Source organism: Phoca vitulina, unplaced genomic scaffold (assembly GCF_004348235.1).
Source record: "Phoca vitulina isolate PV1807 unplaced genomic scaffold, GSC_HSeal_1.0 scaffold11, whole genome shotgun sequence".
NCBI lineage: Eukaryota > Metazoa > Chordata > Mammalia > Carnivora > Phocidae > Phoca > Phoca vitulina.
In genome coordinates, this window is record NW_022589714.1 from 48,340,525 (window position 1) to 48,411,376 (window position 70,852).

Sequence of the window (70,852 nt, forward strand, 5' to 3'; positions counted from 1 at the left end):
ATTGCCTTGTTTCTTGGCATCCTACCCTTTCTAAATCGCCTCTCGCAGCTTCCATATTCCTCCTCTGCTCTCCATGCGGTAGGTGCTTCATCAGTGTTGGTGGAGAGAAGGGGAAAGGCAGGGAGAGGGGGTGGGAGGAATTACAGTTGTACGTATCAGGCTCAGGTTTGCCTGCCCGAAAATGATAGGGGACAAAGAGGACAGATGTTTCTCTCTCACCTTAACATGGGCAATCCAGGGCTGGTTCTTGGTGGTGCCACGTTTAACCGTCGGCTCTTTCATCCTCACGACGTGGCCCCCGTCTCGTGGTCGGAGATGGCAGCCATCACTTGTCTGCCTTGCACGCAGGGGCAGCAGGAAGGGCCGGGAAAAGGAACATGCTGGTCCCCTTGAGGTGCTTCCGGAAATCCACACATGGCCATTGTTGGCGTGTCCATTCACAGGGCCGCACCTGGATGCCAAGGAGGGCTGTGGGATTGAGCAACCGCTTCATTTCCCCTTCACAGCAGGGTTTTATCAGAAAGGCAGGGCTGGAGCTACAGGGACAAGAGCAGTCTGTCACACAGGGACTACGGCGCTGCCTGACGGGATGGTCGGGGTCGGTGAGGGGGGAAGGGTTCCTGATCCTGGACAGCCGCTACCAGCTGCCACGCCCCACAGTCCCTTTGGCGATGCTCAGAAGCAGGACAGACTGCAGGAGCCTGGAGAACCAGCACCGACTTTGGCCTCCTTCCTCAGCCATCGAGACACTCCCCGCTTCTAGGGCTGGGACTCGGCCTTCTCACCTGGTCCTCCGTGGAGCTGGAGAACTTGCTTCCACAGCACAGGTGTGCACAGCGGAGGCCCCAGGGCTGTCCCGACGGTGGGCAAGGAGGAGATCCTTCGATGGAGAAGAGGGGACTGGCAGGGCGACACAAAGCTAGGGCCAGGGCGGTTCAGATCCACAGAACTGAGACGAACACAAAGCAGAGGCCACAAAGCGGCAGGGCGCATTTGGAGAGAGGTTGGCAGTTTGGTGGGACTAGGAGCGTGGGCTGAGTGCGGAGCTGGGGTGGAGAGCACTTGCCGTGTGTCAGGCATCTTTCTTAGAATCAGAAATGCTTTATCACGTGTTTTTTCCTCCCAGAGATCCTATGAGACACATGCTGCCCCATTTTACAGGAGAGGTTGCTGAGGCTCGGAGAGGTTAAGTATTTGCTTGGGGCCCTGAGCTGCCAAGCATGGGGCTGCCATTCATTCATTGCTGAATCACCTGCTGGGATGCCCAGCTCAGGGGCTAAGCGACCTTGTCATGAAACCCAAGGGGGGAAGTGTCATGGAGGGCAACCCCAGAAGGTAGGGTAGCATACAGCCCTGCAGACCCTAGGGCTGTCTCCCCATGAGCTGTGTCGTATCTCCCCCTGCCCCACCCCCAAACATCAGGCTCAATCTCTCCTGTATTCCAGTGTAACTTTACCCAGGCTCCCTTGGGCTCCCGCTGATCTTTCCCCACCCCCACCTCCCTGGTAAATGAAACCTCCACCTTCTCCCACCACTCAGGGCTCAGAAGGCAGTCAGAAGGGGGAGGCAGTCCAAAAGGGGAGGCTGTCCGAAGGGGGAGGCTCCCAGGGCTGTGCCTCTGTTCCTGGGCCTCGCACAGACAGGATTTTTCTCGGGGCAAAGGGCATGTTCAGTGGCTGTCCCTTGAGCCCACCAAGCTGTCTTACTTGGGAGTGGCCGGGAAAGGGGCCGTTGCTGCCAACCAGTGAAGAGAAGGCATATAGTAGGCATTAAATAAATGCTAAGCATTTTTCTTGTCTTTGCCATCATAACACACAGGGCCTTAGGTGCAGGGGCTCTGCTGAGGCCTGTCATCTCTCCCAGCCTTCCAAGGACCCCACGGTGCCGAGGGACTGCTCCCCACACTGCTCCCAGTCCAGTCCGGCTTGCTTGTACCGCTCTTGGGTTCGCGTCCTGCCCCCCACCCACAGCCCTCAGACTTCCTTTGTTTGGCATTAGTTTTGTTCCCCCACCCTTCCGGCTGGAACATCAGCTCCAGAAAAGTGGGTGCTTGTCTGTCTTGTTCATAGATGTATTCCTGAGGCCTCGGCCACGTGGTTGTGGCCCGAAAATATTTGTTCAATGAATGAATGAGTGAATGAATGAGTGAGTGAATGACTATTCTCATCCTGATTCTACTTAAAACAGCCCCTCCCCTCCTGGGGCCCCTCAAGTCTTCCAGCTTTGACCCAGCACCCTGTTTGCCATCCTGGGCTCCTTTCCTGTCTCTGTCTATGCCTGGCTCGCCTCGTCAAGCCCCCTCCTCTGGGGGGCCAGCTGGGGTTCTTCCTCCCCCCACTGCCATTCTTGTGCGGGGTTCTTCACCAAAGCCCCTTGGGTTGGTTCAAGACATAAGGGGATTTATGAAGGATGCCCCATAGCTCACATGCTCTCCGGACAGGCCACCAGGCGCTGCTGAGCCAGAAGCAGCATTCAGCTACCCCTTGGGTCCGGGCTGGCTGACCACACCCTTCTCCCCACTTGGCATCTGGGACACTGAGGCTGGATGCCAGAAACCCTACTCTGCCCCGAAAAGCTCGAAGACTCATTTTCTGGAAGATGGAACTTCCCAGGCAGCCTCACAGCAGCACATCTGCTGACGGAAGCCCCGATCACTGCCTCCAGATGAGAATTCTCTGGATTCCCCTGAACTCCTAACAGGGGAACTGATCCCACTCCCACCCCAAAGGGGAAGGCGTCTGTGACAGGTCCCTGCATGGGAGGGTGTGGTCTGCGCCAAAGCCCATTCTGATGGAGGCAGGGTTGCTCCCCTTCTGCATCCCTTGGGAACAATCCGAGAAGCCCAAAGGTCCTGCCCCCATGCTACCCTCGGAATCTTGTAATCTGAGTCTCTCTAAAGGGGACCCGGGCCCCTGGGGGGTGCCGGGAGCCAGGAGGGAGGCTGGGGTCAAGAGGATGGGATGGAATGGGTGGGAGCGGGGGAGGGAGATCCCTGGGAACTCTCCTAGGTGCCCATCCAAGGCCGGCTGCCTGCACTGGACAGTGGCCCAAAGGAAAGCAAAGACCCACTTGTACATCCCTTGTCCTTTACTTGTCTCCCTGGTGGCCAGTGGCAGGAAGGTTTCGTCCCGGGTGCTGGCCTCGTCCCGGGTGCTGGCCTCGGCCAGGGGGCAGAAGTGGGTCCCGCAAGCCAGAACTCGGAGGAGCTCCTAGACCAGATACCCACACCTTCCATCTCTTCCCCCATGTGCTTGAAGCGGCCTCTCCAGCCGGATGCGGCCTCTTCTGCCTACAGTCGCTCCTCCCTTGCGTCCCCTCCCTCACTGAAGGCCACCACCACACACCTGGCCTCCCAAGGCCAGGAGTCACTCTCTCCAGACTGCGTCTACCCCTTTGTGGGTCTTTAAGCCTTGTATGGTCTCTGCAGTCTCTCTCCATCTCTGTCACTCGGGGAGCATTGGCCCCTGTCATCCCTGCTTGCTTAAGTGCCATTGTCTCCTAACTGGCGCTGATCCCCCAGCCTGGCCTGTGCCACTGGTGGGCCAAGACCTCTCTCCAGCCCGCCCGGGGTCCCCTCTCTGCTCACTCCTCGTGGCGTGGCCCTGTGTGTCCTGGGCCTGCTGTTTCTCCAGCCCTGGTTCTTCCCCGACCCTCCGGCTAAATTCCTCCCTGTTCCTTAGCTGTGGCATTTTGCCCCCCTCGCTTGCTCCTTTCCGTCCTTTAGGCTTCAGCCAGGACAGCGCCACCTCCTGGAAGCTCTCCTGCCCGTTGCCTTGTCTAGACTGGGAGTCACGCCTCTTCTATGTGTTTTCCAACCTGCCGCACTGTCCCCAACCTACACCCATTGCACCCCCGCCCACTTGGTGGTGGCAAAGGCCATATCCATCTGTTTTCTGCCGAATTGCCATAAAATCCTAATCCACTCTTCAGGGCCCAGCAGGAAGGCCGGGGAAGCCAGGACTCTGCCCTCAGCGTGAGGACCTTTGGCGGGATGGAGGAGGAGATAGGGAGGCAGCTATGCCAGGATGCAGTTCACTGGGGGGCTGGCCTGCACCCCAAGGCCCTTCTTCCTCCCTGGCCATCCTTAGTGACTGCATGTAGAGATGGCATGGGAGGTGGTTCTGGCTGATGAGACGTAAGCCAAGGGGATAGGCCCCAAATGGTCCAGTCTGCCTCATCAGGCCTTCTGTCCCTTTCCTCTGGGCCTGGTACCTGGAAGAACATTAGCATTTGGTGGGCATGAGGGTAGAGGGGACATGCTAAGGTTGGCAGAAAGATAGACAAGGTCCCAATGGCCTGGGCCCCCATCCCAGCTTGCCAACTTCCACGTTTCCTCTCCCAGTGGATGTGGGCACTATGCCTGGGCCACTGGCCAAGATCCTGGGGGAGACTCCTCCTGCCCTCCTCAGATGTCCTGGCTGCCCCCTGGGGACCTGAAGGTACCTCCTTTCCCTACCACCATGCCCTCAGCCCTAGTCAAAGAGACCCCGCTCCAGACACACTCTTGGCCCACGAGCCCGGTCAAGCCTTTCCCAGGCTTACAAGCTTTGATGATACTGTGTTTTAAGCCTCGGTCTGAGCTGAGGTCCCCTTAGTCCTCCTTGCCCCTGGAGGAAAGGTCACTATACACTATGTACTACATACGGCCTGATCTCAAACTCTGGTTTGTCTGGCTCCTCTATCTACCTTGGTTGTGGCTGCCAGAAACCCCGGCCCTGCAGGCCTGTCCCCTGTTCCTGGAGGGTGGACTAGGAGATCCCAAGGAGGCACTCCACTGACCCAGCCTCCAGGGATCATCCGGACCTCGAGGCTGGCAGTGTGGATAGGGGCGGCCAGGCCCACCTGTCTGGGATCCAAGCGCAGATGTGTGTGTTTGGCTCCTCTATCATAGACTTTGGGCCCAGAATGGTCTTGTAGGCACAGGATGCTCAGCCCAAGGCCACATGTGGGATTAGTCATTATCAGCACCTCGATCTCTGGCTCTCAACGCTAATGACCCAGTGAACACCTTGGAAAGGACCAGGGATGCTGGCAGCCAAGGAGCCCTCCTGACGGCAGAAGGGCCACCTCCCCTGACAACACGGTGGCTGATGGGGCAGGGCTGCAACATTTAACCAACATGACAGTTGGGCAGAGAAAATGACATTTCTTCATTTGGTCTATAGCTTAAAAAAAAAAACCTGCCCAAATGCTCAATCTGGTTCAAAGTTCAGTCCCATTCAATAATGGAGAATCTCTCCGAGGCCCCACATGGGGCCTGCTCCGGTCTTCAGGGTGGGGCTCTTTGCTCCACCAGGGGACAGGGACGTGGCACCTTCTGTGGCTCAAGCAGTGTTCCTGGCGGCACTCTGGGCCAGCTGCCGCCTCCACGTGGTCCAGCACAGTGTTGGCGCTGGAGTGACCCTGATGCCAGGCACCTCCAACAGAATAGCCAGCCACTTCCGGGTCTTTCCTAAAGCACATGGGAACCAGGACAGCTCAAGAAAACTCAGACTCAGTGACCCCTCAGTCTGCCGATGAAAGGTGTCCCATGAAAGTGTCTGTGGGACACTTGCCCTTTGTTTTGGCCGTACTCTGTTAGTAATGCTCTCCTCCAGATGCTCTGGGGCTGAACCCTGGGAGAGGGGTTTCTCTTTCTCGCTTCTCCTTCCCAGAATCCCCTGGGCAGGCAGGATCTGCTTTGCCCCCTCCTTTTCTACCTGGACCTCACTTAAGTAAAAATTCCATAGTCCAGTTCACTCAGCCTGGCCCTCAACATACTACTGAAGATGATTGGAGAGTTAAACACCCTTCTTTCAGAACTAAAACCTAGTTTGCTAGCTCCTGGGGTTGTAGCTCACTCACTACGATAGAACCAGACACCGGTGATTACTCCCACTGCCTCTTTTGTTCTTTCTAGAACCTATTGGAATGCTCCCGTATGCCAACTTCACCTGTGATGCGGGCCACTTCTCTGTCTGGGCTTTATTCCTGGGTTTGCTCCCTTGTTCCTGGATGGGGTTTTTTTTGGCATGGAAACTAGCCAGTCCACCACGGGAGTTGATGTCACTCTAGTCCATTAAGAGCCCAAAGCCCCATCCCATCCCCAAACCACCCCCATCCCTGTTCTTGCATATATTTTCTGCCTGAAAAGTTGAGGCTGGTAGAATGCAAGTGCCCTATAGACGAAGAGTCTTCTGCCATCCAGACCAAATTCAAGGCCAGGCCACTGTCCTGAGGGGCCTGGCCCCATGGACAGCCTCTGTACCTCCAAGCTCTTCAACCAGGGACAGTGCTTTAGGACTAAAGCACTTCATGGTTCTAACCCAGACTCTCGGAAGCAATTCTCCCACTCTCTCGGCTGCCCCTTCCTGCTAGTAAGGGCACCTCAAAGCTCCACCATCATTCCTGCATCTTCCCCACTGTCAGGATCCCAAATGCCACACACACAGGTTTCTGCTTTCGTGGCTATTTGGGGCTAACCCTTAGCCCTCCATCTGCTTAACTTTATTTACTCTAACCTCCTAAGTTTATCTATCCCCCAGAAACCAGAATAGCAGTGAGGTCAAACCTCAGAAACCCTAATATCTGATCCTTACAAAAATGGCATTCCCAAAAACCTTTGCAGCTGGATATCCCAGCTTGGATTCCATTCCCTTCACTTATGAACCAGACTATTGGGCAGGATCAGTCACAAAGGGGACTGCTTCCTTTGAAGTCCTTTAGTTTCTAGGCAGGAACCCCCCCTCTTCCGGTACCAGTGTTACTTGGTCTTCTCTGACCGATGGGGGCCTGGGGGCTGCCAGGGAGGCCCAGCGACTGGTACATGGATCTGTCATGGCCCCCCATCAATCTCAGGCTGTCTCAGCTCCCATCATCTGGGGGTGGTGGCCCCACTTTCAATGGGGTCTTCCTGTGCTGCTTCAACGGGTTGATTCTGGCCCCCCATCATTCCCCCCTGACTTCCTACAGCCTGTGAATGCACATACAATACCCAGAACAAACTGGATCACAGCTGACCTCCAGGAGACTCAAGAAAATCCAAAGAGGTATGAAAGCGAAGTGGGGGCCACCAAGAACCAACCAGAGGATGAGGCCCTCCCAACCATTGACACTTCTGCTTGGTCAGGGACAAATGTTTCATGTCATTTCTGAGATTTCCTGAACATCTTTTAGGTGATCTGTTACCCCACTGTTCTTGGCAGAGAAGCATTTGAAACGGACAGGACTCCATGCCTGACCAGGAGGTGATTGGCCAGGGGGCAAGAGTGCCCCTCCGAGGCCGCTGCTGAAGGCAGGGATAAGAACCAACGAAGGTAGGACAGGTGGTTGCAGCTGTGAAGGAAAGAGGACGCTGAACCTGAGACCCTGAGGCTCAAGCAAGAGGGGGACCCACAGGGATGGACCCAAGCCCGGGAAGCAGGACAGGGCTTCTGTGGCAAGAGCCCTGCTACAAACACAGGGGACTGGGATAAGGAGGGGGACCTGAGTGGGCTAGGGAGTTGGGGGTGATATGGGGGAAGCAGATGTGGAAGACGGTGGGTCCCTGCAGAGGAAATGCCCAATGGGGCACTTTGCTCTGTGGGGATGGCAGCACAGGGAGGCTGCAGAGGCTCATCAGATTTGTGCCCGATGGGCAAGTGAGGAGAGTCCAAAGCCATGCCTCACTCTACAGCTCCTGGGCCCAGACACCAAGCCCTAGAGGTTCCCCCAAGGCTCAGCCTTGAATGCTCTTTGGGTATGCTCTAGGACACTTCCAGACCTTCCATGAGGGGGTGAGGGGCCTGGCCAAGGCCGGACAGGCCAAGAAGACATAGATGGGGTGAAGGGCAATCTGCCCCCTGATCCTTGCTCTTTGACTAGTTTTGACCAGCCCCAAATATCCCCAGCTCAGACTGGTATCAGTTTGGGGTTCCTCTTTCCAAACCCAGATATTTTCTCTCTTAAAAATAAGAGATTCAAACTCCCTCACAAGTATAAAAAGAGGGAAGGAGCCCCTTAGAAGAGAGAAAAAGGTATCATCAACCTATTCTAGAACCCACCTTCAGTGAAGTTCTTAAGTTCCTCTCTGAGCTTCCCTATCCCACTGTCTGATATTTCCTGAACTTTGAAGTGATGGGACCCTGTGGGCCAAGGTGAAATCTCAAGGTGCTTTCTATTCCTTCTCATTGCATTGGCCATGCTGGGGTCTTGGAGGCAGCAGCGGCGGTGCGGTTAGCTAGGAAGGAGAACAGGACTAGAACTGCCTATGTTAAAGTTGAAAAGAGGTCCAGGTTAGAGTCTCCGTCTAGAACTCCTGCATCTGGGTGGGGGGCGGGGGAGGTAGCCCCACCTGCTCGTGCACCTAGCTCAAGGCCCTCCTGCTGCCCCCCTATTGGACCGACTGCTGTCACCCAAGGGCTGTGACACCCCATAGGCTCTGTGTGCACAGCACCACACCTCCTACTCCATCAGACAATCTGAGGACCGTGCTTCTCCCTCTCTGACCCTCAGAGACCCCCTCTAGACTGTCTGGCCCTCAAGAGCAGGCCCCATGCCTAGGCAGGGGCAATAGAACTACGCATTTTTGGTCCTTCCTTTCCCTGCCTCCAGGGGTTCAGGCTCAAATGAAACTAGGCTTGTATCCCATTTCACAAATCTCTCAGCATGCCCTCTATCGGGGAGCAAACACTGACCAGCCCAGGCCCAGAATGCATGCTCTACCCCAGCCAGGAGCTCCCCCAAATGGGGTCCTGGGATGAGCATCAGGGAGGTTTGAAACGACTCCCACCCCAGAGACCTGGTGTTTGTCCATCTGTCGTCATCCACCCATTCATCCATTCAACAAATACTCATTGAGTGCCCATCTGTGGCAGGCCCCATTCTAGAAGCTGAAGGTACAGCTGCAGTCAAGAATGACCAGGACCCCGCATGCATGGAGCTTACCCTCGAGGGAGGAGAGAGAGAAAACCAATAAGGAAACAGAGATGGACAAGATCAATCCAGATAATGGCAAGAAAACAGGACCAGCAGGGTGGCAGGACACTCCTGGGAGTGGGGCTTTGGGGTGGGGGTGGGCACTGGAGCTGAGAGGCATCCGAGAAGGCTTTTCTGAGAGGACATTAGCTGAGTTGGAGGGAGGAGGATGAGCCAGCAATGCACAGAAGAATAGAAAGTGTTTCAGGAGAAGCCAGGAAGTTTCTATTCTGGAAACCAATCAGGGATCAGAGGAAGGCGAGATCTCTGCTCCCTAGGGAAAAGCCACTGGCCATCCAGGGCTCCCTGGAGGCCCCTCTGCCTAGTGTCTGTCGGGCTTGTCTCTGATGGGAACCCTGCTCCCAACACCCCACCAGGAGCCCCCCTTGCTACCCCACTTCTAGCTGGCTCTTACTGCAGAGGGAGGGCAAGCACAGCCCAGAGTAAAATCACATTGGAGTTCCTCTCCCCCACTCCCCACTCTGTCTGTCCTTCCCCCTAAGATGCAAGAACATCGGAAGGACGATTTATCACCTCCATTGTGCAGTTCAATTTGGCCTGTATTCATGGCCTACCTGGGCTGTGCCCTGCTTCCAGCCATCCCGGAGCCTGGCCATGGTCCCCAGCTCTGCCCTAGGAGGGACGTCCTTCCTTCCCCTCCCTGTGCCCCAAACCCTATCCACCCCCCTCCACAGCCCTCCCTCTGAGCTGCCCTGGCTGGGCTGGACGGATCATGGGGCCCTCGGGTCCCATATGCAAAGCAGTGGTTCCAAGGTGCAGCCTGCCCACTTGAGGTAATGGTCTGGCCCCTAAGTCTGTCCCTTCAGCCCAGTGTCCAAGTCCACACCCTTCCTGAGCAGGTCTTCCCTGCTTGGCCCCCTCACCTCACTACCTCACTCCTACCGCCCCCACCTAAGCCTTTCTTACATTTCCTTGCTCCCAAGAGCGTCCCAAGCACCAGGTTTAATTCCTTCATTGCCCTTGAACTCCTCTCTTCCATCCCCACAGAGATGTCATCAGTTGTTGGGGCCAATGCCATTGCTGTCTATGGCCTGTGCCCAGTACGCCGCACTCAATACCTTTTCATACTGGACCACCAGCCACCATTACCCAAGCAGCCTGGCTTCCCTGAAGCTCCTCGTTTATCCCCCGGGGGTGGAGGGGTGCTTTACGAAAATGCAGTTATCTTGCTAGATCTTGCTTTAGTTCTAGAGATTAAAACCAAGTTAAGCCATAAATGGAGTATCATAAAGCACTAAATAAAATATGGGATGCAGGCATTAAAATCTCTCCTTGTCAGAGGACTGGGGAGATGGTGGTGGGCTGGAGCGGAGGAGAAGGGCCCAGGCAGGCCTCGGAGAGCAGGTTGAGAGTGCTAGGAGAAGCGAGGAGGGGGGGCGGGGAAGTTGCAGGTATTTAGATACACCCCGCCCCCACCCCCAGAATGAATCCCGGGGCAGGAAGAAGGAGGAGCCCTTGAAGGCCTGTTTCCAGCTGCTTCCTTGTGTCGCTGAAGGCATTGGGGAGCCCAGCAGAAAGGCCTGGGCAGCCGACCTTCTCTTGTCTTTCCCAGGGGACACACTGGCTGAGGGCTGGCTGGTTCTGGAGAGTTTGCTGGGGTTGAGGAAGCAAGTGGGGAAAGGCCCTGGGGGTGGGGGTGGGGGAGTGGGGGGTTCAGTAATTTGGATGTGGGGGCATGCAGGAGAGTGAGACAGGCAGGGCATGGCCACCTCCATACTCAGGAAAGAGGCCCTTTCAGCCTGGCCGGAAGTGGGCTGACTGCAGGCTCTGTTGTTGGTGCAGGGGGAGGGTCCCGAGGGGAGGAGAGGGGAGGGGAGGGGAGGGGGGGCAGGCGCTGCAACGGGCCAGAGACCAGCTCTCCAAAGGAGGCTGAGGCAGCCTGCCAAGCAGCGCAAGTCTGGCTGCAGAAGAGAGGTTCCCATCGTACTGCTGATCATTTGCTTGGATGTGGTCCAAGAGAGTGGCCATTATTTCCCCTACTCCCTTCCCTGCTCCCAAGGCCCAGAATGCCTGTCCTCCCCACCACTCCATGTCAGACAGAGCATCCTGCCCCAGCATGACCCTTCACACCTCTCCCTTTCTCCTTATACGTTGGGTATCTTCTTCACCTGCCTCCCTCTGCCTCATCCTCTTCATCTCCCCAGCGCCCTCCTTAACTTGCCCTGGATTCTGGAACCTCCAATTTCCAGGTCGATCCACACATAGCAAGTGCTTGCTGCCACCCTCTTGGCCCAGCCTGTTCCAGGCTGGTTCACCATCTCGTGCTACCACTCCCACTCTGTTTGCTGGATTCATTTTCCTCTAATTCTCCAGTTCCTCGGAGGATTTCAGCTCCGATTGATGCAGGACACAAGACAGGTAGGGCCTCTGAGACCGAAAGCACGGGCTGGCCGGAGGGGCTCCAAATTGCTGGGAATGGGATTCAAATGGAATCAGGGTGGTTTTCCGACTAAAATAGGAGAAAACGACAATTGGTGTCACGCTGTACTGGGATTCTGGCTGGTACCTACCCCAGGGCCAGTCAGTAGTCACGAGGACATGCTCAGGGATCGGAAGAAAATGGTAAGGACATAAGAATCCGACCCCGGGCAGGCCCGGAAGTGGCAGAAAAGCAAAGACCAAACACGTAACTGTGTCCACACGCCTATCACAAGTGGAGAAATCGGATGGGGTGGTTGGTGCAGTTGCGACAGGAGTGAGTGAAAGAGAATTGGTGGAAGGCAGCTTGGACCGATGGCAGCGGCTCCGACGGACGAGAAATTCTACAGGAAGGAAGAAGCTAGCAGGGGCTGCACCCCAGGGGCGGCTCAAACGATTCTCCGATTCTCCTGTACGTGGAGAAACAAAGAATCGACACATAGTTATAAAGCGCTTGGTTTCAAGAACTAAATCTCATTTTACTAATTGCCCCGAGATGTCCCCAAAGGTTTCTAGAACTTTCATCTTTTCCAGTGGTACCACTTTTCTGCATTACGAGTTCCGTATGTTATTCCCATCAGTCTGTTGCCATTTCACACCTCAGAATGAAACTCCCCTCTCTGGGCTCCGGCTGCTGCCTGCCTCCTCAGGACAAGGCGCCGAGGTGAGGCTCTTGGTGAAGATAAATGGCTGCTTCCTGTGAAGATAAATAGCTGCTTCCTCAAATACAGAGTTTTCTCATCCATAAAGATAGGAAATAGGCTGGGTTCATTCTCCAAAGGGACCGACTGTGGAGTGGGAGGGGTCCTCAGGGCTGCGGCGAGGCTCTGGATGCCCACGTGATATTTCATGCTTGGTGGTAGAGGGCCGGCCCCAGCTATGCCCCCACAGGTACTCAATTTCCGGGAAAGGACCTAGGATGAAATGTGGCCATCAATAAGGGGGAAAAAATCAAAAGAAACTGAAGAGCAAAAACTCCACAGAAAGCCTTGGAGAATACTTGAAAACGAGAGAAGAAAAAAACCCAAGTGTCTTGCAGAACAAAAAGTCTCGGGCCATGACCAGATACCACGGAATGCCCACTGCAAAGCCGCTGTGAGCAGAAAGCCCGCTGGGAGAGGGGGGGATGCTGGGGGCCAGCAGCCCGGGACTCCTCACGTACCCCCCCTCCTCCCAAGGGGCCCCTCGCAGACATCAAAAGCGGGAACTAAAGGACCATTGGGGCCTTAGGAGGATTCCATCAGCGATAGAATGACAGCAGGACGCACAGAACCCCAGACACGTCTTACCAACTAGTGGCAGGCGTCCGCCCGGTCTGCCCGTGACACAAGAGGAAGAAGGACCGCTGTGTCCACTGGTCCCCCTAGCGCTCCCTCATGGCCACCCAGCGGGCTCCCCGGGAACCAGAGCAACTGTGGCCAGGAGAGATGCCTCGATCCTTCTTGCCAGGACTTGGGCAAAGCCCTGGCCACACATAATGTCCATTCAAGCGCCTTGAACAAGAGCAGCTTCTCTGCCCACCACTGTTGGTAGTGTAACACTCTGGTTAAGCCCTCACACTCTCTTCTTTCTGGCCCCAACGTCGTAAGACCTCCAGGCTGTTTGCCCAACAACTTCTAGCAGGGATGTTGAGGATCCCTTGGGCATGTTGGGACAAATTAGAAAAAGGCACCCCCCACCCTGGGATGGATCCAGGGCAACTGGACCCTGATGGGCCTGCTGAGGGCAGCTGGTACACACCAGCGGAGGGATAGCCCCCGAGACGGCCCTCCCAGGTCCTCAACTTCAGGCGAAGGAACTGTGCGGTCCCATAGTTGTAGGCCTTGCTGTGGGAGGCACTGGACACAAAGCCTGGAGCATTCCAGAGGGGAAATGGCCTGTAGTATTTATGATGTGGTTGGACATCGGGAAGGCCTTTCGCCATGACCGATGAGGGTAGGGGGGGAAGGCGGAGGTGGTTTGCCCCCTCCCCCAGAGCACTAAGTCAGGACGAGTCACGGCCACTGTGATAGCTCATGTGTCCCTCTGGCCAGGAGGAGGCCCACCTTCCGTGACAGGAGGCCATCTCAGAAGCGACCGCCCTTGCAGCCCAAGGCAATTGCTTCACCTTAGATAGTCTCTCTTTTAAACTTTTTATTGAAGTAGAATAAACACACAGAAAAATGCCCATGTCATAAATGTATAGGCAACGCATTTGACCGACCGGACGGGCCCGTGGAGCCGGCATCAGGATCAGCAGGTGGAACGGTTAACAGCCCCTGGAGAGCAGTTGGTACCCCTCTCTAGAGGCTTCTCTCCCCAAGAGTCGTCACTGTCTTGAAACCTAACACCACAGATTACTTTTGCCTGTTTGTTGAACTTCACAGAAAAGATTGTAAACAGCACCTAGTCTTTTATGTCTGACCTCTTTTGCTCAACAGGTATATGTTTTTGAGGTGTATCTATGCCATTGCATGGAATTGTAATGTATTCCCCTGTAGAAATATACCACAATGTATTTATCCATTGTACAGTTGATGGGCATTCAGGCAATTTGGCTTTTTTAATTGATCTCTTTTTTTGCTGATTACAAAGATAATCACATAGTCAAAGAGTCATTTTTATTTATTTATTTTTATTTATTTTTTCATCAAAGAGTCATTTTAAAACATGTCCCCATTTTTCAATCTCATGGAGAATTCCAGGCCCTGGGAGTCCCATTGGGGGTCTTGGCATCCAGGATTCACTTCCTTCCTTCACTGCTTAGACCCTGTCTCACCAAGATTCAGCCCTCTGGGCTCTTGCCCCTTTGTCTCAGCCTCGGTGGAGACCTCTAAATGGGGAACAGTCTCCCACTCAGGCTGTCAACTTCAAATGCTCAGGCCTCTGAGTACCTCAGGAAAGATGCCCTCCAGGATGATCTGTGCCCTCAGTACCTACCCCCCCCCCCCCCCCTTTCACTTGGCTGTGAAGTCTCCAGACTCCTTGCAACCACTAACCCAAACCTCTGAAAATGCCCTCACAGCAGCTGTCTCATGAGGACAGAAGGGCCCAGAGCCCGGTGGCCTTCACCTGCCTCCCATCCCTCCCATGTGCTCACCAACTGCCCCTGCCTCTCTCCCGAGGTCTCTCAGATCCCCCGACCAGGGCCTCGGGGCCCCTCCCCAGCCCCCCAGGACTTGGCCTTCAGTCTTCTCCCTCAATCCAGAAACCCTCAGCCCCTCTGGCTCTAGCAGCTCCCCCTCAAGCTGCTAACCGGGCAACCCCTTCCTTCCCTGCTGGGGCCACACAGCACCTGCCCCCCGCCACAGAAGCAGCCCCGGCCGGGCCCACTCCCAGCGGCGCTAAGTCCCCAGGATACGGCTGGCGCCTTCCAAATGTAATCTGACGCGGGTCACGGGCGTGCTCTCTCTGCTGAGACACTTCCCTGGATTTCTGGGGCAGCGATTTTTCCTAATCTCTCTCCCTTCACCCTTTCATCCCCACCCCGCCCTTCAGAGTCCTCTTTCCCTGGTTCTCTTCCTGGGCCTGCCCCTTCAGTGTCCACTTTACCCAGAGTTCTGGGTTCATCTCCATTTTCAGCCTCCTCCTCTCAGCAACACCAACTACGGGGACACCCCCCCACCTCTCTCCATCCCTGGTCCCACCTTTCCCCCCACCCCACCCCAGAGTTCAGGCTTCCTACCCAGCCATTCCATCTGAAGGTCCCAGAAGCCTCAGAAAGGTACCTTTCAAATAAAAGCACATTCAGACGAGAAAACAAACCGTGTTTTCACAACACAAACCCCACAATGTAAAGCCCAGCAAAACCTTGGCAGGTGGGTGGCAGAGCAAACAGTCTGTCCCTCCTGAGCATGCATGGTGCCTAATCATGCGGGGTGGGGGACCTCCCACTCTACCCAAGAGGTGCATCAGAATTCCCGGTGGAGGGCCAGATTTGTGTGCTCACTGACAGGAAACATGGATTTCAGAAGCCGAGAAACCTCCCTGGAGAGGAGGACTGTCTCAGCCAGGGAACCAGCAGGGACAAAGGGCCTGTCACCCCGGGTAGCTTGAGCAAAGCTCAGTGATCCAACTGTTTACAATGACAGGATTTAGAACATGCTTCAGTAGGACATAGAAGACCTTAGAGCCTGGGAAGTACACAGTTAGTGCGCCCAGGGAGAGCCGCTGTGTGCAGAGGGCAGCCGGCCCTGAGCTGGGCCTCCCCCCAAGGGACATAGCCTGTCCTCTGGCCGCTTCATTCTCCTCCCTGTGGATGAGGTCAGTGCCTTTCAGCCACCCTGGGAGACATCGCTGCAGTCCGTTTAGGTCAGCCTCCTGCCGCCCAGAGTAGGACAGAGAGGCCTCGGACGGGGTTGGAGCGTGGCTGTGGAGAAGAATGTCAGTGGGTGATGGGTCAGCTCCACTGGGACATAAAATGAAGACAGAGGACCGTCCCTGACACTGCGATAGAGACCAGGAAGTAAAACTGGGGGGACCCCCTGACATCACTACAGCCTTGTGCCTCCGCCTCCCCCACCCCCCCTCACCTTCTTGGTCCTCCTTTTGTATTGCCTGGAACAGTTACCAATCAAACCCGCCCTTCACTAGAGAGGATCTGTGTGCTCACATCCATGTGAGAAGAAAAGCGAAGAGCAAGGTGGAGGATGGTGGGATCCTGCCTCTAGGATTTTGTCTTTGGGAGGTGCCACCCAAGTTAGAAAGCTGGTCGAGGCAGCTGGTGAAAGATGAAATAGGCAGGTCCCTGGGACTGGATTTTAAGGAGGAAGAAATCTGAGACAGAAGATGCGTCATCAAACACTTGTAGAGAAGAGAAATGGATCACCAAAAGCAAACCTCAAAAGCAGAACTGAATGTGGATGTTTTGGGATGGAGAACGTTTAGGACAAGGGCAGTCTGAGGAGCCACACTGGGACCCGTCTTATTTCCTGGGGAAATGGGGCACACAAAAGAGAGTCCTGACGCCCAGCCACTGGGGAGGGCTGCAGAAGCCTCGGGGCAGGGGTGGCGGGGGGAGGGAGGAAATGGCAGACTTGAACTTCAGGGTAGACAGATGATAGTGCCCGTGGGGGAAGCATGGCTTCCAGTAGCGCCTCGCAGTGAGGAGGAGGATCTGGGCACCCCCAAGCAGGTGAAGCCAGTGAAGGGCTGAGACCACCAGCAGAAAGCATCTGACCCAGCTCATCTGACGCAGACACAGCAAGGAGCTTCCATACCTGACACCCACTTGAAGTTCTGTTCACTCTACCTCAAGCAAGACAATACAAGGCTTCTTCTAGTCCAGAGAAGGGAGCCAGGAAGTTCAAGCGGTTCTAGAAAGAAGAGGGCTGTCTACAAATCCTGATGTAGCGTCTGTGCATAAGGATTTGTTGGCAGAGATCATGAATCAGCTCAAGAGATCATGCCCTATCAGGACTAGAACACCCCTGGAGCTGTAGCAGCCTATTTAACGAAGCAGGTAGTTTCTCTCGGGAGAATTTGCTAAGTTGAAGATACATTTAAAGTAGGCCTTAGGCACATGGAGAGCACGAGGAAGCCCCATAAAAGTTATGGCGGGGGGAAGCTCTGGGAGCCCCGACTGCACACCCAGCCCCAGAGGGGCCATGTCCTGCCCCTTGCCACAAGTCAGCCTTCGGCGCCTCTGCCCTGGACAGAGGGCCCAGGTGTGGCCTCTCTTACACTCCCTGCCACCCTGGCGTGTGCACGCATTTGGCCCTGTCATCTGCAAGCGCTTCCTGTGTGTGGTGAAGGAAAGGCAGGTGTAGAGGTTTGGTCTGTAAGAACCAGAGTGGTTTCCAAGCAGCCATCAGCCAAACGGTCTCCGCAGAAAGCAGAGCTCAGTCGGGGCTGAACCCGAAGCTTGGGAGTGGGGGCGGGGTGGGGACAGTCGCCAAGAGCAGTGAGGGAGCCCCACTCCCTGAGGCCCAATCAGAACCCCGGGGCACTGGCTGGGAGGCCGTTCCGGGAAGTGCAAGGGCGAGGCGACCCCCCCACCCTTGTGCTCATGAGAGCCCGGTGCAGGAAGGAGGTCCTGGGAGGGAGGAAACCTGCTTTACACGCCCCCTCCCCCCCACCCCAAGGAACCCCACCAGGGTTTCACGGGTGGGTGGAGGGGAGCACGTGCTTGTGTCCCACACCATCAACCCCAGAAGGGGAACTGTTTCCAGCACTTTGCCACTCTCCTGCCTCAGGCCCTCTTCTAAGCAGTTTCAAGCTTTTTCGCCTCTCCCATTGTTCTCCCCTAGAATTATCTGCTGCTACTCACAGGTGCCCCTGGGGACTACGTGGGTAGAGTCTCCTCCCCACCCTTCTTTGGGGGGTGGGGGGCAACAGCATCCCTCCCCAGGGTGTTCCTGCTCCTCCCTTCCTGCCGTCCCTTCCCAAAACTGCTTTTGTTTTCTTTCTCCAGAAGCAGCAGTTGCTGAGATGAGAGCCAGGAGCAGGAAGAGAGAGACCTGACCACCAGCCGGTGGGGCTGATGGAGGCCCCAGGCCTTGCTGTCCTTCCAGAGACTTTGAAGGCAAAAGGAGGAAAAAGACCTCAGGAATTCAGCTCTCCTCCCTCCCTCCGGCTAATGGCCTCTGTCTCTAGCTCTTCCGGAAAGACCATTCCAGACTCAGAGCGGCCCTCCTCCTGGAGCAGAGCCTTCTTGGCCTTTAGGGGAAGCTGAAAGCCCTAGGTCATCCTGCCTCACAGCTTTATCTGGAATCTAAGAGAGAACAACTTGATTGTTCCAGCCATGCCAATGGGCAGGTCCCCATTTCCCAAGAGAGGGGGAATGAAGACCAGATGCTCAAGTCAAATGACAAGGTCAGTAGTGTAGGGAATGAGACAGAGTAAAAGCAGGCGACCCTAGAAAGCAGAGCTCAATCTGGAAGGTGGCATAATGGCTGAGAGCCAGGGTGCTCAAGTAGAAGGAAAGCATCCTCCCTGAGGATGGGAATGAACCCCGGTCTTTGGAGCATCACCATCCACCTCTCTCCAGGCCCTTTCTGCAACACTGGCCCCGACCACTGCCCCTGGACCTCTCCCTCTCTTGTGACTTCAAGGTGGCCTGAAAGACAGAGGACAGGAAAAAGCCATTGGAAGGAGGTTTGCTGGCTAACGGGAACCCCTAAGACATGGCAGAACCAGATGTGCCTGGTGGTTATCCCATAATACCCTCTCTTCCTTTTGGTCCCATTTGGCTCTGTGCTTGATTGCCTTCCTCCAATCCAGTCCTGCATCCTCTGTGTGCATCCACCCCCTTTTTCCTTGGGAATATCTTTTAGCTCCTCCTCCTTTTTCATCCTTGTCTCTCTCCCTCCTGGACTCTTCTCTCTCCTACCACTGTATCTGGTCTTGCCATTCCTCTCTGACCCTTCTTGTGCTTCTCCACCATTAACACAGCAGATGAGGGCCAGAATCCGGAGCTGAAGTCACAGAAAAGGGGGTCACAGTCCCTGGGTGGAGCCTCACGGTGTCTGAGGAAAGACTTGCCTCTCCCCTTCCACCAGCCCCATACCATCCTGAGAGACCTGAGGTGTGAGGCAGGCAGGGTGGGCTGCCAGGAGGAAGCTGCAAAACATGCTAGCTTCCCACCCACACCCCATCCAAAGCCTGCCTTTCCATGATGGTGCTCCTCTTCCAGCTCTTCTAAAGGTTAGAAGCTGCTCCTCTCCTATCCATCCCAGCCGGCAGCGCCCTCCTGACTTCCTGCCTCATCTTTCTGACCATTCTGGCCCCTTCCTTGGTGACACTTCCTCTTCTTCTTGGAGCCCCGCGGCCCCCTGCCAACATGAGCCTCTTCTTCCCATCTTCATCTATCAGCAACCCAGTGGAGTCCCAACATTCACCTCCCCGCCAGGGCGGGGAAGAGTGCCTGGCACATAGTAGGTGCTCAATAAATATTTGTTGAATGAATGAATTGAGAACTCTGGCCTCAGGCTCACGGGTTTTGCCTTTGCCCCAATCCTGCCGCCACCTAGACAATCTTAACAACTCCCAAGTGGAAACAACGTTGTCTACTTCTGCAACCCCTTCGTTGCCATAGCCAAGCCTTGAACCTGGACATCACCTACGAGGCTCCAGACTGGCTCTCTACCATCCCCTTCTCTCAAAATGCTTCCATGGCTGCTCATCCCGTCTCTAGTTCCGAATCCTGTTCCTCTACCTCATGTTGCTTCTTTACATCTCCCGTTATGCTGGGCTGGCGTTGCTGGCCTTGCCTGTCCCCAACCTTGGAACAATGTGACCTTTCTCTCTAGTCTTACACTTGAGCTCTGCTAAGAGAAAAATGCAGAACTGCCCGCCTGTTCTATTTCAAAGGTATGAAGACCAGTGCGGCTGGCCCTCCTCTGACGCCAGCCAGTGGCCAGTTTACTAACCCTTTCTCCCATTCCCCGAGTTTCCCACTGCCCTCAGATGTCCTTAAACTGTTTCCATCCCTAGCCCACTCCCTTCGGTGACATACCCACTCTCAGTTCAAGGTAAAAACCGGGTCATCGACTGGGAACTCCCTCCCTGGTCCTCGCACCCCCTGTTATCTGTCTATACCCTCCCCCAAACCTGTTCCCCACTCTTTTTTAGGATAATTCCTCCACTTGGGACTTGGGATCCCACAGACCGTTCTGCATATACCAGGCTGGCTCTCCAGCCAAGCATCCCTCTCCTTAGCATCCTGTGAAATTACTTCCACTCTTGCTTCCCTCCCCCCAGCCTACCAGTGTCAACAGCTCCCAATAGATATAAACCTTCCCTCCACCACGCCTCTTCCTTAAGCTAGCATCTTCTTCCAAAAATGCTGTTCACCAGAAAACTTCTGGAAAGGTCTTCGCAGTCTGTGGACAGCTTGCTCATCCCTCCTGTCCATTCCACCCAGTGCGATTGGCCCCTGCTCCCCGCAGTCTAATGAATCTGAGCTCCCAGAGGGCAGGAATCCGTCTTCATCGCCATCTCCTACAATCTTTTTCCTTTTTATCACAGAAGAAACACACGCTCGTTTGCACCATACCACAGGGAGAGTCAAATAGTGTGAGTCCCCCCAATACCCTACCCTGAATCCCATTCTCCAGAGGAAATGGTGTTAAAGGTAGAATATGTATGTATCCTTCCACATATTTTTCTGTGCACAAACATATATAAAGTTTTATGCACACAAACAGTTGTAAAAACTTAGATGGGATCGCAGGACACAGAGCAATCTGTTGTTTGCTTTATGTCATTTAATGCATCAACATGTTTCCATATCAGTGCCCACAATCCCCAATGCATTTTTGGTGAGGCTGCATCATATCCCATCACACGGGATATTTACGTGAATTTAGCCACTCCCCAGTTAACGACTGTTGGGTTTGTTTCCAAATTTGCTTAACATCGTAAGGCTACCGCAACTATCCTTGCATGCATAACCTCACAAAGATACTTGAGCATTTCTGTTGGAGAGACTGTCAAAAGTGAAACTGCTTTTTATGTTAAAAAAAAAAAATGGTCCTCCAAAGAGGCTGTCCCAGCTCCCCTGCCCACCCAGAGCACCAGAGGGTGATGCTTCGGTCTATGCCTGGGCAGGAGCCTGATAACCATTCCCTCAGGACATCCGTAGCATGGCCTCACCCCACACTTCTGTCCCTTGGATTTCTTCTGACCTTTTCTCAAGTCTTACCCCATCCCTCCACATTGGCCCGTCCTCCCCCCGCCGCCCCCCTGAATGCTGTCTCCTGAATTTCCTGTGTTTACTTTTTGAGCGGCCTCCTGTATCATCTTTATGCTAATGGGCCTCACATGGGTCTCTAACCAGCCCCTGCAGCCCCAGACCCCTTCTTTCCAAATGCCTCAAGGAGCTGGGAAGCCAAGCAATTCAAGTGAACTGCCCAATGAATGAGGGTTGCACAGGTGAGTGTGTGGAAAAGGAGAACTCATTTCGCACCTTTCATTCATGCATTCTACAAATATTTATTGAGAACCTATTAAGTGCCGAGGTATTGCAAGAGAAGCACAGCGGGGAGAGGGTGGAAATCGTGAGCCGAACCAGGCAAGGTCAGGCTTGGGGGGGAAAGAGATGTGAATCAAATAACCTGCACAAATAAATGTATGAGTTCAAACTGTGCTAAATGCCACAAGGGAGCGATTCGTGGGACAGCTGCCAGGTCCAAGGGGCCCAGGAAGGTGCTCCTCAGGGAATGACATTAGAATGGAGGTCTGAATGATGGGCAGGCTTTGAGCAGATGAAGCAGGTCGGGGAGGAGCTCTCAGCATTGGAACAGAAGGCCTGGCACATTCCAGGGACCTCAAGGCATGAGGACAGAGTTTGATACATGGCTGAGGGCTTGGGAAAGACTTGGGGCTGAGAGGTGGGCAGCAGGGTAAATAAGATGTGTGCTTTTTGAGATTCCTGCTCTTGACCTTGCCTGAATTTCTAGCCACAAGAAAGAACAGAAGAACACTTGTTCCCCCTGCTTTGCCCCTCCCAGGCCACGGGACCTGGGATTTAGGATGTACTGACTGGGGGGTGTGTGGGGGGGAGAGGGGAGAAGCAGAAAGCAGAGGCCTTCACCCTGCCTCTCATTAATTGTCTTTGTTCTATCCCTGTATTCTGCCTTTGCAGATATAACCCTTCCCCTTGGCTGGACAACTCAAAACTTCCTACGAGTCACTGGAGAGCACAAGTTAGCATCTGAGCCACAGCTAAGGGTGGGTGGTTGGGGGGTGGGGAGGTTGGCTTTTGACCAATGAGTCTACTCTTCTGTTCTGCCAAGCCCCCCTCTGGCTTCCAGAGGCATGCTTTTCTCAACTCTGGCGTTCTGTGCCAGGCAATGCTTTCTTATGATGGAGGAGGGTTCGATTTTTTCATTCACTGGCATTTTCTGCTCTTGCAATCTGGGCACCTCTCAATTAAGGCTAAGAAATGCTGATCCTTGTGGATAAAACAAAGTCACTTAACTCGGCCACTGGCCACTGGCCCCACCATCCATCTAACTTAAATCTCTCCGGATGGTGGTCTGACCACTGGCTGCTCTATCTGGCTACTCAAGCGGCTTCCACAGGCACCATCTTAAACGAAGGAAGAGGTGACAGAGTCTCTAGCCCCACCCTTCAGCCTATCAGCTAAGAACCACCCACTCTTTGCCCAGAGAGGCCCCACTGACCTCCAGCCAAAGGGACTCCCTTTTGTCTCCCTAGGAGGGAGGCCCTGCTTCCATCCCCCAGGAGATTTACCCTCCCCCGCCCCACCCTCCGCTGAAGTTTGAAATATGCTAGGTGGTGGTTCTTTTCACAACACCTGGCCAATCCTGTATTTGATGCCTCAAACCCCCTTGGGTAATGCAAGAAATGCCAAGGCCCAGCCTACTTCCCTGGCCACCCCAGCCTCTTGTCTGAAGCCTACTGCCCATGGTGTGAGGACTTAAAAGTCCTCCAAGAAATAGGCCAGCCAGCTGCCACCCCTTTTTCCCAGCAGCCCTACAAACTTGAGCAAGCCCCCTGTGACCTCATTTCAGTTTCACCCTCATGCCTATCCACACTGATTACCAACCACTAAGCCTGGTCTCAGGAGTCGCCACAGCACCGGCCCCGGGGCCAGGTCTCTGACTTTGAACTTGTAGCAAAGGAGGGGGTGGTTCTCCATAAGGTGAGACCGCCCCTTCTTTCTGGATTTTGGTTCTGAAAGTGTGGAATAAGAGCTCAACAGCTCTCTCCCTTCTCAACCTGAGGCACCTCCATAGAGTTGCATACCATTTCAAAGACCTCCTCCAAACAGAAGGAGAACGGCCATTTGTACTACCAGCACCGGGAGATTCCGGAACAAAGAACGAATGAAGCCAAACCCTTTAGGAGAACAAAGCTTTCAGGAATTAAACACTCAGTTCCTTCCTGGAGAAAAAGACATGTGGGTGGCTTCCGGACTCCTTCCACCTGGGCAGCCACATGGCTCCCACCAGAGCTCCCCCGCCTGCTGTTTGGGCCCTGAGCCAGGTGTTACGGCTTCCCAACCCAGGGTACGTGCTGGCTCAGGGTCCCAGTGGGCCACCGTGTCAGTGGAGACAGTACTCAGTGACCTCGGTTCTCCAACACAAACTGGGGAACCGTCTTCTGCACGAAGGAAGCCAACGGGCCCACAAGGGCAGCCCCTGCTGACGGGTGCAGGGCCCGGGCCACCTCCAGCAGCTTCTCAACTCCAGTCCTTAGACTCTTCCGGTACTTGATGGAGAGTAGACATCAGAGGGCATACGGCACTTCTCCCGTGCATTTTCTCAGTTCCCAGTTGGTCTCTGAGCTGCAAACTATTCACTCAGAGAAGATAGGATGAGGATGAACTTGCTTCTCCCTGACCCCTCCCCGGAGCTGGTAGAGGCAGCTCCCTTCCTGTTCCGTGGAAGCCACCTGGTTTGGCGTGCCTGAAGAAGTCAGCCCAGCCACCCACTCTGTCCAGGAGTGTAAATACGGGGCCCCTTGGTGGGCTCCCAGAAGCCCTGCTCCTTCCAAAGTTGAAAGCAATGATGATCTGCTAAAGAAGCCAAAACTCCCAAGGAAACTGCTGAGAAAATGAGGCAAGGAAGCAAGGGACTTGGAATGCACCCCAACCCCCCAACTAGAAAACCCAAGCGGGAGCTATGTCCTCTGGGATGGTCTAAGATCTTCCTATCGCTGGCCCCGAACTTCTGCTCCTTGTCAGAGGTGGGGGTCTCTGACAGCCCCGGGAAGGAGGCCTCACTCCGCAGAGCCTCCAGGCTGCCTTCAGGACACAATGCTCTTCCCAGTCCTCAGGGGATGTCTGAGCAACAGGTCCTCTGCCTGCTGCCCGGGGAGGGCAGGAGTGGCACGCTGGTTGGGGGTGGGGGGCTGCCTTCCACCGCTTGTAGCTTCTAGGAACCCAGGGACACCCCTCTCGTGGCTGTGGGCAGCGACCAGCTGTGCTTGAACAGCTGTCTCCTGGGGCATTGTGGTCCCCGGGGTGGGAGGGAGCTGTCATGCTGCCTGCCTGCTGGGGACGGGGCGGGGGGGGGGGGGGTGATGTGTGCAGACCAGAACTAAGGGACAGAAGAAAGGAGGCGGCCTTTCGCAGTGCTTTTTCCTCCACATCTGGGTGTGGGTATCAGCGCGCCTTTCTTGGCAAAGAGGCATCTCAGGGTCCTTTTTAAGCTGCCATCCCCTCCTCCCGTGCCTTCTAATTAATATCTACTATGTGACTTATTTATTGGGAACAGATGTTGGTGTTTAAAGAGTGTTGAGTGGAGATCCTTTGCTAATCAATTTATTTTAACAGGTTTACGTGTTTACTACAAACCAAGTTGGAGAGTTCCTGGCCACTGGAAGCCTGTGCTGCGACAAGCTTGTGTCATGAGTGTCTCTCGCTCGCCCCAAGCCTGCTGCTGCCTGCTCTGTTACTCCCCACCCCAATCCTGGCCAAGGTGTCTCCTCCTACTGGGAGTCTAATTTCATCTGGAGAAAGAGTGGTATCAGTCCTTCACTCTCCAACCAGAAAAGACAAGCCTTAGCCCCTTGTTTGGGACCGAATGGTAACTCAGTGAGATCTGGGCATGCCTCCCCAGGCCTCAAGCCAAAATTTCCCAGGTCGTGCCATTAAAGAAACATACCTGGGATGGTGAAGTCAGCCTGAAATTCTACATGAAAAAGGCTGCAGGACTAAATGACCCCATCTGTGCCTCTCCCCAGTGGCTCTTCTCACTGGGACAGTCAGAGAAGGCTAAGGCAGACTTGCCCCTCTGGTCCTAAAATCACAGCAAACTCCTTGGCAGGCCTGCTAAGCCTGGGGGCAACTTAAAACATTTGGGGTGGTGGGCCGGTAAACGCTCCCAACGGGCAAAGGCCCTGCTCCCTGAGAGAATTTGTAGTCTGGGAGGGGGCCAAGCCCGCACCTCCGTTTTTCTGCCCAATCAGGATGAAGCAAGAAAAGACAAGCTCTGCCCCGAGTAACCCTTCTTCCCTGCCCTCTGCCTGCCCCCGGCTCTGGGCCACTCTGGGTTCTGGAACTGCCCCCGGCGGGGAGAAACGGAGGTGTTTTGGAAGGTCGCAGCGATTCCCATGCCCACATAGCCCCATTTCGTCCTCCGGCAGCAGCTCTCTGGGGGCTCAGGGGGTCTGCCGCCGTAGAGAGATGATCTAAAGGGCAGACGCAGGGGCAAGGGCAGGCGAGTCATGGCCGGGGAACGGCCTCTGCCCCACTACTAATCTTCCCATGTCCCCAGCCCTGATCCCACCCAAAGCCATGGTCCAGACCTCTCTGATGGTTCTGTAGCCTAAGGTTCTATAGCCTCAGGGTGTGAGCATCTCCTCCTGCGAGTCCATCTTTACTTGGGAGGCCTGGGCGGAGGAGGCGCCCAAGAGAATGTTTGCGTTTGCTTCTGCCTGGATCCCCAGGGATGGCATCATGGTCCCAGGAGCACTTTTGGGGTGCATTCCTCACTGTCTTGTATTTGTGGCTGAAGTTCATCTGTGGGCCCCACTCTAATTATTAGAGACATGTATCCAGGGAAGGAGGGAAACTTTGCAATAACTGGAGATGTGGGTTGACTACCCCCAGGAGGGGCCAGCAAGGGCTCTGTGCAGGGACAGGTGTCCTGGGAGCAGAGGACATACAAGGACCACACAAACAGAGGAGTAAAACCATTTCAAGTAGCTGATGCCTATGTTCCATCTGACCCGAAGCACGGGTAAGGAGCCACCACGTGCTTTATTGTGCCTCCCAAAAGGGTAACTGGCGATCTCAGAGCAGAGGAGAGCAAACAAACTTCCCTGCTTCATTCTAGGCAAAGCTTTGGAGGGGCCCAGGCTGGGGCTGCGGGCGCTGCCTCTGGCTGAAGTCCAGAAGAAACCATGACTAGGACTTCAGTCATGATAGAGTCTCCCTTGGCCTTGTCCAATATTTGACAGTTGTCACTCGCCATTTGCAGAGGTCCCTGGGATATGAGCTCCTACTCTCAGCCCCCAACACAGATCCTGACAGGACTCACTGTCCAGAATTCTCTGATAGTTCTCAAGGTGTTTTGGAGGCCTAATCCTGCTGTTCTCGCGAGACAGCTCATCTTTTGGGGGATTTCTGTCTGGGCAAGGCAGGTAGCCACTGTCTGAGTGGGGGCCTGGGCCCCTTAGGCGGGGGCTACTCTAAGTCCAGAAAGCCTCCTGAGTCCTCTTGTCTCCACAGTGAACTCTGCAGAGCAGGCGAGGGGCTTTGCCTCAGAAGATGGTCTGGAAAGCTCGCATATTAACAGGACCTGTAGGTATGACTTATGATGACATCCGTGCCCGCAGCCATGATCTACCTCTGAGAATTGCCCACTTTGTAGCCTTTAAAACCTCACACACAGAGGTGTCCCCATGCCCCCGGAGCAACTAGCTGTCTCAGGTCCTTTCAGGGAGGTTCTTGTGGGGCTGGGCTCTGGGGACCAAACCCTCTGCCACACCCAGTGAAGACAAGACAAGCAAAGAATAGCACAACATCCAGGATAGGATGTCACCTGGGAGGCCAAACGTGGCCCACTAGCCCTGGAGAAGAGAGCGACTCCACAGAGCACAAATGGGGTGCTCATCAAAGCTAGGGCCCAAGTCACCAGCAAGGCTAATGGGCCTTCACTTCCTTCCCAGCTCTGATTCTATGCACTTGTTGGGACCACTTGTCACCCACCTCAAAGATGCTTCCCTTTCAACTCTAGCCTATTTGGGCCAGGCAGGCAGGCCTAGGGCTTCCTTGGCCCCTTTTCTTCAAGAAGTTAGCCCAGGCTGATCAGGCAGGCAAGAATGGTAGTCTCCATACACTTGTTTTAGGGAGCAAGAAGCTACCTTGGAGGTAGGGGAGTATTTACTGCTGTGGCCTATAGACAACCCAGTGTCCACCCAGAAATCCTTCATGTTTCAGCGAGAAGGGAACTTCCTAGGCACTTTTATGTTCCTCGAAGGCACATCCAACTTATAGAAGTGTGAGCAAGTGGGGCCTGCTCAGGCTCCATTCTCTAGTAGTTAAAGCTCAAACTGATCTATTTCTTCAGATACTTTACATGATTTCACTTAATTCTCCAGCTCCTCCCCGCCCCGCTGCTGATGGAAATATCTTCTAAACGTGCCTACGGTTTGGGCCTTCAAGATCCAGTATGTGTCTGCCAACGCCAGCTGTGTGCTGTTTCAAAACCCGGGCTGCAGGGGCCCAGAGGGGAATGAGGCACTCCCTGCCTGGAAGGGAGTCTGCCTCAGGTTGGAAAATGAGATGAATATAAGGGCATAGTGCCCTGGTGAACCTGCCTGCATCCACATATGCCGCACGGGCAAAGTCTTGAACCACAGCTAACCTGAATCCCTGCCTGACGCCTTGTGATCCTCCCAGAACACCAGAGGATGGAAGCCTCTCCCCAGGCCATTGCCAACCCTGCCCCCTTCTCCCCTTAGGAGGCTGTTATGAGATAGTTTCTTAACCACCTCCGGGTTCTAGCTGGAGAAGAGAATGGAAAGAGCTCCTTTCCAAAGGCCCATGATGTAAAAACTAAGGCATGAACAGTCACGCCTGATGGATTCAAGGTCTGGATACCCAGAACCATTGGAACTCAAGGTCAGATTCAAAAGATTTTCCGGTACCCTGGATCTGTGAAAGAAAGATGTTTCTCTGAGTATCTTAGTGGGGAGCCAGTTAAGGTCCCAAACTTCTCCTCTTCCTCCATTCCCATTGCATTGACTGTACAGATTCCTTCAGGAAATATCTCCCAAAGGTAGCTGAGGACTGACAGCAAAAGGCTGATGCTGGGTGACCTGGAGCAACCCATCCGCTTCCCCTCCAAGCCCTCTTATGACACCCCAGTCCTTATTTAATAATCCTGGCTGGCACCTACCCACTCCTGGAGTTTGCCAGTCTTGTTAGCTGAAGTCCCATTAATTTTCCACATGTCCCAGCCCCGGGGCCTATGTGCAATGAGCTGTCACTGACTTCTGCTCTGTAAGAGCAGGCTCCAGCCCACTCCGTGTATCACAACTGCTCCTTTGCACCTCTTCCCAGACCCTCCATGCCAACATTTCTTCAAAGTGCCTACAGTTGCCCCTAAAGAGGCAGCTCTAGCAAGCTCACTTCACAGAAACCAAGTTGTAGGCCAAGCTATCCAGACTTGCTAAGTGCAACTTTAAAAGGGATAGAGTTGGCAGATCCTTGCCCCCAAGTATCCAGACAATATTATGACCTGGGGGAGTGGGGCACAGTGGCTTGCCTTCCATTTGGGGCCCGAATGCTGCACCCCCGGGGTGAGCGGCCTCCATCCCAACATACTCCATCTAACTTGCTGCCCCTGCAATGCCTCCCCTACACTCAGATGCCAACAGCCCCGTCTTTTGTTCCAGCCTCCGCCTTTCGCCTGTTTGGGACCCCGCAGTGACCAAGAACAGAGGCTCCTGGCAGCAGGTGGGCTGAACGCGCGGAAGCCCGCAGCGCGACAGCGGCCAGCCCAGCTTCTCTCCCTCTGGGGCCACGGCGGACCGCGAACCGAGAAGCGTGGGGGCCTCTCTCCCGGCTCCGCAGGCTCCAGGACGGCGCCCCCAGCCCCGCTTCCTCCCGCCCCACCCCGTCCTCGGACCCTTCTGGTGCTCAAAGCCCGTCCCGCACCCCAGGGAGCGCAGGACTGCTCTGCCTCGCGGGCCGCACCCACACAGCGGTTGGGAACTACCGTTACCCGGACGCTTCCGCGCGGGGGCGGTGGGCGGGGCGGGGCGAAGACCCGAAGCCCCGCCCCTCTAACGGCCGGCGCCGGAGGAGCTCGCAGGGGGTGGGGTTGAGCCTCAGGGCCCCGCCCCGCCCGCCCCGCGCCCCGCCCCACGCCGCGTTCCTCCGGCGCGCCCCGCGGAACGGTCACTCGCTCGGAGATTCCCGGCGGTGGGTGTGTGAGGCCCTCCGCCCCTCTGGACTCAGATGCCCGACACTCAGATGCCCGACAGCCCCGTCTTTTGTTCCAACCTCCGCGGGGGGGGGGGGCCGGGGGTGAGGACCAACTTAAGAGGGTTTCCCCAGAGACATCCCTGATTTCAAATACCCTGTCCCGTTGTCAGACGGAGCCCCTCTCCCCGCACTTTGGAGAATGGCCCATTCGTACACTTCCTAAAAGGTCTCAGATTGAGCTGAATAGAAGTGATCGAGGGTTACTATATTCAGATAGCTTGATCCACCAGATTGTCCCTAGGGTCAAAAACGTCTTTTTTGCAGGGCGGGAGGTGGGGGGGGGGCGGCTATAGACGTTGTTTTCCCGTCTTTGGGCTTGAGGAGGAATGGACAGTGCCAAGGCCAAGGACGTTGAGTGAGCAGGACAGAGCAGGAGAGAGGTGGGGGTAGAGTGGACCCACCTCACCCAATGAGACTGAAAGGCCTGCCCAGAAGTTTGGGGAGCCTTCAAGTCCTACTTCCCCCCTGAGCCTTCCATTCCTCCCCATCCACCCTGAAATTAAAGGATCTTTTTTAGCTTCCGCCAGAAAAATTCAGGCCTCAGTTTCTCCAAAGCACCCTCCTGCCAGAAGGAGTGGGCAGGCTACATCTCTCTCCCTATTCTAGACAGAGTCCTGGACAATCTGTCTTTCCTCCCCACTGAGGTTCCAACTCTAGTGAGGAGATAAAGCAGTGGTGTGAAAAGAGAGGGGGTGAAAAGTCATTTCCTTTCAGTTTAACGGGCTCTAAGAGGAACCTGGAGGAAGTAGAATTAATAAGCTGAAAGTCGTTGCCACCAACCCTGACATACTCCCACCTCACCAACCCCCAATCATTGCTTTTAAATACCTGAAGACCTTTTACAAAATGTAAAGTGAATTGGCTGTTTCTTGAGGCAAACCAGAGGTGGCTCTGGAATTACAGCATTTGTTAGTGTAAATCCATTAAAATAGAAAGTTTATAATTGTCCTCATTTTCATTGATGACCCCAGTCCAACTATTTTGCAGTAACCTCCTCCCGGCCCTCCCACCCAATCCATCTATGACGGTTATTCTCACAGAAAGTCCTGGTAAATTGCAAGCAACTGTGCCCCAGAAGAGGAAGGAAGGAGGAGAAATCTGTTTTTAATTAGAGCTTGGACTTTAAAGTAGCAAAAGCTTAGAGGGACTTACCTTTAAAATGCAGATGTGTGTTGTGATGGTCTGAAGGGGGAAGGGGGAAGGATATAAGGAAGACAAGGCGGAGAATTCTCCCCTGTGGCCCCTGACACATAGGTTAAGGTAGGTGGTCCACAGCAGAAGCCAGAGCTGCTCTGCCCCACAGCAGAGAGGAGGTCTCAGACTAGAGAGAAGTGCTGCTTGTCTCTGGTGAAAGTGGTAGTGATAGCAGGTGCATCTAGAAGGGGCTCCCAGCTGTGCTCTGCTGTGCTTTTGCCTCCTAGCTGGCTGTGTGTGTGTGTGTGTGTGTGTGTGTAATTGTGTGTGTGAACCAAGCAAGCTTCATGGGGAGTCAGAGGGGGAGGCTGAGGTTTGAGTGGGGGATATTCACACTCTCGCAGATTCTTCTCTCAGAAGAGCCAATTTCAGATCACCTACAGAAGGGCTCAGGGCTCGGTCATGTCACATCCCAAATGAGAGTGTCTTGATAATTCTAGGAAAGGGGCTGAAGCCCGGTGGGAGGGCTAACCAGGCATCAGTACTGGATAACCAGGCTTGGGATGGTAGAAAGGAGAGGCCACAGAGTGTGGAATGCCTGGCCACACCAGGAGGACTTCACACACCAGGAGCATTTGCAGTTGGCAACGATTTCCCTCTGAAGCCCCCTGCCAGCCTCCTAGAGGGTGAGGCTCAGGAAAGCCTCCATACAGGGGCAGCTTTGTTTTTTTGATTAGCACAGCCTTGGCATTAAAAGCAGAGGGCCAAACTCCCATGGTGCTTCCAGAAGGAAATCAGAAACTATAAACTAGGGGCCCAGGACTCATAGAATCTTTTGAAGACATTTTTGTCTGTTTTGAATGTTTCTATTTTGGTCAACTTTCTTTCTCTGTAGTTAAACCCTTAACACAGCAAGGAAGTGAGGAGCAGGCAAACTGTTCCTCTCACCAGCTAGGCTTGAGAGGAGCCAGATCCCTCTCAGAGAAACGAGAAAGACTGAACCCTCGGGGCTTGTTGTATAAAGAAGTAGTGGGTTGGGGGGGGTCGGCAGAAATGGGGTGGTCTGGGGCTTCAGTACAGAAAGTCCCTGGGGATATCCCTGGGGGTAGGCCTTCTGGCCCAAGAAGAGAAACCTGAGGACAGAGGATTTGCATAGACGTCGGTGCCAGGAGGGACCAGGGAAAGAGTAAGAGGGTCTGGCAAGTGAGAAGCTGGATCATGGCGGAGCATAGTTTAGTCTCTCCTTTCTTTGATTTGTCCTGTGAACTTGCATACAGTCTGGCCACCCCAGCTAGACTGTTTGTCCCTCAAGAGCTGGGGCTCTGTCTTACTTTCTGTTCCTTATAGCACTTAGCTCAGTGCCCGGCACACTAAGTCGAACTTTATTTAAAACAATTTGCCTTCCATGGTATATTTGCAAACTCATTCTCAGGAGTGAGATCTCGGTTTATTTTTTCCCCTGTAATTTTAAAGGGATTCTCTCAGACCCTCTGTAGGCTAAGGGAATTGATCTCACAGTGCTTGAAGCTTCCTTCCAGAATTCTCAGGAAATGGAGCTTGTTGACTTAGTGGGCTATTTCATTCTATTTAGGATTAACATCGTCTAATATGTGTGTGCACACGGAGTGGGTGAAGTGCTATACAATTGAGAGATGGTATCATCTGCCATGTGTCTTTGATTAGAATAGATTATTCTCTGCCAAACTGAGAAGGCCTAAAGCAAGGCAGGTTGCTGAAAGGGGAGGAAGTCCAAAGAACAGAGCCAGAGTTTTACTAGATGTTTACAACTGGGCCCTTAGCATGGCAACGGGAAACTCACCTGGTTTGGGGCTGAGGGACAAGGCTTTGACGAGACGGGCCCATCTCTCTCCTGGCCCACACCTCACCCAAGGTGTGCTGTCTGTCTCAGAGCTGCACACCTGAGTTGGGTCAAACCCTGGACTTAGCCAGCAAAGGAGCCACGATTCAGATTGTTCTAGCGATGGCCTTGCCTCAGGGTGTCCACGAAGAACGTTGCTTCCTAATTGAAGAAGCTCAAAGTAGAGTGCTTTGGGGGTTTCAAAAAAGAGGGACCTATGTTCCTATCTTGGTAAATTGGAAAATGTCTCCCCCACATGTCCCTGTCCTAGACCTGCCCCCCTTCTTTCTGCCATTGCAACCTCTGGCACAGAAGCCTTTCAAAGAATAAAAAACAAAAAACAAAAAACAAATGAAAAGCTTATTGCTTCTCCATGTTCCCTAATGTTAAGCATGCACGTGCGCATGCACGCACACACACACACACACACACACACACACACACACACGAGGTGTGATTTTGTGGCCTGCACTTGAAATGGGAATATATATTTATTTGAAAAATCTTAACGCTGCCCTGCAGAGAATTGCTCGGCATTCATTTGGCCAGTAACCCGGAATGTCGAGTGCAGGGTTCCCTCTAGTCTTGTGACTCAGCCTGGAAACCACATTTTTTTTGGCAGTTACTTTTTTTAAACAAATCCAGACAGCAGTGTTCCAACATTTATCAGTTTATTGGCAATGCTGAGTGCAGATTATACCACAATTTCCTTTGTTGGGGGCTCTCTCTCTGAGCTCTCGGGACGCAGCTGAGCCGGGAAGAGCCCCTTCTGATGCATCCATCCTCCGTCTCCTCCCCCGACTCCACGCGGGGCTGGGTGACAGGTGAACGAAGTACGGAACCTGTCTGGTACAACCCCCTTATTTTACAGATGAGAAAACTGAGGCCCAGAGAGGGATGGCCCTTACCCAGTCCTACAACCTCTACACCTAGTCCTTCTGCCTTCATTTCTGATGCTTTCTAGCATGAATTACACAAACCTTGCCTCTCCCTGGCCCCGTGTCCTGCGTTACTCTTCAGAATATTTTTGAGTAGGTGGCCTGTCACCCTCTCATATTAGGCATGCTAAAAGCAGACCTCTTTTCCTCCCCCCAGCTCCTCCTCACCTCCCCCCACTATGAGTATCTTAACGCCAGCCACCCCACCTCCCCAACCCTGTCCTCCCATTCATCACAAACTCAGCATGTTCAGCTCTATCTCTTACCGTCTTGTATCCACAAAATGGGCTACAACAGGGTCACACCATAGACATAGATCAAGGAAAATGATAACTGACAATTGACTACAAGGACTGTATTGAGCGAGATCCTTTTCTATTTGAGACAACTTTGCCACTGTTTGGCTTTCCTCTTAATCAGGATACCAAAAATTCAAGTAAAAATGTGGTATCAAAAGCTCATGAGCATCATTCAGATCTTCCCTAATCCATTGCCTTCATTTGAAAAACCAGCCTTTCACTATAAGCAGAACTATTGTGCATGACACTTGACGGTGCATTAATTTGTCATGTGAATCTGTCACTTGGCAAACAACGGCCTGGACGCCCCCTCCTTGCGCAGTAATCTCTCCCTGGTTATAGTGTGGCAGCTCTGGGAGCTCAGGGCTTGACTTTACAAATGAGGAAACTGACACCCAGCCAGGGGAAGGGACTGGCCTAGGGCCACTAACTAGTACTAAAACGGACTGGAATGGAAGCCTCATGACTCCCCGTCAGGACCCTCCCCCACCTCCCCACCCCCTGCCCCTCACAGCGGTAGAACCAGGATGTTGACAATGGAAAGGATCTTGGAGGTCTTCCTGACACTTCTAAATATAAAAAGGGCTGGACTGTCCACATCAAGGGAGAGCCAACTACCCTGAAGTGTTTGTCACCACCTCCTGGCAGCTGTCTGAATTAGAGGCCCGGGTCCCGGGAGGTGACTCTCTTCTCCGGAAGCAGGTTCGACAAGCCTATGCACGCCGGCTCTCGTGTCACCCCTCAGCAACCGGCTTTGACGCTTCCTCAGCCAGCAGGTGGTCACGAAAGCCCCCCAGTTGCTGGGTCAGTTGCCAGAACTTTGAGATGTCAACAGAGAAAGATAAAGCCCAGGAAAGCGTTTCTAACATAGTTGGCCCAGAGCAAAGAGTAAATGCCAGAAACGGCCTGGAAGAGGCTATAAAACGAGAATAAAACAGGATGATAATTTATGATGTGCAGTAAAAAGATCTGGGGAAGCTGAGCAGCCAGTGAGATTTCATTTCCTTCTGCTTGGTGGCTCTTCAACCATGCTGAGCAGGGCCCTGCCCACCAGGCAGCCCCCACATTTTGGAGAGCCAGCTCCCTGTCCCACATCAAGGTAGGAAAGTCGGTGGCGGCTGTCTTCTGGGCCCCCTAGAGCCCTCGCTGCACCAGTTCTTCCCTGCAAGGGCATCTGCCCTCCCAGGCCCCATAGCCCCCAAACCCCCGAGAGTAAACTCCATTTCCACTAGAGGCCGCCTTACACATGGTAAAGCACTGTTCCACCCATTATCTCATTTGATCCTTACAGAAACTCTGTGAAGGGCCTTCTACAGAGATATGAAGGGACTGGCTCAAGGTCACACAGCTAGTCAGTGGCAAATCCAAGACTTGGATGCAGGACTACCTATTTCAAGATCAAAGTCTTTCTCAAACCCAGCCCCATTACCACTGCGGGGAGCAGAAGATAAGTGAAGACTACTCCTCACTTCCAACTTCCACCCGACCCAGAAAGCCCCAGAGACTGGAGCCCAGGCCCAGGCCAGAGGGCACCCGCTTTAACGGCACCTTTGAGCCCCAAGGTGGAGTGAGGCAGCCCCAGAGGGAGGCCAGCAAACCCCCCAACGTCAGATACACCAGGCCTCGCACCCCCTCCCTTGATTGGGGTCACCCGCTGGTCCCTGAGTTGGTGGGGCTCTTGGGCTGTCCCTGCTCTGAGGGGCTCGGGTGGCTCTCCACAAGTGCTTGCCAGGTACCCCAAGGGGCTAAGACAGCCCCTTCCCCACTTACTGCCCGGTGCGAATTGTTCTTAGTGGTCTGCTGGGTGGGGAATGCCTCCTGCCAAAGCCGGGGGGTGGGGTGCCCCCCCCACTCCCAACCAGCAAAGTTGAAAGGCCGAGCAGGCAGCAGCCACGAGAATGTCCCTGTCACTTCCTTCCAAGGGGGCTCTGGAAGGTGCCTGGATTGAATGTGGGGGGAGGGGAGGTTCCTGGAAGCAGAGCGAGCCCTGTACACGCTCACATTCCAGGGAGTCTTTTCTTGGGGTGACTTGGGGACCCGTTTCCAGCTTCCCTTTGATAGAGGGGAAGGGCAAGAGTACAAAGGACCAGAGGTGAGCCCTCTGGGGCTGGAGTCTGGTGCCGGTTCTCCCACTAAGCTGCCGTGCGCCCTCAGACAAGACACCTCTCTGAAAACCAGTCGCCCCTGCTTGCCCATCTTGAAGTGCCTGTGGAAAGCTCCAATGAGAGGCTGGATACGACAGGACTCTATAAATCTCCAAGGTCCTTGAGTTGTGGCGTGCTGTAACTTGCTGGCTGAGCAAAGAGGTCACCGTCGGGCATCACTCTTGAGGCCATTTCTGGTCTGTCCCCAGGCCTGTGGGTGCCACCATGTTCCCGCCACATCAGGGCCCAGAGGACTCTAATACACCTTCCCCCAAGGCAAGCCTAAAATTAGGGAAAGCCAAGTGCAACTCCGTATCGGGTCAAGGTGGAAAATTTGAGGGGTCCCTGATGCAGAATATCCCCCCAGGATGACCCCACTTCCCACCAGCATCTTTCTTTTGACTTCTCCGTCTTCCCATGATCCCACAGGGGAAGGGGGAGGCCATCTGTTCAGAGCCCTGCCCTCCACCCTGCTTATCTGCCTCAAGCTCAAGCTGTCCCGATCACTTACGCTCAAGAACTGGTGTCTACGCCACCACCCGGCATCCTCCGCAAGGGTCCCCTAGTCTCGGCTTCAGGCTGCTCAGCCTAGGAGCTGGCCTGAGGCGCATCCCAGGGTTCTTGGAAGACTGATTACCAGGCTTGGCAGCAGCTGCCCTAAGTGTCTCTCCAGTGGGATGATTTTCTGATCCATCTCAAGAACTCCAGATTCTTCCACCTAACTGGTCCCCTTTATTTAGCCCAGTGAACCCCTTGGATCAGTTGCTACTCAAGAGGACAATTCTTTGTTAACCCAAAACACAGAATCTCAAAGTGACTCTTCAGGGGGTGTGGCCGCCACCACCAGGGTCTTGAGCAGTAACTTCCTTTTGCTCTCCAGCCACTGCTGCTGAAACTCTTAGGCGTCCAGCCCTCCCCTACTAGTCTCCAAAACAGCTTCTCTCTCTTCTCTCTCACTCTGTGCCACCCCCTTCCCCCACAAAGCTTCCATCCCTTGAGTGGGTTGACATAAGCTGTGTAACAGGTATAAAGGAACCAAGTTTTAAAGTCATTTACACAAGGAATCTGGGCACTTCGAGGACTTCCAGAAGGTAAAAAAAAACACAGTGGCCTCCTTGGCTAAGCCCTGCGATGTTTAACAAACCCTGAGACCGGCCAACTTCCTCTCCTCCCTTTTCAAAAACATGATCCAAGGATGCAAGACGGAGAACCCACCCAAACCCCTTAGCCACACCTCCGCAGAGGTGCCGTGTCCTAAGAAACCTCCAAACTGTTTCCCGTTGGTCTGGGTCTATTTTTCCAAACTCCCCCAAGGAAAAGGACAGAGGTTTCTCTGGCCAAATCCTGAAATGAACACCCTGGAGTTTGCTGCCAGTCTGGTTAGTCAGCATTCTGACAAGCGGCCTGGCCTGTTCCTTTACATCCCCCTGAAGTTCTGCAAACAAAACCATCTGGGCTCATCCAGATGTCCCCCCCCAACCCCCCACCCCCCACCCCCCGGCCAGCTGTGGGCACCAGGCCGATGCCCCTCCAGGAGAGAGGTCTTTGGAGAGCTACCATAGCTTCTTTAAGGCATAGTTCATTCCCATTACTCATCTTGACCCTTTGGGGCCTTCCATGCTCTGCTCAAATACAAGAGGTCCCAACATCTGCTTCTTCACTGGTCAACTGCTGCCTGGCCCCGCTGCTCCAGGTTCCCCAAGGCAGTTCCTCAGGGGGTTGCTGGGTGCTTGAGGCACAGAGGCACTGTGTGCTTGGCTCAGGGGGCTCCCGGTCTCCGTCCCTGTCCTCATGGAGCTTACAATCTGGTGAGGGACATAAGACACAAAGACACCCCTGAGAAAGGCCCGGCCAGAAATCACGCAGGATGCCCCTGTGAGGCCCAGGGGCAAAGCCCGCCTGCAGGGATCTAGCTCAGGGGGCTGTCGCTCTTGGCAAACCCTTCTCACCACACCAAGAATAGAGACGGACTTCAGGCTAGACCCATGGAAGTTGTGGTGGGTTCCTACATAGTGGGGCCTGAATTAACGAGTCTCTCTCTTTTCGTTGACAATGCAGGTGAGGCACTTACTGGATGGAGCTGCTCCCTAGACGAGGCTGTCTGGCTCTTTTCCTTCCAGAGCCTACTTAGCCCCCTGCCCCTGCTTCTCTCAACCTCCCTCTGTTTATGTTCAGCTTGACATTTCTATTGAACGTATTGATCTCTGCTAGCCAAGGAGCATTTCAGCTGAACACGCTCACTGCTCGTTTTGGGGGCCAGAGGGCATAGCTGGCTGCAGCTTCTCAGGTGCCAGGCTCCAGGGGCAGGCCTGATGGGCGGGGGGGGGGGGGGGGGGGGCGGGGGGGCGGGGGCCGGGGGGGGGGGGGGGGGGGGGGGAGGCGGCGACAACGGCCTCATGGCTGGGGGAAGGGGAGGAGCCTCCCTGGAGTTGGGACAGAGATTTGGATGGGAAGCAGAGAAACAACTATTTGGGAGGGACACAAGTGGGCAAAGCCGTGGCTGCCCTGAGGGGGAAGGGGAGGCATCATGTGGTACTGAGACGCAGATCGACCTTGGAGTCTTTCTACCCCATTCCAGAACTGAGTGAATGAACATGTGTCCGCATCTGCCTAGGGAGGCTTTTTTTTATCCTTGCTCTTTATCCAGACTTAAGGGCAGGCTTAACATAATATAAGAATGTCCTTTAAAACCTGTAAAAAAGAATGCCAAAGGACTGAATGTAAGCTAGGAGTCCTTGTTGCCACCACCCAAGGCCCTGTGAGGTAGCGAGCCAAGCATGGTCTTGAGAGTGTGGCCCTCTCTCTGGCACCTGGCCAGTAAGTAGCCATAGGTTCATAAAGTGGGCCCTTCGGCTGTCCAGACGAGGCACACTTGTCTTACCTTCATAGTTCACAAAGTGGCTCCAGAGCCACTTCCCTCCCAGCTGCCAGGGTTCCCTCCCGGCCTCCATCCGGCGGAATTTGGAGTCATCCTGGCAGAGTTCTCATTTTTTTGCACAACCCAGTCATTTAACCAAAGAAAACACTCAGGCTGATGGGTGGGGGATGCGCGGGGGGGCACAAAAGGGAGCTACTTCCTTGTCTTTGCTCCCTTGAAACATTTCCTTGTTTCCTTTTTTTCCATCTGCCCCCATGGCCCTTGTCCTCAACACCATTGTCCTTCCACTTAAGGGGGTATCAGCTGGCCCCGAGTGGGATGGTGTGAACCATTCCTGGTGATAAAGAGTAATGCAGGGAGACATGCCATGAATTCTGGCATCCTGGAACATTCATGAACACAACCCAGCGAGATATTAGCAGATTGCTCGTCAGGAAATACATGTTTTCATCTCAGTGGGGTGGGGAAAAGGCAGGGCCCAGGGCCCAGCTCTGCCATCGTGAGTGGGTAAGCACTTACATGCTGCATCCAAGCTTCACTTGCCTCCAGGTTCCATTCCAGAACTTTCCCAGAGTCTCCTCTTTGGCTCAGACATTCTAAGCTTGAAGAACATTGGGACACAGTCATCATATTTTGAGTAAACTCCATGAAGAATCATGTAGTCAGAATTACCCACAGAAGCCCCACCTGGTCCCCAAGTCGGGGCGGGAAGAAATGTGAGTCTGTCTAGCCTGCATCTCCTCTCCATCCGAGCCCTGCACCATCACCCACATGCAGCCATGACTGAGAGCTGGGGCCGAGGCCGGATACTTCTGACCACCCTCTGCTTCCTAGTGGCCTCCACCCCTGGCCTCGTAGACTGAGCCGGGCTTCCTGTGCACACTGGCGTCCATCGGGCACATCATTCCACATGGTACCCTCTGCCCCCCTTCTCCATGTGACATGTCCTCAGGGTCATCTGATCCAGCCACTTGGGAAGGAGATCTCCCCACTTGGCACCGTTGAAGCCCCAACATCCGGGTGCTCATTTTCTCTGAACGCTAATTTCCCGGTGGGTCTAGTGTGAAGCTCCTCAAGACCCCGAGGTCAGTGCATCTGATTAGCAAGGGGGCAGGGAAGCCAGCCATCCCATTCCTCTTCCCACTGCCTGCCCCACCTTGGCACCTGGGCCCCAGACCCATGCTCCCCAGCCCCAACTTGGCAACCTACCTGGGCCCTCTTGCACCCCACCCCACCCTACATCTGCAAGACAAGTCCTTATTGAACATGAACAGTGTCAGCACAGAGGGGACTAGGACTAAGACTTCTGCAGAGGATAGACCTGTAAACAATTAAGAATGAGAGAATGCAGTAGGATTTCTTAGGGGGACAGAGTGTTCCATAGGCACACAGAGGCCAGTGGGTTCAGGGAAGACCATGCGGGGAAGGTGATGCTTGAGTTGGGTAGAAGCAGTGGGATGGGAAGGGTGGACCCCGTGGACTGTCTCGGCAAAAGTTGGGGTCTGTCTGGGAAGCTCAGCAGAGAGCCCCAGCAGGGGCAGGAGCATCAGAAGAGGCTGGAGAGAGAGCGTCCACTCTGGCCAGGGAGACAGACCCAGGCCTTGAGCTGAGCACAGCGTAGCCGATGACAGTGACCAGGCTGTGAACTCGTGTGGCAGGGTGGTCAGATAGACGAGAGCCGATTTTGCCTGGGGAAGTGGCAGGGCTTCATAGAGCTGCGCTCTGGCCCAAGGGTGGCCTGGATGGAGGGTCAGCCACAAAGTGGGAGAGGAACAGAACATGCACGACTTTTTTTGATGTTCAGGTGGCTGCACTGCTCTCCCCGTGGGCCCTTCTTCCTTCCCTGGCGACGCTGATGTTGCCGTGGCAACAGAGCTCCACTGGGGCTGCTGGGGACCAGCACTATGGGCTGGGGGTCTGGTGAGCTCAGGGTGGAAACTACCCCCCACCTGGAGGTGGCACCGCAGGCCTGTGGGGGGGAAAGGCATGTGACAGAGTGAACCAGCCTGGGGTGGGGGGGATGGCTAAAGGTGAGCTTCTGGTGGAGGGGATAGAAATAATAAACACCTGTAAGAATAAGCAAAGAGCTGGTCTTTACTCCCCTGCTCTGCATCCTCAGTGTGACGTCATGTTTGAGAACACCAATTACCCACCACAAGAGCTGGGGTGGGATCACTGTCCCCAAACCCCAGCCTGAGCCCATGAGTGACACAAGTTGAACTTGACCCCTGGAAGTGAGAAAAGCTTCTTTGTCTCTGCAAGGAGGGCAGAGTTCCAAACCTTTTCCAGCGGTCCCCAAATTGTCCTTGACCGCCCCTCTCACCAATGTCCATCCTGGCCGCCCTCGCCAGGTCCCTACCCCATCTGAGGTATCCACAGCATACATGTGCAGCAAATAGTCAGGGTCTTCTCCAAGTTCTTCTGAGGAATAACTTCAGACAGAAGAGGGAGGGGTAGGTAATATGTGACCCGATGTGGCCCTGAGTTGTGGCCAGGGGTGCAGGGTGGGGAGGACGGCTATCCCGTACCACCAGTGCTCCTCCATGAAGGTGGCCCTGGCCTCTTGGCAGCTTCCCCTCCCCGGGGAGGAGCGTGATGGGGTGATGGAGAGGGCTAGATTAGGGGCATGGGATATGGGATATGGTGATGTATGCAGGTTTATCTGTGGCTGAAAGGCACCAAGAAGGCCCTGGGGCCTGGCCCCTGGCCCGGAGGTAGGATCAGCAGAAGAACCCTCCTTCCTGCTCACGGGCCCCACTGTTTGATATCTCCTCAGCCTCCCTAGCCAAGCATTTGAAGAGTTCTTTTCTCTGAAGGGTGAGAAGCCAGCTGGGTTGCTCCATCAGGAACCCACCAAGTTGTAGTGTCCTGTGGTTAGTGAGACTCGGTGTCTCCTTGTTCAGCATAAGTACAAGATGCCATGTCATCCTGCACATGGAAAGGGAGTTCTCAGCCATTCCTCAGGCCCTCTGAGTCATCAGTCCCCACCTAAGTGCTCCTACCTTCTGCCCTGGCTCCTTCATCCATCCCAACCCCTACCCCAGCAGTGGGGAAGGGTATCTGCGAACTCCCTTTCTATTCTCCTACTAGGGTCTTGCAGGCAATTTTTGGGAGCTTCTCCCTAAATGCCAACTGGGATGAACGATCCACTCATGTGTCCCCCAATTTTTTGTTCTGCCTTTGAAGTTGGTCAGATTTGGATTTCCAAGTTCTGGCTCTGAGGGGGGCATCTGCCTCCTTCCATCTTTTCAAGCTTTTGTTCTCAAGACCTTCCCAGAGCTAACTGATATTGCAGGGGAAGGCTGAATAGGGTCAGGGTGGTTACAGATCTACAGGAGGCCATGGGGGGCACCATGTTAGCTGGGAACTGGAGAAGAGAGTCTCTGAGGTCGCGCCTGGCCTCCCAGCCCAGGGCAGGGGATGTCTCCCCTCACCGCAGGACTACTGCTGACACCTGGCTCCTGGTCCCTTGTCATCTCCCCTTATGCCCGCTCTCCCTTACCCCACCTCTACCTCTTCCTTCCAGTGATTCTTTTCAGCTTCAGATCCCATTGCGCAACCCCTCAGGCTCTGAGCGCTTCCCAAGTCAGCCTTCCGAGAAGCCGAATCCGTTTGCCCTGTGTCCTCTCTCTACCCAAGCCGCATCTCAAGTTGGCTGGCCTCGATGGGCTGCCCATAGGTCAGCTGGGACCAGGCATGGTACACAGAACTCTGGCTCTCTCTCTGGGGTCAGACGGTTGTCTTTTGAAGGAACCATGAGCCTGGAGCAGCTGCACCTGGCAGGTCTGTTAAAATTTCCTGAATCGGACAGATGCCCACTGAGCACCTATCACAGGGCAGGCACTATTCTAGGCCTCGGGTGTAACTCTGGTATACCCCGCCCGGCCCCTACCACTCTTTCTCTGGCACACAGCCCTCTGGAGTCCGGCAGACTCTTCTCTAAGAAATAGGAGATGGGGGTGTCTGTAGAACACAGAATCGTATGGGGGACCCAGCAGAGCCCCAAGAACTCTTCCTGCCGTTGCAGACAAGGAAACGGATGTGCAGAGAAGTGGCATATCCCATGGTTCCTGGAGGTGCCGGGCATGGCCTCTGTCTGTCTTCATTTCAGGGAAATATCCATCGTGTTTCTCTCTTGAGTAAGGGAAGCCCTGATCTCCTGATTCTGCAATTCTTCTGCTCTCGCACCTTCTCCCTTTCTCCCGCCTCCCCGGACTGTGCCCAGGCTCAGCCAACATCGGTGGGCTTGGGAGGAGTGGGGGACACTCGAGAACCCACCAGCTGAGGGGCCCAGAGTCAGTCCTTGGCCCTCCAGGAAGCCAGATGGGCTACGACCTCCCTGATGTCTCAGACCCCTCTGCTGTCCGCTCTGGGGCCACTTCTGTCCCCACAGGTTGATAAGTGAGTTTGAACTCTGAGGGAGGTTTGCTAAAACAGGACAGTGCTGCAGAAGAGCCCAGGGCTTCCTGGCCCTCGGGTCACGTGGTCACGTGGGCTGCAAGCAGACCCGCTTCCGGGGGAATCCAATCACTCTTTTCTAAGCCCCACATCACGGGGCTGGCTTCAGCCCAGCAAATCCCCTCCACATTGCTGCCTTTGGGCTTCCATTCCAAGTCTTCTTGCTTTTTGTGCTCCGCTCCTTAAAGCTGCCCCTGTCCTTACCCTGAGGCAGAAGTGTCCCTTGACCCCTCTCCCCTCCCCCTGCAAGCACCTCCTGTCCTCCTTGCTACCCTAGTCTAGCCACACCCATTCACTGTCCCCAGGATGGACCAACAGGGTGAGATGGAGAAAGAATGAGAAGATGGGTTGTCCTGACTGCCCCTCCAGCCAGCGACAGGGAGGCCCAGGTCGGGGTTCCCAGCCTAGACTACAGATTGGCATCACCAGGACACTCTTTCTAGAAACTCATGTGCCTGGGCCACCTCCCAGGGAGCTTGGTCAGTACGTCTGGGATGGGCCCACATTAAGCTTGCCTGTCCAAGCAGGGAAGCCCCCTCTCATCCCACTGACAGTCTCCAAAGGGCAAAAAAAGAGAGAGCGAGAGAAACTGCATTAGGGAACAGTTGCCTATAATTGTTACCAAACTTCTGCAAACCAAGAAACAACAAAGAAGTAAAAGCAGTAGATAATTAAGTACATAATTGTACACACCACTCGTTAATTAAGCTTTTACTCCTAGAACCTGACAGAGTCTGCTTATAAGGTGATAGCGAGAGGGAATGTGGCATATGGCAAAGCCATCTGCAATACAAACGCTTTGTCGATGAAAACTTCCCTGCCCCACAAAAAGAATGAGATGCTAAATGTAGTTTTCCGGAGCAGAGCGATTTATCTTCATTCTGCGCAGAAAACGAGTTGAGGGTGCTGAGTACAGATGAAAGCGCGCGGCACGGAGCCGAGGGGCTCCGTCTGCGAGGGTGGCTGCCCCCCTCCGCACGTGCCACGCCTCCGCTGTTGGGTGGCCTGTGCTAGCAGCCTTCTGGGGACCCCTTTCCTTGCTTAGCTGCCGGAGAGCAGTTCCTTAAGGACGCAGAAAGCACAGAAGAGAGATGGCATAGCCCAGGGTGATATGATCAGCTCCTCTCTGAAGGGCTCCCATTCTGCGTGTGCAGGGAGCTGAAGACCTGTGGAAGGTCTTGAGAAAAGTGAATTAGCGGGGTGCTGACAGTCCCCTTGTTTGTCTGCTGTCAGCCCACTGCCCGCATTTCCACCTTCGGGGCTTCTGGTCTCCAAGGTCCGTAACCTCTTCAAGCCTACTCCCTCAGCTGTAAGATGGAGATAGATTACCTACCTTGGCGGCCACCCTGATGAGCTGATGCCTAAATGATATTAAACACTGGAAGGTTTACATTTGAATGGAATTATTGTTCTTAGTAATAAGCCCTTGAGCCGATGAGCTCACACCTCCACTTCTGGCCAGCCCTGTCCTGTGCCCAACGCTGCACGGCAGGCGAGCCCAGAGTGACGGGTTCAGCCCTGGGTACCCCAGGCAGTGTGCAGCAGCTTGCTTCATTCTAAGGGCCTTTCCAGTTCTGCTCCTTGTGTTCTAAGAATCCGACACAAGCAGCCTCTTACAGCTGGAGGAAGGGGGGCTACCTGGGAGATGGGGCTCAAGGGGACCAATGGATAGCTGGCCTCCTGGAGATGGGCTTGTTGGGGACACAGCAGGGCCGGGAACATGGACACAGGCACAGCCTTGCCAGGCTCCCAGCATGCATCTCCATCTCTGGCTCTGCTCCCCTCCACCTAACGGCTCCTCAGGCTGGGTCACCACCCCAGGGGAGAGGGGGCTGCCTTGGCCCCGTCAGTGGGGTCACATAGTACAAAGCATGGTGACCTATGTGTGTGGAAGCTCCCCTCTTCCCCCGTGGACTCCCTAGTTCAGAACTGCCCTCTACCCAGACTCAGGCCAGGACCCAGGCTGTTCATGTCTAGACCCCAAAGTGGGGGGGATCCCCTCCACCTCTGCTGGGGGGCATCCGTTGCACTCATCAGTGCCCTTTTTCTCTCCACAAGCATTCCAAGAAATCCCTTGTTGGACCGTGGAGACGTGGCTGCCTTGCTTCCGGGGCCCCCACGTCCCACTCCCACCTGCCTCTGCAGCAGGGCCCACTGCTGTGTGCTCCATGGTGGCTCACTGTCCCTCACCTGAGACTGACCAGGCCCTTCCACCAGGGGTTAATTCTTCGGCACAGGCAGCCCCTGGGAGGCCTCTGCTCCTGTCACGTGAGAAGGACTCTGTGCAGACCTGAGTCTACTCCCTGGCAGGCAGGGCGTGGCTGGGTGTCATCGCTGCTGCCGGTCCTCATGATTAAACTGAACAGAAGATAGTCTCTGTGTGTCTGCGTCAGCCTTTCCTGTGGACCAGGCCCCTGGGTAGAGAGCATCCCACTGTTTCCTCCCAACAGCCCCAAAGGGTGGCAGCGCGGGGGGTGGGCAGCAGGGATGGGGAGCACGGGGAGCCCTGGGTTCCAGCCGGACTCTGCCACGTGCACCGGGCAGCTCCCTCCCTTCTTTGCAGGGCGGCTAACCGTGTTAGTTCCAGAAAAAGCAGAGGGAGGGCTCTTCATACTCAACACTTCATGTCTGGATGGTTTTATTGCTCTCCACATTTTATCAACAAAGGAACTGAGGCTACACGATCCCCAACATCATCACAGAGACGGATTTCTTAGCTAGAAGGAACCGCTGAGTGATGGAGTCCACTAGCCCCTCATTTTACAGATGAGGAGACTCAGGGCCTCAGGGCAGGAGGGACTTGTGGAAGGGTCGCCAGGCGGCGGGAGAACTCCCGGCCTCAGGACCTCAGCACAGAACAGCAATGTCATGAGCAGCGAGCAGATGGAGAAGTGGCTTCAGTAAGGAGCCGGCAGGAGAGGAAAAGCCACTTTCTGGCCATCCCTGGGAAGATGGCTTACCAGGACAGAACAAAAGGGTCTCTGGGCCTGGGCAAATGGCCACTGTATTTCTAAGAACAGACCCCTTTTTATATTGCTATGGGCCAGAGCTCCCTTGGGACGTACTTTTTCTGACTGGCTGGGATGTCGGAGAGAAAAGGGAGAAAAAAGGTGGAAGTACGGCTTGGTGTCGGGTGGGAGGTGGGAAGTGGGAAGTGGGGACCGGAGAGAAGAGCCAGAAGGGAGGCTCCCATTCAGGCTCAGCCCCCTGAGAAAGAAGTGAAGAGAGCCAGCGGAAGTCCCCAAAGGCCCCCAGGGCCCATGTTCCACTCAAGCTGGCTACATTCTGCCAGCACAGTTTCCATCTCAGGGTCTGCCCAGCTGTGGGGTGGCATTGAGTCAGCACAAATCCTGGGCCTCGAAGCACCCAGGACATTCACAGGAGGGCCCCGGGCTCCAGAGACCCCTCCAGGGGAAGCACATCAGCTGCAGAACCTTGGCATCTCTGGGCTGAAGGGGTGGAGGAGAGGGACACTTTTTTGCAGGCTTTAAAAAGGAGTGGAGAGCTTGGGGAGGTAAAAGAAAAGTGAGGTGGGGGAAGGTGGGGGCAGAGTTCTGGAACCCATTTTCCTCCTTCCGCCTCACCCCTGCAGACAGTTTCAGATGCCCTCCGCGGGGGAGAGGGTGCCTGACAAGGGCTCCAGATGACAGACAACGGCGCAGAACTGCCACTGGCCCGCCAAGTGCTCCCACCCTCCCCCCGGCATCCTGCACACGGTTCCCCCAGAAACTTCTCTCCAGCCAGCTGGTGACCAACCTAGCACCCCCAGGAGGCTCAGACAGCCCACCAGCATCCCATTTGGAGCTGCCGCAGGTGCAGCTGGGGCCACCCCGCAGAGAGAAGGCTCTGGCCCAGAAGCTCCAGGTAGACAGGCACTTCTCCCCGGGCGGGGGCCAGCACGCAGGAGGGCATGATGTTGCTCTCTTCGGAGCCCCTGCCAGATGCTCCGGGCCAGCTACCCTCTACCCAGGCTCCTCTTCCTGCACTCTCTCTGATGTCCCCCAAGCCGGGCCTGATGGGGTGAGGAGATCTAGCCCTAGCAGGGCCCCCCCTGGAAGTCCCCCACTTTTGCTTGCCCAGCAGATAGGGAAGGCCCTGGAAGGGGCCCAGGGCCTTGCCCTCAGGACCTCAGTTGTGTACCACCTACCCGGACAGCCCTTCCTGGCTTCCTCCCACCCCTACCCTATACCCTAGGGCCTCTCTCTCAAGCCTGCTCCAGAGAAAAAGAAACTGGCAGCCTTACTGCCCCCCTTGGGCCCCCCAAAGTCTGCTGATGGATGCTGGCCACAGCCCGCCCTCCTCCTGGTTCTCTGTCCCTCCCACTGTGACCCACACCCCTGCCTGCTTGTTCCCTGTCCACCCTCCCCCAGCTGAAGCTGCAGGGGATAAGCTCCCCGATTCCAGGCTGCTGTGTTGTCCTGTTGCCCCTTTTCATGGGGTGAGGCTTCCAGGCCCTCAAGAATTCTGTTTGGGACCTCCCTCCTCCTCTTACAGCTGCTTATAATGGAAAATCTGGACTGGTAAGAGGGAGGGGAGAAGGTCGGGGCAGGGGCAGAGTAGGTGAATTTTAAACAATGCAGCTATCGGGAAGAAACTTCTCGGGTAAAGTTGGGGATCACGTTCTCCAGGAGCAAACATGCTCACCCGACCCCTTGATGTGGGAGATTAATGGCCAATGAGATGTAGAGTTAATCTCCGGGGATCTTGCTTGGGGATAATATGAATTGGTTGCCCTGAGTATAGTCATCAAGTGGGCGGCTCCACAGCACAAATGCTTGTATTCGTTCTTTGTTAGAAGGAACGCAGTTTAAAAGGAGAGCTCTCAAATTTCCCTTCTTTGTCTTCATGCATGAAGGGAACATGATTTGGTGCCTTTGGTAGATCCCTTAGAACAACGCGCACGGGGCTAACAGTCCCGTCACCTGCTCTCACATTGCTTTTTACCCGATCTGGACTCTTTGGGCATCTTCAGAGAAAATGCCCAGAAAGGGACCTAGGAAAATTATCCCACCCATCTACCCACCTCTGATTCGACTCTGGCTTGTCCCCCAGCCATCCCAGACAAAGAATAGTCTTGTGCTCAAAGATTCTCCATAGTCGAGACTCATTTACTCCTAACCCTCCCTCCCCAGACAGTCTTGGACTTGGAGGACAGCTCTCCATCCATCCGTCTGTCCATCCATCTGTCCCTCCCACAGTGCAGAACTACTAGGCATCCATCGTTCAGCCTATTAGCACCAAAGAGGGATAGGTTCTGGAATTTCCCAGAGAGTCCCAACCAAACAAATCACATTTTTTAAAGTGAAGGTGATACGTCCAATAAATCTGTTAATGGGCTTGATCTTTTTTAAACCTTTGAGTGACTTCACAGAGGCTGCAAGTTTGATTTCTGCTCTCAAATGCATGGTGGCTGATGGAGGACGCCACCCTATTCTCGTGGGAATAGAAAGGTGCTGCCGGGTCGGGGTCCTGGACAGGGGCCAGCCGCTGTCCAGACGGCCCCCATCCCATCACCAGGAACTGGGGTCAGGTCACCAGCCTTAGAAAAAGGGACCCTAAGTGGCTGGTGGCTCAGAAGGGATAGGCCTGGGACACTGGTTCATAGGTTGTAATCTCATGAGGGACCCGGTTCTAAAAACCAGAAGGCCAATTGTTTACTGACATTGAGAATGATAACCGTCCTGGAGACTGGAGTCTCCTGTTTGCCCATCAGTGCATTCTTCCTGTAGATGAGTCGACGACCTGGGACAGTAAATCCTAACCTGCAGCTTGGGGCAGAAATCAGATTGGAGAGGACGGCCCAGGGAGCTGCATTTGTGGGTTCTCTCCCAAGAAACTGCTGGCCCCGAACAGCACTGCTGCGAAAGGGCCTCAGCGAGCAGGCAGAGGGCGGCCGGCGGCCACGGTAGCATGCTTTGCCCCTACCTGCCCATCATCGGAAGCTGCTTCTTATTAAGCCGAAAGTTGGCCTCGCTTTGGCAGAAATGCGCACCAGCGGACACTCACTCTTCCGTTCTCCTTTGCAGCTTGGCTGTACAGAGCCCCAGGCCCTGTGGCAGCTCGCATCTCCCCATGATTTAAGCAGGAGGTTGCCAATGGGAGAGTTCTCCACTCCAGCCAAGTGGTGGCCAGGCCACAGCCGGTTTCTGAAGCCAGAAGTTCTTCCAAGAGCGCTCAGCATCTCCCCAGCATCCAGGCCCGTCTATCTGCAGTGCAAACTGCAAAGGCCGGGACCTCAGGGCATCAGTGGCGTCCTCTGGACCGGCTCCGCAGCTGAATTCCACACGCTGTTCCCCATCGTCTATTGCCTCCAGGCGGCATTCTCCAGCCCTTGCGGAGCTTGAGCTCCCTGGTGTCCTTTAATAAATTCCATTTCTGCTCATATCCACCAGTGTCGTCCTCTGTGGCCTGCAAATAAGAACCCTGCCTCTTAGATGACCCCTGGGCCCCCACTGTCTGCCCTGGGGAGCAGCAGATGGGAGTGCTATGTTCGTGTGAAGGAGGGACCCATCCCCGCCAGGCGTGGTGGCCAGAACAGGCTTCTTGGAGACAGTGCACCAGAAGGGTGAGTAAACTAAATAGGTGGGAGGAAAGGGGGTGGTTTTCTGGGGAAGGGACATTGTACCAAGCCTGGCCATTTGGGCAGTAGAATTAGGAATGGTCTCAGGATCAGGGACATGGCCCCTGTGCCAATGTGTCATCCCCCCTCCCAGCCTCTGGCTTTGAAGTGACAGCAATAGAAAACAGAAAAATGAGCACTTGGCAACGATTAATTGCTAAGATGCAAAGAAAAATTGTTTTGAATATTAAAATTATAGATATAATGCTATTAGGAGCATGATTCAGAGTTTATGAAAACATTATTTACATTGATTTATTCCCAGAGCCATCAAGACTCCCTGAAAATAATTAAAGTTGACATTTCCATTGCTGAAGCTAAATGTTGGTATCATATAATGAATATTCCATGCTCAAGATGGGCTGTGCTGTAGAAAAGCTTTAAACACCAACATCTGGAGATTTCCACCCCACCCCCACCCCCTACTACCCAGCCACTAATGGACAGGCCTCTGAGGCTCTTCGCCTTCTGTCCCCTTGGCCCAGGCCCCCAGCCATCAGCCATCCCCAGGAACTCTCAGAGCTGACAGGGACAGTGAGGACCAGCACCCCAAGGCCTGGAGTGAGGAGGGGGCTCAGCCATGGTCGTGAGCCAGGACAGAGGAGGGTCCAGACAGGAAGCCAGCTCAGCCAGGCCTTGGAGGAAGAAAGGAAGTTAGAGAGGAAAGAGGAGAGGGGAGAGGAGTAAGGAAGGCAGAGAGGAAGGATGAAGGGGAGGGAGGGAAGTGCTTCTTCCCTGCCTTGGAAAATTCCCCACACTTCTATGACCACAAAGCTGTGGCCTCTGGGCTGCTGATGTTGCATACCAGTCTCCACTTTCCCTGAGGCAGCCGGTGGCCACTGGGGTCCTCCTTTGTTGATGGCTTTGTAAGAGCCCCTTCTCTCCTCTCAGGAGCCCTCGCCCTTTCTCATCACCTCATCTTCCAAAGGCTGGTGTCTGTTCCTTCTGCCCTCGCTTCTCCACACAGGGCAGTTGGCCTCTCCTGCTTCCCTTTATAAAGCCCCGGGTGGGGGGAGATGCTCTAAGATGATGAACTTCAAACAGCAAGGCGGGACCCACTGGTGAGCAGTGAAATCAATTTCATGGGCTATGACCAGTATTACAAATATATATATATATATATATATATATATATATATATATATATCAAGTAGAATACATCTGAGTACATGGTGAGCAGTGATGGGGCAGTTTCTACCAAACCTCTTTGAAGTAGGTTACCTGCATGGATATCTGGGTCCTGTGTAGTATTTATTTTTCAAAACACTTTGAAGTCTGTTTATTGCTCTAGAGTTTTGTCCAGATTTTAGTGTTTTCGTATCCATTTCTGAATTATGGGTGAAAATGGGTGTGTTCAACCCTATTATCCCTGTGATTTTCTATTTCGATTCCAGGATGTGTTCCTGAGGGCCCGGATGGGCTGGGGAAGGGGTTAAAACCAGGTTACACTACACACACTCACACACTCACACACACACACACACACACACACACACACACACACCAGCAGAGACTCAGAACTTCCGCTCTCTACATGCTCTCTTTGTGCATCTGTTGGCTCTGCATAACCAACCCCTGCAGGAGAAATCAGTCCAAGGGACCATTGAGGCATCCGGTTTTGTGCTCATTAAAAGCTCACAAACACGTAAATCACCCACAACAGGTTTTCTCTCGTTGGTCACTCCCGTAGGCAGCATGGGTTGGGGCAGGAGCTCCATATTGCTGCCACAAAGAGCCAGCGAACCCCTCTGCCCTGGAGGGTGCCCTGGAGGGCTTTGGGGCAGTGTAGGGGGTCAGGGCCGAGATGGGGCTGGCGCTGGGGAGAGCTGGGATGTGGCCACGCCCAGGAGCACATTGTCCACCAGCCCCACTGCCCCAAGTAATTTTCTTTTCCCGGCCTCATTTTCTTCTTCGGTAAGCAGAACCCTCCCACAAGTTCTTCTGACAATTCTGTAAATGAATTCTTGGTACTAAATCCTTTTCTGCTTAAACTAGCTAAGGAGGAGACTGCTCTCTCCAGACTGGCCTGCACGGGGAGTCGTGAGTGCAGGTGAGCGCCCGCCTGCCCGCGTACTCCAGGCTGAGGCGGTGGGAAGAGCTCCAGGGCCCAGCAGAGAGGCCCTCGGAGGACCCCAGGCTTCCATGGCTCTGGGCTTTAGAAGGTCTCCGGGGAGACGGCTGACCATTGGCTGCAGCCAGGAGGAAGTCCCTGCTGGAGGGATGAGCCGACCGGGCTGGGGCAGCCGCGGGGACCCCCCAGAGCAAAGGGAGGACAGAGGAAGGGCTGGACGCCTCCAAGGGCAGGGGGGGATGGGCTCTTGGCTGTAGGTGGCAGACTCCCATGATTCTTGTTTCAGCAAAAAGAATTTATCAAGGGGGCACAGGCAGCTCACAAAGGCACCAGAAGATCTGAATAGACAGAGTAGCTAAACTTTCCTGAACAACTTCCAACACCACATCCCCAAATGAGGTTGCCCAGAATGAGCGGCTGCCTCCAAAAAGTGCCAAATCAGGAAGCTACCCTCAAATGACTGGCCCTACCATCGACCCTAGTAAAGTGGACACCTCATGCCCTTCCTCCATCCCCTGAAAACGCAGCTCCAAATCAAAGTCTCGTGGGAATGTGCCGCATTGCAGGACCCGAGGGCATCTGGGCAACGTAGGCTGTAGCTCCCCAGCCAGCCGGTGCAGGAGAGAAAGCACAGCAGAGTGTGGGAGTGGAGGGTGAGTGAGCCCACCCACCTGTGCACACACCCCTCCCGCTGTCTCTTCATTCCTCATCCGTCCTGGGGGCTCAGGAGTGGGGGGACAAGGTCGCGGGATCTCCAGCTCCCTGCTGGGCTTTGAGCAGTGGCTCTGGGTGAGGCGGTCAGAGTCACTGGCAGGGCCAGGGAGCAGGTTCGGCAGCTAGCCAGTCAGGAATATCGTATCGTCCAAAATCCCACTGCAGAATTGAATCCCAGGGACCCCGCTGCTGTCACAGCAGCCGCGGGCACCCCATCTCGCCCACCATCGCCGAGGACACAACACTAAAGCCTCTGCCACCACGGACGCTGGGGTTGGGCGTGCCTGCGGCCACCCTCGCCACAACAGTTTACTCTCCGCAGACGTAGCTTCTGCTTGGTAGAGTGCGGGTCACGGGCCTGTGCCCTGGCTGCAAGGGATTCTGGGAAAGCAAGCGTTGGGATTCCTTAGCAGGAGACAGGGACTTCTAGAGTGGGACTCCCCCCAACTTCTTAGGGTCTGGGTGGCCAAAAAGAATGCCAAACATCACCTCCAAACCCCCAAAGCCCAGGCCAGATGGGGGTTAAACCAAGAATCTTGGTCGCTAGAGTGAGGGTTGGGGCCTGCCATGGCTCTCTCACCTGGCCTCCAGCCCTCTCAGAGACTCCTCTGCCTCTCCCAGCTGGGGTGCATCCTTCTCCATCTTCCTAGCTCTCCCCTGCTCCCTGATGCCAGACTACTGCCTGGCACATCATGGGTGTTGGCTAAATGTTTGTGAATTGAGCTGAGTCGTCTGCGTAGTTAATCCGCCTGGCTCCTGTCAACACAACGCGGGTGTTTGCCTGGTGATGAGCCTGTTTTCCATCCAGAAACTCTGTGGGGAATGAGAAAATCTTGCCTTTGCAGGCTTCCCTTTGACTGTGACCATGACCTTAAGACTGGAGATGGTTCTGGGACATGGTTAAAGACAAGGGGCACCAGGGGAGCAGACGAGGGAGAAAGAGAGCATAATAGAACTAGCAGGTGCCATTGATCAGATCCAGTAGAGTGGCCACGTGCTGCAGCTGGAGTCAGACCGCCCGAGTTTGCACCCGCCTCCCCCACCAGCTCAGCCCTGGGCAAGGTGCTTATCTACCCTGTGCCTCAATTTCCTCACCCATTAAATGGGGATAACAGAGGGTGGGTGAGGCTTGCATTCGTTTGTGCAAGGAAAGCCTTTAGGACAGGGCCTGGCCCCGAGAGAATGATAGCTTTTCAGGGGAGCCTTCTGTGCGCCCAACAAGCCTCACGCCCGTGAGGGGAGTTCCATCATTATTAGCACCTCTCCTGAGTTGCCCAGGGTCACACAGCTAGTGGCTGGCAGGATGGGATTTAGACCCCGATCCTAGGATGTGCCTGGCGCTGGGCTAGGGGCTAGTGGTCCCAGGGGAATGGGCTGCCGCCCACAGGAGACCGCCACAATCAGCTCTTTATAACCCAGGGTGGTGAGTGATGGGGCAGACGTGGTTCCGGGTTCTCCCAGAGCTGACCGGAAGGCACTTAGCCCAGCCTGGGCACACAGGGTGACGTCCTGGAGGTGATGGCACTGGGCTGAGCTTTTGTTTGAATTTATTTTATTGGGGTATAAATTATAAATGACAAAATGCACCCATCTTAAGTGAGCAGTTCAATGAATTTTGACAAATGTACATATGTGTGTAATCACCACTTCAGTCAAGATATAGAAACTTTTCATCACCCCAGAAAGATCCTTCATGTCCCTTCGCAGTCCCTAGGTCCCCACCCCCACCCCAGGCAACCACTATGGCTGAGCTTTAAAAGATGAGCTCAGCTGGTTAAGCGTCTGCCTTTGGCTCAGGTCTCAGGTCATGATCCTGGGGTCCCTTGAGCAGGGAGCCTCCTTCTCCCTCTGCCCCTTCCCCTGCTCATGCTCTCTCTCTCCCTCGCAAAAATAAATAAATAAAAAATCTTTTATAAAGATAAAAAAATTAAAAAGATGAGTAGAAGAAAAATAAAAAGGTGAGTGGGACCCAGCTATAAAAGGGAGGTGGCAAAGGCGTAGAGAAATATAACAGCGTTGTGATTGTAGGAAGTTATAAGTAGTTCCTTATTACTGGAGTCGAAGGAGCAAGCCAGGAGAAGCAACGGATGAAGTCAGAGATGTACGCAGGAGCCTGACAGAAGACACTGTACACTCAGAAAGAGCTGGGACTTCATTCCTTAGACCAAGGATTACAAAACCAAGTGTCAAAGAAGTCAAACAAGAGACCTTACTGAGGGAAGCAGGGTGTGTGGGGGAGAGGAGCAGAGACAGCCCCGTGTGCTGAGGGGCAATAGGGCATGGTGAGGACTGTGGCCAGCTGGAGAGCCCAGACTCGAGCAGGGGCCTCCCCTACCCAGCCCCTTGGCACTCCTGCCTGCAGAGATTTGGGCCCAATGTAGTCACATCTGGTTTTGCTTTTTCAAGGAAAGCCAGAAAGCCAGATTTTATATGAATGAAATCTCCTGATTTAAAAAGATAAACAATTAACTGAAATTTCTCAGAAATGCAGTGTAGGCCATTGCCAAGGGGTCCTGGCAAATCATGGCTGCAGGCTGTTTGACCAGCAGGCCCCAGTTAGAGGCTCTGCCCTGAGTGGTGGAGGTGCCTTAACCAGGAGAGGAGCAGGTTCAGCTTTGTGTTTTACAAACAGGGCTCTGACAACTTCGAGCTGATTTAAAGGGAGATGCCTGGCGGCTGGGAGGATGCTGGAATGTTCCAGATGGGAGATAACAAAGACATGAACAGGGACAGGGATAAGGAGATGGATCTGAATTTGGGGAGAGTATAAGAAGTACCATCAGCCCACACTTCCTTCCCTTGCCCAGGGTCCAGTACCCTCCATGAGCCCTGGCCTGGGGACACCTCCTCTGGCCCATGACCTGTCAGGTCCTCCTTGGCTCATGGATGTGAGACATACTGGGCAGAGTGAAGCTCCTGAAGGCAGGGGCCATGCTTTCTTCCCTACTTCTCAGGAGCCCCCCATGCCACACGCAGCATGGGCACACAGTGGGCCCACCCCCACATTAACTCCCTTCAGAGCAGCTGCAGGAAAGTATTCTGAGACTACCAGGCAGCCAGTCAAATGTATATGCACTGCACACTTCCCCTCCGCCGGGCTCTGATCCAGGCCCTGGGAATAGAGCAGGAAGACAAGAGGGCCCCAGGCCAGCCCTTTCTGGGCCAGCCAGGAACATGTCATCTCGGCCAGGTGAGTGACTTGGTGGTCCTGCCCCGCGCCCCGCCCACCCCTGTGGGTGGAGGAGAGGTGCCACTGAGCAGATGATTTGTCAAACACAGAGGTGAAAGGCTGGTGGCCTGTGCCGGGGGAGGCAAAGTAGGGGGAGGCGGAGGTGGAGATGGCATGATCGGGGATGCAGGGGGCACCTCCCCGAGAAGGTGCCCTGATGGAACCAAGCCATGGGGAAATCTGGGAGGGAGAATGTTCCAGACAGGAGTAGACCTACACAGGCCCAGAGGCAGAGTGTGCTGGTGTGGTTGAGGAACAAGGGGGGGTGGTGCGTGGAGCAGATCCTTAGGGCTCTGTGGCTCTGACTTGGAGTGGGGGTCAGAGCAGAGGAGTGGAATGGTCCGACCTAGGTGTTTGTTTGTTTAAAGATTTTATTTATTTATTTGAGAGAGCACAGCAGGGGGAGGGGCAGAGGGATAAAGAGGAGGGAAGCAGACTCCCCGCTGAGCAGGGAGCCCGATGAGGGACTTGATCCCAGGACCCTGGGTTCATGACCTGAGCCAAAGGCAGACACTTAACCGACTGAGCCACCCAGGCGCCCCTGGTCTAGGTTTTAACAAGATCACTCTGGCTGCTGGGTTGAGGATGGGGCGGGGGTCAGGCTGTGGCACTCCTCCCAGAGAGACGAGGAACAGTCGAACCAGAGGGGAAGCAGCGAGGTGGTGAGGAGTGGTCAGACCCGGCCGGCATCTGGAAGTGGAGCTGGCCGGCTAGCCGATGGACTGGGTGTGCGTGGACAAGGGGACAACTCCAAGTATTGGGTCTGACTGCAAGGATGGAGCTGCCATTTAATGAGATGGGGAAGCTTCGGGAAGAGCAAGGGGGCACGCAGGGTGTGTGTGTGTGTGTGTGGACAGGACAGCGACACAGTTATGGTAATGGCCGGCAGGAAGGCAGCACCACGCGTGCGAAGTAGGTTCCAGAGTACTCCGAGGCCTGACGTGATTGAATCCTCCCCGCAGCCCAGGGGGAGGGGGGGTTCTCTCTGCCCCTGCCTCCCTACCTATGTCCACTCCCCACAACAAACCAAAACAAGACACAGGCAGCCAGGTCCCCGGTAGTGGAGGCAGAGAGGAAGCTGCTTGAAGGCCCCGCTTTTCCTGCCTTTTGTAAGAGCCCAGGCTCAAAGATGAGCTAGCGTCTGGGGGGGGGGGGGGGGGGGAGGGGAGACAGAAGCCTCGGGTCAGGCCGTAGAGGAGCTTCGAGGTGTTCGCAGCCCAAGGAAACCCCAGCTACCCCCATGGCACAATGAATCGGAGACGCAGGATATTTGCCCAGTCTTAAAGGGAGCACAAGCACAACTGAGAAGGAGTTCCCTCCCGGAATAGTGAGACAGGTATGGAGGTCAGATTATTCCGGTTATAAGTGGCACAAAGCCTGGCTAGAGCGGCTAACCCAGTGGGGTACAGGAGCTGGTCCACACGGACTGGCAAGCGCCAACTGTGTGCACCTCTTCCCAACTGGGCTCAGTGACGTGCAGCTGGTGGCTGACCATGACTCAGCCGTGGTAGGAGGACGTGCGCCCTGGGAACGGGCAGTCACAGCACAGCGGGACTCTCCCGACCGCCCACCCCCGAGCCTACGGGTAGACGTTTCCCGGCCGACGGCACTGGGACGCGGGGGGTAGCCCTGATTGTGGGACACCCATACGTCGTCTCCCCATCAAGTACCCAGGGTCTTCCCAGAGCAGTACAATGGTTGCCCCTAGCTTCAGACCCTCCAAGTGCCGGGGGGCGGGGGGGAGGGAAGCTTCTCTTTCCCACGTGTCCCTTAACTGAGCTTCATGGGTTCTACTGGGTCACACGTTCCCCCTGAACCCATCACACTGACCAGGAAGATGAAAGTGCTGATGGGCCAAGCCTGTGTGTGTGTGTGTGTGTGTGTGTGTGTGTATGTGTAGCGGGACTCCTACACAAACCCACACACTGAGAGAGGCAAAGGGCCAGTTCCTCAAAGGAAAGCCAAGGGCCCCTAGCGGAGGGAGCAGTAACGGCTGTCGGGCAGGTAACACCACGGAGTCTACCACACCTGCCTTTGTGCAACAAACTCATACTAAGTGGCCCCATGGCCCTCAGCCAATCAGGATTCCTGTCACCAAGACCCAGGCTCCTTCCATCGTCCTGCTCCATCCCCCTCGGGGTCGGCCACGACTACAGAAGCTCTGAGCTCGCACCCTACCACCCAGACAGCCAGAGGCGGATGGAGGGGCCCAGGCGCTGCGCCCCTGGCCGCTTCCGTGGCGGGAGAAACCTTCCCCTCAACATCTCGTTGGCCACGACTGGGTCATGTGGCCACCCCTCCTCTGGTCCTTGTGTCCCTGCCGAGCTGGAACTTTAAACCTCACCCAACACCGGGGACTGGCGGGCAGGGAGGAAGGGGGCCGGCGGTCAGCAGGGTCGGCTCAGGGGCTTGACTACATTGTGAGAGCGACGGCAGCCACAGCGAGGCGGAGACTGCAGCGTCTGCAGGCCTCCTGAGGCTCAGGCGAGCAGGAGCGAGCCTCGTGCCTGCTTCCGAGCCTGGAAGGGGAGGAGGGCTGGGTGGGCCCCCATCGGATCACCACCCATCCTGGTTCATCCAGACACCTGATTTATGCCTGTCGTCCCAGTATACCTTCTAATTGCACGTCCTTTCCCTGTTGGAGGGGTCCAGAAGGTGGATGCTGGGGTCCTTGCAGGACCAGAGCAGAGGAGGGCTGGAGAGATCTCTAGGTGGGGCCCAGGGCAGGAGGTGCCTCTGCTGGACCTTTCCAGAGGCCTGTTCCACCAGGCAGGAGCATGGGGCTGGGGGCTGGGGGCTGGGGGCTGGGGGCTGGGGCTCAGTTCCCCACCCTGCTCTGAGAGCCTGGCAGGAGTTCGTGTACTCTGTCCTGAGGCGCTCAGGCACAGCTTGGCCAATACCTCCCCCAGACAGCTGGGGACCAGGCCATGCCCTCCTCAAGCCTCATTCCTGACGCCGAGGCACACAGTGCCAGCCCCCACGGCTGGATGTTCTAGGCCAGCACGAGATAGAGGACAGAAGATGGTCCCTGGCATAAACATAAAGCTGCTCGGGGGTGCCGGGTGGCAGGATCTGTGTCTTTGTTGGGGACATCGGAAAAGTCTTTGGAGGGAGAAGGCAGTTGCAGGAGCAATGAGCAGCAGAGAAGCTTGGGACCATCCCAGGAAGTATTTTCCAACTGCATATTGTCAACCATGAGGGGGAGAACCAGTTCATGGATTGTGACCAGCCTTTGGGGTGGCGGGGGGCGTGGGGGGGGACGTGGGGAGGAAAGCGAATGCAAAATAAAAGAGTATGACACCTGTAGTAAGAGAAACCTCAGTTTACAAAATTTTGTCTCAGTTTTAGGTTTCATAAATCAACATATTGTGACTGTATGGTGTCCTGATGTTAAATGCATTTCAAAAATATGTGGAAAACAGTAGCTCAGCCCCCAGCCCAGAGAAGCAAAGTGATTTGTGCAAGGTCACACAGCAAACCGGTGCGAGGGCCGGACAGTGAGATGAATCCTCTGGCTGGCCGCCCACCTGCTGACTCAGCAGCTGATTTTGGAGCTCCTGATCTCTGCCTGCAGGTGGTAGGTGCTGGGACAGGGCTGCTTGGATGACTAAGGCCCAGAAGCCATTTCAATGCAAGGGGTGTATGGGGAGCCCAGAAGAGGGACACCTGGCCCAATCCCCAGGTGTGGGGGATGGGTCTCAGAGCGGGGGGGGGGGGGGGGGGCAGGGGGGGATCAAGAAAGGATTCCTGGAGGAGGGGCCTGCGTGGTCAGATGGACATTTGTTCACAGAGTGGAAAGAGCCATCCAGAGGCTCTTTATTCCAGGGCACGGCTCAGACAAAAGCAGGGCCACGAGGGTGCAATGTGCTGTTAGGGGACTGAAGAGGGTACTAGTCTGTCTGAGGCTGGATATTATACTCTTAACTCCTTTTCAAGGCTCTGCCTTCCCCCTCTTCCTGCCCCAACTTGTTGACTCCAGCTGGGGAGGGGGATCCCCCAAAACAGCCAACAACTCCAGGCTGATGCGACCCTCAGCCCAGGCCCTGAACTCTGGCACCTGCAGGCCCCTGTGCTCCCTCCACTCGCTCTGGGCCTCTGAGCTGCCCAGCCCACCCAGTCCTCGTCTGCTGTGGTACTCCAGAGGACAGGGATGGTGCCCACACAGAGCCTGGGAGGTGACTGGTAGACACTGGGTGAATGGACACAGGTCTGGAGGGGCTTTCTTCTCTGCACCCCAGGCTCCTCGCCCCCTAGGTTTTAGACCCTTTTCCCAGGCACCCGAGGGGTGGCGACCCGGGGCAAGGTGAACTAGATCCCCCTAGGACTCATCCCTTCCTGGAGGAGTGTCTCTACTATCTCTCAGCCCCATTGGAGACATTGCTGGGGGTAAGCAGAAAGCCTAATTAATGCAAAGAGCCCCAGACTGGAGCTCCCCCGTCTACTGCCCACAAGCTATGAGATGTGGAGGCGGCGATTCCCCCCACTCTGTGCCCTTAGCTACAAAAAGAAAGATATCTAAAGTCCCCAGCAGCCCCAGAGGCTGAAGATCCTCCTTAACCTCAACCTCGTCCTCTGGAAGTCCTTCTAAGCGTCTAACTGCAACCCCTAGCTCTCTGCGAAAGCCATGAGCAACAGTTTGCTCCAGACTGAGAACCCAGGAGCTAGAACCAAGACCCCACTCGCCTTGGGCTCCCTGGGCAAACCACTCACTACTCAGTCCCAGGAAGCCCCACCCGGACAGCGGGTTGATGCAGGTCCTAGGGACAGGGTGTTAATGGGCTTCTGATGCTGCTCTGCCTGCAGGAGAGTTAATTACTCTGGAGGCCAGGGAAGGATGACTACTTCATAAAGTGAGAGCCACCTGTGAGTTATTCATTCATCCTCCATGGTTGTAAGAGAGAGTGATAGGATGACTCAGAAGATGGGGGTGCCCAGATGCTCCAGGAGCTGCCTGTCACTGCACACCCAGAAAGACCTGTTCCTCTCACTCCCACCCCAGCCCTGGCCTCCACCCAGATGCGACTCAGCCCGGCTCACTGGGGGACCCTGGGCCCCTTCCGTCCCCTCTCTCACCCTGGCAACACTTGCATATTCACCTTGTGGGGCATCTGCCAGGACCCAGCCTGTGCCATGTAACCTCGGAGGTTTTGGGGGTGGGTGCTGCTGGGGCCAAGAAGCACTAGCCCGGGAGAGAGAACAACCACAGGCACAAGAAACTCCCAGCCAGGCCACTGTGGGCTGGAGACGTGGGTGTGAAACTCCCAGGCCACAAGCAGGCAACCTGGGAGCATTGGCCACTGTGGGCTGGAGACGTGGGTGTGAGCCCTGTGGTGTGACATTTCCCTGTGTCACACACACACACACACACACACACACGCAGCTGCAGGGGTGAGTGGCAGATACCCTAGGGATCCCCCTGACCCTGACCCAGCACTTGTCTATGGCAGCTCCAGGGTCCCCTGAGGGCTTGGTCAGAGCTCAGGAAAGAGGGGACTGGCCTTGTCCCCAAAACAAGAGTCAGGCTTACAACTTCAGCTTCCTGGACTGCCTCCTGCGCCCTCAGAACCTCCCGAGGGGTTCCAGAGGTCCCGTCAGCCATGGGTCCAGCTCATCCACCACAGTAAACACCGATTCCTGGAGCTTTCTGATAGGAAGTGGGGTAGGTCCGCCCAGGGGAGGGCAGCCTGCTGCGCACCTGTGTGGGGCCCTGTGCCCACTCGAGCTGTTCCTGTGCGTTCTGACCTGCTCAGAAAGCTGGGGGCAGGGGTGCCTGGGTGGCTCAGTCGGTTAAGCATCCGACACTTGTTTTCAGCTCAGGTCATAATCTCGGGGTCCTGGGATCAAGACCAAGCCCTGAGTCCAGCTCCATGCTCAGCGGGGAGTCTGTCTGAGGATTCTCTCTCCCTCTCTCTCTGCCCCTCCCCTTACTCACCCGTGCCCTTTCTCTCTCTCAAATAAATAAATAAATCTTAAAAAAAGAAGGAAAGAAAGAAAGAAAGTTAGGGGCAGGAGGCCCTCCTGGGAATGACCCCCCACCCCACCAGCCCTGATGCCCTGAAGCCGACCTGCCTCCCTGTCAGTCCAGGCTCAGGCAGGATGTCAGCCTGGGCCTCTCCTGCTCCTCCCCACCCATGGAGCTGAGCCCTGGCCCCAGACAAATCTGTCCTCCCACGGGACATAGAGATGCCTCACCCCAGCCTGGCCCTGCACCCCAGGGCTGCATCAGACAGATGGGGGATGGGGGAGCAGAAGGGAATGTGAGCACGGGGGACACTATGGGGGACTAGGGAGGGAGGGGAGGCTATCCCAGGGGGCCTCCCGCTCCCGCTGCCCTCCCACCTGGACTACTGCCACTTCAATTTTCACAGCCTCCTGAGACTCTAATACAACCTTCACTTACAGGAAACAGTCCCAAGGGGAGGACACTTGGTGGGGGGCAGACATTCGCCCTTAGGTCTTCTCCCCGAGACTTTGCCCCCATCTCTGCCACTATCCGTCCCTTGGGTCCATCTCTTCCCCTCTCAGGACCTGTCTCCTCATCTTTAAAATGGGTACTTTGGGCCTGTGACCTCTGGGTCCCCTTCCTGATGCCCCCGAGCCTGAGGCGTCTTCCCTCTGGGTGAGCTGCATCCTCCTGGATCCCCTCTGGCCTGTGACCCGCTGTGCCGCCTCAGGCAGGATTTCAGCCTCTCGGAGCCTGTTCTCTCCTTCAGACACCAGGGTAGTAGCCCTCGCCCCGCTGCCCTTGGAGCCTGCGTGAGGATTAAACCTTACCAAGGATGGGAGTGCCCCTTGAACCCATAATGCTCCCTGCAGAGGTACGATAGAGGGATGACATCATTCTGGGGTCTCCAGAGTGATAGCCCAGTTCTGTTTGGTTTGGCTTGTCCTGTGTCATTTCATAGTTGAAAGCCAGGTAGGGCTGTCGCTGTCCAATCTGCCTGAGGCCTCCCCACCGCCTACTCTTTTAGACCGGCCAGCCGCACCATCAGGCTGTCAGAGTCCTCACTCCCAACCAAAGGCATCTGGGGTCCTAAGGGCGCCTCCCCGCAGAGGGACCACACGGCTGGAGCACACAACTGGCAGGGGGCCCAGCAGGCTGCCTCTGCCTTCTGCCCACCTGCTGTCATCCCCGCACCCTCCCATGCCTAGGTGCCCCCAGCCTTCTGGGTCCATGGGTACGAAGGGGCCCCCGGGTGCCACCTCCAGCCACGGCTGATGACAACTTGTCCCCCGTGGCTCTGAAATGGCTGCAGAGTTTTCCCTTTCTCCGCTCAGAAATTTGCCATCTCCCCCAGCCTCAGTCCCCAGTCTAGACCCTGCCTGTGTTCTTTAGACCTTAAAGAATATTTAACCACCTGTTAAATGATTTATCCCATTGAGGCTCCAGAGCTCAGGGCATCTCACGGGCCTCCTCGAGAATTAACTAGAGCCATAAATCAAAGCGACATTTGAGAAATTTCCAGCCGCCCCAGACAGCCGGCAGTGGCTCGGGCCCAGACAGGGGAAATGGCATTTAGGATGGAGAAGCAAGAGCCCTGGCTGGGAGCAGACTCCAGGCTGGCTCAGAAGGAGGTAGTGGGCCAAGGACCTCCTGCTTCTAGAGGGCTCGGGCGGGACTGCTCTCAGGTCTTTGTGTCACATGCAGGCGGCGCCCTCACCCCTCACGTGTACAGAGTTACGGTCGGCAAAGAGCTCTCCCACCTGTTGTCTCATCTGACTTCAAATAGCCCAGGAGGCTGGCATCTGCCACCCGGGGTCAGGGCAGCCTTGACTTGTGGCAGCCCAAGACTAGCAAGTGTGACAGGACACCGGGACCAGACAGCGACTCGAGTCAAGGCACAGTGGCCAAAGAGGACCAGGTGAGGCTATGTTCAGACTCCGGGTCGGGGATTTGAAGGCAAGACAGAAGAAGGGCAGGAAAAGTTAACTGATAATGAGCATCAGCTCCGTGCTGAACCCAGAGCCAAGTTGCAGATGGACCCCTCAACTCTCCCAAGAACCTAGGGAGGTAAGTAGGTCATTATTTAAACCTCACCTTACAAATGAACAAACTGAGCTTAGCTGACATGGCTGAAGTCACACAGCCAGCAAGTGTCAGAGCCAGGAATTGAACCCAGATTTGCCTGACTTTGCATTCTGTTCTTTTCTTCCCCGCTATCAGGTTTGCTAAAAATAAAATCTCAAACGTACTGGGCATGGGTGCCTGAGTGGTTTAGTCGGTGAAGTGTCTGCCCTTTGGCTCAGGTCATGATCTCAGGGTCTGTTTCTCCCTTTGCCCCTCCCCCTGCTCGTGCTCTCTCTCTCTTACTCTTAAATACATAAAATCTTTAAAAAAATAAAATAAAAATAAATAAAATGTACTGAGCACTTGGCTGTACCTGGCACTCCCCTAAGAGCCTTACCTGCCTTATTACCTGGAATCCTCACAGCAATCCTGGGAGATTGGTTCTCTTCTTCTACTCATTTTACAGATGAAGAAACTGAGGCCGGTAAGCCCTCAATTCTCGGGACTTCACCGACTGAGCCACCCAGGCACCCCCAAAAATTCCTTTTTGATTTATGAGTGCTAGTTGGTGGTTTGAAAACTTGGCAGATTTGGGAGGAGAGGTGTAAAAGACCCAGGGCATCACCCTGGAGGCCCCTGCCCAGCCCCTCAGTTGTGCGGGGAGATGGAAAAGAGGCATGAAAATATTCATACCCCAGCAGCAAGCTGGGGCAAGACACCTGCTAGCCAGGGTGGCAGCGTCGTCTCCCATATCTCCCCTCCCCCTGTCTGAACCCCCTTGAGCCTCCGGATCTTTCAGCCCACTGAGGATGGCCTGAGGCCGGTTCCTCCAGGCAGCTGAGACGAGCCCTGGTAAAAGGACCCTGCTGCTGCCCCCCCCCCCCGCAGCAGCCTGGCTGGTCAGCCCAGGCTCACCCCACCCGGAAAATCAGGGCTTAGACATGCCCCTCCCCCATCTACCCCTTCCCAGAGTGTAAATTCAGCCAAGTTCACAAGGAGACCAGCGCCCCCTAGCGTCTGCTCAGGGTACATCCCAGGCTCCCCAGGCCTGGAGCCACGCTGCTCCTGGGAAAAAGAAGAGACACCCCAAGGGTCCCAAACACAGGAGTGAGGCAAGGCAGGGTACGTTCCTGACCCGACCTGCACACCCTGTGGACCTCATGCTGCCCTCTTAACGACCCCTCCCCCTCTGAGCCCCATACTTCCGCCCGACCGCTCTTCCCGGGTCAGACCCTCCCACTCTGTGCGTCAGTTTCTCCGGCGGGATCCCAGCTGGTCTTGACTCAGAATGTCAGGGCCAGAAGGGATGCAGGGACCAAGGTCTTCGCAGACGTGAAGACTAAGGCAACGGAGCGCTTGGCGCCAAGGTCCGCATCCCGGGCCCACGGTGAACGCTCATGTGGCCAAGGAGCCAGCGCCCGCTTTGCAGAGGCCCCATTCGGCTGCCGTTGGTGTCACTTCTGTGGCTGGGCTTGGCTCCACCTCCCCCAGCCACCTACCCCTGCACCAAGCTCCAGGCCCTGCTGGGGCCCGCCTGCATTTACGGAGGCCTGCGGCTGCCTCTGGGTCCCCTGAGAGCCGACTCAGGAACGGACGTGCAGAGCGAAGCGTTCTGAGCAGATGGAGTCGGGAGCGCCGAGACCCTGCAACAGGAGGCTGAGGGCACGATCCGGGGACACAGCGAGGCCTCTAGGCTGGAGCAGGGGGCGCGTGCGGGCCCCTGAGAGTGGACTCAGCTGCCACTCTGAGTGACTACCAAAATACCTCTAGTAGATGGAAACGATTCAGGGGCTTCCAGACAGGGGAAGAGGAAGACCATTCCCACGTGAACCAGACCATTCCTACGTGAACCTGCCAGGAGAACAGAGAGGTCTAGAGCCTGGAGCAGGACGGGAGTAGGCGTAGGCATGACGCGCGGTGGATCTTAGACTCGAGGTCAGAAAGAAAGGCCCTGCCCCTCTTCGTGGCTTCTGTCGTGGAGCCCCAGGGTCACCTGCCCCCAAGAGTGGCTTTAAGGGGTTGACAGGCTCTGAGAGCTCAGCACATCTCCAAGCAACACGAACATGTTATTAGCACACCGGGTGCTGGGAGAGACAGATGGGTACCCAGCCCAGCTCTCCCCCCTCACTTCAGGGGTGCAGGGTCCAGGGTCCTGGGCTGGAAGCTGCTCCCATGGAGGAGGCAGAGTGGCTGGATTGCCCTGCCGAGCACTTCCGGAGCAGCCAGACACCCTGAGCTGGAGGCTATGATGGTCTCTAGAGGTCCTGGGAGGAGCCGGGGGTGGGGTGGGGGGGGCGGGGCAGGAAGGTCATGGTGATGGTTGGGAGGGCCTCCCCAGTGCCCCTCTGGAGACTCAGAGGCAGCTCCAGGTCCCTCTCCCTGGCCCCAGGGCTCAGAAGGAACCCAAGAGATGCCCAGCCTGCAGCCAGACAGGACAAGCTGCTATTTGGGGGCCCAGCTGGAGGGGGCTGATCTATAGAAAGCAAGAGATACCCAAGGCCTGGCACAAATATGACCCTCACATATTTCCTCGTTTATGGTGCCTTGTAGCCTGTCATGGCGATTTTCCATCTCTTCTCTCCTTTGCTTGTCGTAATTAGAGAAGATACACAGAGGGCATTAGCAGCGAGCCTAAGGCAGGAGCCGCTCATGGCATGGTGGCTAGTGTTGTTCTATGGGAGCTGTTAGGACACAGGACAGAGTGACGACCCCCTATTCGCAGACCGGGAAGGAAGCTGAGGCTGAGGGCGCAAAATGATGAGCCCAGGGCCCAGCAGTGGGTCAGGGCAAAGGCAGGCCCCGAGTTCCCCATTCTGACTCCTACTTTCCATCCCTCCCCATGCTTCCACTACTCCAGTCTTGGCCTTTAACACAGCGATCCCAGGGGCAGACCCCAACCCAACCCCACTCCTGACCCCAGTCCTTAACCAAGGAGCATTCAGAACACCAATCCCAAATCTGGTCTGAAGCTTTGTTCCTGACCTGGAATTGACAAGAATCCAGATTCTATCCCAATTCCAAGTAAGTTTCAGTCCCTAAAGCAACCCTAACCCCAGTCCTCACCCCCACCAACCCGGCCCTCTCCAGTCCCAGCTCTGGCCCCAGGCGCATGAGTGTCCGCTCAGGCCCCATGGCAAAGACCTGCCTGGGACAGGGGCTGGGTCCAATTCCACTCCTGCTTTGGGGCGGGGAGGGGTGGTGGTGGGAGGTTCCGAGAGATTGGTAACTTTTCTTATTAGGGCATGCAGAGTGAATAGCAGAAGTGAGCCTGGAGCCTAGGTCCCTGAGGCTCTGGGGTTTCCTGGTGTGAGTGGGTAGCAGATGGCCTGGAAGATGCTGGGGGGACGGTGGGCACCCTAGGCCAGTGACAGTGACAGCCCTCCACCAAAGAGCTCTGATGGTGGGAGCCCCACAGCATCTGGAGAAGTCAGCAGCCCAGCGATTGTTAATCTCCATTTTATAGATGAGAAGACTGAGGCCCAAGTGGAAAACCCAAAGTCACTTATCAGGCCAGTGGCAGAGCAGGGCAGGAGCCCAGGTCCCTTGGCAGCCCCCCCAGGGCTCTCTCACTGCCCCACCCTGCCCTCCTCCCACTCTGTAGGGGCGGGGCAGCCAGTGGCTGTAGGGAAAGAAAGAAAGTGGGAAACTGCACAAGATCAGACAGTGGAACACCAGGTTCTAGTCTTCACACCCGGAGATGTGCCAGAAACACTTCCCTGCTGCCGAATGGCCAATACAAACTCACAGGTGCCTTTAACTGGGAGCCTCTGTGGGCCCTGGAGCAGCCAGCCCTGGAGACTCCCTGTACCAACAGCAGGATATTAATCAAATGAGCTACCTCCCTGCACCCCCATGTCCCCATGTGTACAATCGGACATTATAGCTACATCAAGAAGTTGCTGAGGAGGGGGCGCCTGGATGGCTTAGTTGGTTAAGGGTCCAACTCTTGATTTGGGCTCAGATCATGATCTTGGGGTCCTGGGATCAAGCCCCGTGGCAGGCTCCACATTCAGTGCAGAGTCTGCCTGAGGATTCTCTCACCCTCTCCCTCTCTCTCTAAAATAAATAAATAAATAATTCTTTAAGAAAAAAAAATGATGGGGCGCCTGGGTGGCTCAGAGGGTTGAGTGTCTGCCTTTGGCTCAGGTCATGATCCCGGGGTCCTGGGATCGAGCCCCATGTCGGGCTCCTGGCTCAGCGGGGAGCCTGCTTCTCCTTCTCCTTCTGCCTCTCCCCTTGCTCATGCTCTCTCTCTCTCTGTTATCTCTGTGTCTCAAATGAATAAATAAAATCTTTAAAAAAAAAAAAAAAGGATGTTGCTGAGTATTAGGATCAGATAAGGGATGCCTGGCTCGCTGTAGGAGCTCCCTGACCTAAGTTCCCCCCTCTGTCTGCCCCACCCTGTTTCTGGGGAGTCACCTCTGAGCAGTCCTTCTCTCCCTCACCTGCCTCTGTAGCCAGCACATCCCCAGGAACCACGCACTCAGTTCTGGAACCTGGCCTGAGGGAGTGGCTTGTTCACACAAACAGCGATGGGATGTGAAGACCGATACCCTGAGTCCTCAGGAACCCCTGGAAGGCCTGCCAAGAGTGTTCAGCCCTGCCCACCTCTGGAACATTCTGGCAGACCAGTCAGGGGTGGCTGGTGAATCTCCAGGGCCTAAGTGGAAACACCCAAAATTTGGAGTAAGCCTGAAGGCCGAAGAATGAGGAGTGATGGGAGCATAGCACCTGGCCGAGAGGCTGAGGGGCCGAGGGGCCCAGGAAGGAGCCCCCGCGGTGGAGATCCAGGCTGGGAGCCCGCAGTGCTCGAGGCCCAGGCGGGAGGAGCGGGCAGAGGCTAATCCCACCAGGAGAAGACAAACGGCCAGATGGCAGAGGGAAGGCACCGGCTGCAGCCTCCACCGGGAAAATTCATTAAGCCTTCAATTAGTGCAGGCCTACCCCTGTCGGCTCCAGGGGGCGCCCGGGGCCCTGGCTGCCCTGCCCCAGCCAGGAGTTAATAATTCACCCTCTAATGAACTCAGCAGAGAGACAGCCAGAACCACCCGCCTGCCCGCCTGCCCGCCTGCACGGGCTCTGGGCCTGAGGGAGAGGTGGGGGCGCCTCTCTGGTTCTCCTTATCCTCTGGGAGTCAAGTCTTACCATAGGCCAGCCGGAGGGGGCCTGGCACTACAGACCCCCTTGCCCCTGGGACCTGTGTGTCCTTGTACTATTCCCAGAAAGGAAGGAACCAGAGCCCCAGCATGCCAGAGCAGAGGCCCCAGAGCTTTTACCATTTGCTGTACCTGACACTGCTGGGGACAGAGATGAGCTAGAGCCCAGCCCTGCCCTCCAAGAGTTCATTGTCAGCTGACAGGGCAGGAAGTGGGGAGGAAATAGACCTCTAACAGACCCTCGGACCTTCGTCAGCATCCATGGCCCGTGCTGTCAACAGCAGGACCCTCCACGAGGTGTGGAGGATGGGTCTCAGCTCAGGGCTGGGGGGAGAGCTGTTCCAAGGTGGCCAGGCGGACAGAGAGGTCGGGGTCATATAGTCCCACCCTTTGTTTTATGGGGGCAAACCTGAGGCCCAGAGAGGGCAGGGGACTGGCCCAAGACCACACAGGTATTACAGGGCAGGACTGGAAATAGAACTCAGGCTAGAACCCATCTCTGAGGCTATCAAGAGTGTCCCTCCTCCACATTGAACAAGACAAACTGAGATCCAGAGACTCACTTAATTGGGACATCAAATGGAGCCCTCCTGGCATCCACACCTGACTTGAGAATGGTTGGCCCTCCGAGGGTCACCTCACACATCTTACCCTCTGGCAACTCTTGCCTGAAAGTCCACACCTCCTTTTCTACCGAGAGTGCTCCAGTAAACAAGGGCTCCCTTGGGTGTCCAAGCTCTACCTGCCCGTTCAGCCGGCCCCCTCCATCTCCCCTTCTCCTGCTCAGCACCCTGAACCGTTCTCCCAGCGCCTCGGGCCGACTGGGCAGGCCACCAAGAATGGCCCAGTTCCACCTGACGCTCTCCAGCACCGGCCAGGACCAGGTTAAAGTCTGCTGCTCAGACTCAACCTGCACCACAATCACCCGGGGAGCTGGCTCAAATGCAGACTCCCAGGTCCCACCCAGGACCCAATGAATCAGAGTCTCTGGGAGCGGGTCCTAGGAACTTGCATTTAAAATCAGCTCTCCGAGGTTTCTCATAAATGTTATTAGTGGATACATGAATACGGAAAACCGACCAGCCATAAGAGGATGGCTTAATGCATTCTCACAAATTGCCCCTGTTTAATCCACACCGGATCAAAACATAGAACTCGAACAAGCCCTCAGAATCCCCCCATACCTCCTTCCGTCACTAACTTCCCCAGAGGGTGCCACTATCTTGACTTCTAACAGCTTACATCCGTCTTGCTTGCTTTTGAACTTCTCATGCGTTAGAATTACACAAAAGTTTGTGTCTGGCCTTTTCTGCCTGACACCGTTTGGGAGGCTCCCTCATACTGTTACTCGCCAATGTGGTTTATTTAGCTCGCTGCCGAGTAGCATTCCAGCCCACCTGTGCCGTGCGTCTGCATCCCGAGGGGAGTGGGCACTGAGGTGTTTCCAGCTTTAGGACAGGATTGCTGTAAACATGCCGAAACACGCGTCTCTGTGGACGCTTGCATGCATTTCCGAAGGGTATCTATCTGCTACCCATAGAACTGCTGCATCCTAGGGTTTGCTTGTGTTCGGGTGTAAAAGATGCTGCCCAGTGATTTTCCAAAGTGGCTGCACCAGTGCAGACTTTGGCCAGCACCATCTCTGAGTCCCGCTCGAGCCACATCCTCCCGGACGGTTGGTACATTTCTCTGCTCATCTGAGCCATTCCAGTGGGTGCGCCGCAGTATCATTTTGTGCTTCAACTTAAATTTCCCCGGTGACTAATGATGTTAAGCACATTTCCTTATGTTTATTGGCCATTTGGGCCTCCTCTTTTATGAAATGCCTGTTCAGGTCTTTTGCCAATTTTGTAATCTGATTGTCTGTCTTTTCCTTATCGATTTATAGGTGTTCTGTAGATATTCTGGATTCCAGGCCTTCGTTGGACACATGCATTGCAAATATCTTCTCCAACTTGGTGTCTTGCCTTTTTACTCTTACCGATGTCTTTTGATGGACAGAGTTTTTTTGTTTGACTATAGTCTGAATTACCAATTTTTTTTCATTTTGTGGGCAAAATTTCTTGTGTCTTGCATCCCAGATTTTTAT